The 72,089-nt window shown below is 41.0% G+C and overlaps 2 pseudogenes; one reads left to right on the forward strand and one right to left on the reverse strand.

The window, feature by feature from the left end:
* Positions 1-25,524: 25,524 nt before the first annotated feature.
* On the reverse strand, positions 25,525-28,814 carry LOC124962896 (40S ribosomal protein S2-like; annotated as a pseudogene).
* A 4,631-nt stretch (positions 28,815-33,445) lies between these two features.
* On the forward strand, positions 33,446-33,696 carry LOC124962897 (COMM domain-containing protein 6-like; annotated as a pseudogene).
* The last annotated feature ends 38,393 nt before the right edge of the window (positions 33,697-72,089 follow it).

Here is a 72,089-nt window from a genome sequence, read left to right on the forward strand (position 1 = left end):
GTCTTTCTGCTTTGTCAGGAACTTAAGTCTTGAGTCCTGTGAAGCTGTGGGTGAGCCCAGCTGGCTACCCTGAATTTACATCTTAAATCTGTCTTAGGATTCTATACTCATTAGTGTGCGTTCAGTAACTCTTTATGTAATAATGAGAACTATAATTTTTTGATCAAAAATGGTCTAGAAATGAAAACTGATTTCTAGAGTTGATGATGGAAATTAAACAAAGGAAAAAAGGTCTAAGAAAGTTGCTGTTCTTATCCAGATAATAGTTATTAAAATAAATTAAATATCTCATTTTGTTGTAATTCCAAACTAAGAGGTTGTCTACCTCACTTTCTATAGAGAAACAAGAAAGGCTGATTCACAAAACTATATCATAAAGTGCCTAAATAAGAATTGATTTTATAAAATAAAATATTGACAAATTTTAAAAATCAATTGAGTTGAATATGTAGACTATATATCAACCTTGACCACAACAATACTCCCAGGGATTCACTTTTTTCAAATGGTCTTTAGCAAGTCCATTTCCCTAAAGAGGTGAGTTTCTCCATAAAATGGATTCTTAAATGAGCAGATTAGTTTTCTGCACTTTGTCATTCTTGAATTCCCTATACCTGGTATATTGGTGAATGATTGTAGACCATCTAATGGAAAGGGAGAATCTGTAGTTTATTAGATGGTTTAGGTCAAAATTCATACTCTTGAGGTCAAAAGAGAGTGAGTTACTTTAAAAACCCTGGTTTATCTACCAGATCTGCTTTCTCTTGAATAATCTCTTAATTCATCTCTTTAATTTGACTTTATAGGCACAATGTAGGAAAAAAAAATCAAGAAAAAGTTTGATTTGATTGAGAATATCTATTTTTTCTCACAGATTTTATCATGGGAATACTTTTTTTCACTTGCAGACTTCTGGTTGACCAGACCAAAAATAGTATTTTTCATGTTTCTTAATTAGGTTGGTATACTTTCCATTTTTAAAAATTGTGTGTTAGCTAGCCTCCAAGATGGTTCACAAAGATTTTTGTCTCCTAATATACATGCCCCTCTCTGGTTCCTTCCACCTCAAATAGGGCTGATCTGTGTAACCATTAGAATATTATGCATATGGTGGTACATGACTCTGAGACTAGGTTGTAAAAGAAGTTGTGGTTTCTGTTTTTCCCTTGAATTACTGTTCTGGGGCAAGCTAGCTGCCATGTTGTGAGGATGCTCAAGCAGCTCTATGGACTGAGGCCCCTGATACAATTAGCACTAATTTTTCAGGCATGCGAGTGAGTTCCCTTGGAAGAAACCCTCTGCCTCAGACAAGACATTCCATGATATCACAGTTATGATTGATGTATTGAATATAAATTTGTGCAATTGCCACAGAAGCTATGTGCGATAATAAATGTTTATTGTTATTTAAGCTGCTATATTTTGTGATGATTTGTTTTAAAGCAATTGCTAACTAGTATACCTATTTAGAAAAACTTAGAAGGGTTTCCTAGGCCTCATTAAAAAACCCTTATGTATTCTTATTTTATGCAGTTGATGTCTCTAATTTTTGAGGTAATCCGTTTTTCAGCAATTATAACTAATTTAGCTAATTAGAAAGCCTAGAAAGTTCTCTGAAAATCTATAAAACCCCTTGTATAGTCTTGTTTGCCATAGTGATAGGCTCTTTACACTGGGAGATCTGACTATTTTTGCAAGACATGAGTGATCCTTGGAATTTTAAGTCAGGTGGCAAACGGGCAGGTGTTAACTTCTGATTTTGCTGGAGAAGGAATTAAGCAGAATGAGATGCTTTTCCACTCATCTTTACTATGAGTTACAGGCAGGTCGTCCAGAATGGTGATCTCTTTGCAGAGTCCCCGACACTGAATGAAGGTTAAGAGAACTTAACCTTCTTCTGTGAACATCTCTATCTCAGAGAACTTAGGAAATTTCTCCATTGTTTCATGGATGTATTCTGATGTGACAAAAATCCTTCCTTTGTGCCACATATGGGCACTGAATGACTGAGGTGTAGAGTCTTAGGAAACTTTCCTTTAATTACACACGAAGCTCTATAGAATTTCGCCCACAGAACAGTAGGGTTGTTTTGTCAAGTGTTCAAGACCTCAATTTGCCGTTGGCTCACCCCCAGCGCAGTCATGCGATTAGTCACGCAAGTACTCACAAACACCCTTTGCCATGGAGGGATCATAGCTGACGGGGCCCCCAGTGCTCTTGCCCCAAGACATGTGTCTGAAAACTGAATTCAAACCTATGTGTCGGTTTCGACTTACTTTTCACGTTTGTTTTGCCCAAAGCACGACCATGTCAGAGAAGATGGAGACACCTTCCCGGCCTGTCAGTCACATCTCACCAAAGCTTCTCAGTGGGCTGTCAGACAAGAAAGGAGCCTCATGTAGCCATCTTAATCAGCATCCCCCGTCTGTGAGGTCATCGGGATATTTCAAACAATTTCCAGCTCTCATTAGTTGAGCGCGTTCCGCGGGCCGGTCCTTATCTTTTGTAACTTTTGCTGCCACATCCTGAGAAAGCCTCTCTGCAGAATGACACTGTCCCCGTGGGTCAGCCCGCCGTAATGAGCCACCAGTTGATGTGCCCTTTGCACTCACTAGCAGTATATGTTGATATTAACCTTTCGTGTTGTGAGATGTCGCTTTTACCCTTGGCTTCTGCCATGTAAGTCTCATTATTTCTAATAGGCTGTGGCAATTAGAGTCTTGGGGCTGTTGATCACAGACATTGGGAGCGGGGAAGGGGCACTCAGGGAGAACAGTCGCTTTTTCTTTACATGAACAATGTGATGCATAGCTCAGCCCGAATCTGCAAACGGCGAGCAGTGGTGGACCTCCGGCGAGGATGGGAAACTCCACACCCAGCTCTCTCACGTGTCCTTTCCTCACACGAGCTACTGGCTATTTTCAAACCCCTTTGTGCAGAATGACATGCTTGGCAGATATTTTAGGGCATTGGGTTTGGCCTAATAAGGAATTCATTAAACAAAATTATTGGGGAAATAGAAGGGGACGTTCAGAGAGACCTCTTCTTTTTATTTCAAAGATAGTTGGCTGGAAAGGGAAAAGGATGATATTGACAGTCAGCTATCTGGGGGTCACTTATGGATTCCCTAAGGAGGCAGCAGTGAACCTGGAGGATCCACGAAGGCCCCTAGGACTTGTGGTGCAAAATCTTGGCTGCTGATGGAAATCTACAGTTGTTGAAACCTGGTGGACCACCTGCAGCTGTGGATGAGTTAGGCAGTTGATCCTCTGAGGTTACAGCAGAGAGTTGGTAGAATCCTAATAGCCTGGAGATACAGGAATAAAAGGAGAAAGTGCATACTGGGGTAAAAGCTTAAGGAAGACACAAGTCCCTGAAAGTATAATACAGAGTCAACTCTCACATCCTCTCCAGGTCTTTTTGTGAAGTGCTTCCTATAGAAGGAAAGAAAAACAAACTTTAGTGTGCTTTTTGCTCCAGGTGGAACTGAAGGCTAAGGATCAACAGCTTGGAGGAAGAGCTTCGGCTTACTTGTAGGTATCAGAGATCGGATGTTCTACGCTGGGACAAGATTTTTCCAAGAAAATGCAAGAAAAAGTCCCTATATTAATCTGACCATTTGTGAAAATAACACTTGGGAAAGTCCCTCCAGTGACTGTCTTGTAAATGAAGGACTTGCAGTGTCAGAGACCCTAGTATGCTGCTGAGAAATAACCCCTCCTGCTGATGTAACAGTATGGCCATTTCTAAAGGCCCTTTATTTCTGAGAATTGATTTATTCTTTGCTTTGCAAAATGACTGGTTGAAATGTAAGCTCATTTCTGTTGGGTGGGTCACAGTATAAATAGTTGTATGATGGAGAGTTCAAAATATACAGCTAATAAATATCCAAACTTAAGTTTTACTTGAATGGGGAAGAAATCTCCAGAAGAACTTCATAAAGAAACCCCCTTCCTCCTCCTTCTCTTTCCTTCTCCTTCTATTTCTTCCTTCCCCTTCCCTCCCTCCCTCATTTACTCAACTCCTACTCTGAATAGCACTGGGCTGGGAGTTGTTGACACTATACACTTGATAGTGGAATTGATGACCTCTTATTTATGTTCATAAATAAGTACCTTTTCTAGGTGACTCCCCCTACCCCACTGCACGCCTCTCCCCCATTAAGTGACTAGGGTAATCAACTATTTCCCACACCCAGAGAACAGGAACCACTGAGGCCCAGGGGAGAGTCTGGCATAGTTTGCATAGCTGTGGAATTGACTCTTTGGTTTTTCCTTCTTAGATCCTTTTCTTTCCATTTGAAATTTCCCAGGCCTCCGGAGCAGTACAGAAGAGCAAGTCTGCCTCACCCATGGGAGGGTCCTGTCTGGCAAGGGGTGTGATTCTGGGGTTCATCTTTTGTTCCTGGCAAGAGGAGCTCTTTCTCGACTCCCTGGCTGTCATGAACTGAGGGGCTCTCTGCCACGCCCTTACACTGTGACGTTCTGCCTCGCCTCTGGCCCAGAGCTATGGAGTCGGCTAACCATGGACGGAACCTCTGAAACTATGAGCCGAAATATACTTTTCCTCCTCTAAGTGGTTGTAGTCAGGATTTTTGGTCACAGTGATGAAAAGCTGACTGAAACAGATGGATGTCCCAGACCTACGAGAAAGAGTATAGGACTCGGGAAAGAGTGGCTCATGCCAGCAGTCCCCAGCCCCAGGGAGAAAATCTCTGATTCTTTTTGCTCATTGGGATCTTATTCTCTTACTTTTTTGACTTCTTTAGGTCCCTAGATGAGAGTGTGGGCCTTAGGAAAAGGAGTCAATTTGGCTACTCTGCTAATTTTGGCTCAGGTCTTTTGTGAAATAGAAGTCCTTCCTATTCATGTGTACAGCCCAGATCAGCAGGGCCAGGGCTGAGAGCCAAGGCTGAGAGCAGTTGGCCATGAGGAGTTTACATCACTCTGGACGCCTCTCTTCTCATAATTTCCTTGTAAGCCTGTGAAATAATACATGGCACGAGAAAGTGGGGACTTAGGATTCTCAGCCAACTTGTCACATTTTAAGATATAACTGAAATCTTTATAATGTACACAGTGCTCATATATAGGAACTACAGGAAATATGAACTGCCAGGACAGCATTACTAAAAGGGGGACACTTACTGGTTTGCCCCACTTTCAGGACCAAAATAATTTTCTTTTTTTCCCTTCCTTTTTCCTGTGCTGAGCATCAAACCCAGGGCCTCCTCACATATTCTAGGCAAGTTACACTCCAGGCCCTATGAGCATGAGAATCTTGATACAACCAATCAATTAGTCCAGATTATCTATCTATCATCTATCTATCTATCTATCTATCTATCTATCTATCTATCTATTTATCTATCTATATTCATTTGACTTTGCTAAGACTGCCATAACAAAGTATCACAAACTAGGTGGTTTAAACATAGAAATTTATTTTCTCACAGTTCTGGAGCTGAGAAGTCCAAGATTAAGGTGTTGGTGGGGTTGGTTTCTTTTAAGGACTCTCTCTCTGATTTGTTAATGGCTCTCTCATCTCTCATCTGTGTCCTAATTTCCTCTTATAGGAACACTAGCCATATTGGATTAGGTTCCACCCATTTGACCTCATTTTACTTAATTACCTCTTTGAAGATCTTATTTCTAAACAGAGTTACATTTTGAGATATTGGGGTTAAGACTTTACTATATGAATCTTGGGGGAACACAATTCAATCTATATCACTATCTATCCATCCATTCACTCATCTACCCTTCCTTTTATCTATCTATCATCTATCATCACAAGACCTAAAGAGGGCTTTAGAAGATAGTAAAAATGATGACACATGACTGAACCCATTCCACAATTGACAGATGAGAAAACTGAAGCTAAAATAAATCAGGTGACTCTACCAGGGTGACAGTATCTGGTGGAAGTTATCTATACTCAATTTCCAATCTGTAGTCTTTAAATCCAACATTTGTTTCCTACAATTATGTGAGTCTTGGAGTAGTTATTAAACTTGCTTCTTCTGACATTCCCAAGTTATTATTATTAAGAAAATTTGTCTAAGCTCAAGCATAGAGGACATGTGGGAAGGGATGTGTTATGGAGCTGGAGCTGGAAAGAATTCAGTGGTATGACTGTACTGTGCACGCTGGTGTCAGCTGTAATTCAGTGAGCACTGTTAGAGAATCCTCTTACTTTGTAAGACAGAACTTGAAATCTTCCCTATACCAAGTACCGTGTTCCTAAATGGCCAGATTGTATGGGACCTTTCTCTGTCATGTTGCACTCATGTACAAGGTCGAAGTATTTCCTTCAGAAAATAAAATTAGGTGTGTTATAGTAAACTACCATTTGGAAGTAAATTTAGTGGTAAAGGAACACATATTGGCTATGAGTTGACTCTGTGGGGCAAAGGTGAGGTGATTGGCCCTCTGCCCTCAGTGGGAAGGACTCCAAGGAAGAACCCACACACCTTCATGGAGGTTGTCGTTTGCCCTAAGCTGTCTCCACAGTTGATGTCTGTTCCAAAGAGACCATAAGACATATTGTGATTTAGTTAAAAAGGACTTCTGACAATTGAGAAGTCCTCATGGCTTTATAAGCTGATGGGGTTTGGGTTTACGAGTGGTTTGGGCTTTCAATTATTTGACGCAAGGAGAATTTCATGCAGGGGTGTTTTAGATATCAGTTTCACATTCATTTGTATTCCAGCTGGATGATTGTACAGCAAAATTCAGTGGTGCAGCATCTTATAAGGGACAGATTTGGTTTGACAGTGGGTGAAGTTTGTTCCCTGTGTTTCAAGTTTCACAGTGAAAAACAAACTTTGTATTGGCTGATTGTGGAATTCAAAGGACCTGTGTCCATGCTCAGGTGAGAGAGGAGGTTAGATGTATTGGGCAAGGAGGGAGAGTGTTTGGAGGTACGGAGATAACTTTGGAGTGGCAGAAAGGGGAATAGAGGGCACTCAAGGGCCTGGGTCACATTTTGTCCTGAAGGTAAACACTCCATGCCTGAGTCTGGGTCTTCAGGATCCTGGTGCTGCTCATAGAAGAAAATCATGTTTCTCCAATAAAATCTCACTTCAGAAGAGCAGTGTGGTTCTTTTGGAAGTATTGGTTTAGCTGTGACACAAGGATGAGTGTGTGTGTGTGTGTGTGTGTGTGTGTGCACACGTGTGTGTGCAAAAGATGAGAGCGTCCTGTTCCAGAATGATTTCAGTGCCACATGGTTTGGGCTCAGTGTGACTCTAGGCAACCAATGTTAGGAAGCAATTCCTGGGGTGAGCTTGGCAGCAAGGTGGTCAGTTTCTCTGACTAACCTCACCTGACTGTGCAGAATCTCCAAATGTTTCTACAGTCATTTCTGGAAATCTAGAAGAGGCAGCTCCTATATCCTCTCAAACATATGATCTCAACACCCCAAGAACACGGACCTGCCATTTCCTGCATTCTTCTGCCTCTGAATCCATTTGGTAGATGTTGACCCAGGGGTCACATGGAGACTGCACTGCACTGTGGTCACATGGAGACCACATTGTGGGCTGTGACTGAGAGGACTGGTGTTAGGATGGGAACCCAAAAGAGTAACATATCATTTCTCTCTTCATGTAACACAGGCAATCTTATTTCCTGTATCTTATGTTACTTATTTCACGTATTGTCACTTATTCCACATCTCATTCAAGGTTTTGGGAAGATAAATCAGAAAATAACACTAACATTAAAACCCAAACAAGCTGACAAACAGCAATGCCTTGGAAACCTGGCTCTGTGTTCCAGGGGCATACAGTCCAGCTGGAGATTCCTTTACACACATGCGCACACACTCTCACCCCAGGGCAACACAAGGGTACACGTGTACAGTGGGATTGGAGTCTTTCTGACATTACTCCCTGAAGGGCTGAATCAGGGCAGACTCCAAAGAAGAGGTAAACTTTTAAAATTTGAGCCTTACTTTAAAGAATGAGCAACATTTGGACAAGTTCAGTGGGGAGGAGGAGGAACTTCCCAGGGGAAGAAATAGCATGTGGCAGGCATGAGCAAAGTTGTGTTTGGATGGTAGGAAGATTAGTTTTCCAGGAGTGGATGGTCAGTGAGATTGGCAAGGGAGTGTGGAATCATATTATGGAGGGTGTTAAGGGCACTCATTAGATTTGTCATCTCTCTCATCTGGGATGATTTCATCCCAATTTTTACTTAATTACATCTGTAAAGATGCTATTGCCAAATAAGCTCACATTCAGAGGCTCTGGTGGACATGAATTTGGTGGGGGACCTTTTTCAACTTATTAATCATAAATTGAGACTGGACTGAGCCTGAGCAACTTTAATTGAGGCAACAAGAGGAGACATTTTGGAGGGAATAGTATTGGAGTGGAGACCCAACCAAGATCGAGGAAGAAGCCATGTGAGATTGTGAAGTAGGTGAGTAGGAGGAGCAGCAAGAGTCAAGACCTTCAGAGGAGAGAAAGTTCAGCGTTTAGAAAGAATGACACTCACTCATCTTCTGTAATGTGAATTTCCTCACTAGGAATGATGGCACACCTTTAAGCTTGAAGAGATAAAAAAGGAGACCACCGAGTATTGAATCCACTGAATTTGCCTGATCTTTTGCCTAAGTCAAGGCTGTGCCTTCCATGAGCAAGAATTCAGCTGAAACTGAGTATTGTTGGTGGTCCATGAAAGTGACCAAATTACCTCCCAATTCTCCTCTTCTGATAAAATTTGCTCAGAAACCCTAGAAGCCCAGGGTAATAAATCACCCTGGATCCTCAAATTGTCTTTGATCCTCAAATTTGATTTGCTTTGGAATTCTGTGAAAGATGAGACCTATATTTGGAGCAGCATCACATCAAAACTGAGGGATTTATTTAGTGGAAAGAGTCAGGAAATTTGGTTCTAATCCCCAACTATAACCGTGGTTAGCTATGTGTCTTGGATACCTCTAGCTCTCTGGGCCTTAACTCTAAGGGGATGTTGGACCAGATTATCTGGGGCGTGTGCATGTGGGTTGGACTTATCCAACTCCAACTTCACCCAACTCTATCATTTTGGCTTCCAGCAAGGCCTTGAGAGCTGTTCTCTGGCCCTCCTGGGACCTGTCCAGAGTTGATGGACAGAGTTCTTGGGTAGACAAAGGTCTGAGCATATGAGGGTTGTGAAACCAATATTTGTCAGGGTATTTGTGAACACACCTTCACTTAAACTGGTGACCACTGATGTGAAGCCCAGTTTCTGCACGTGGACTTGTGAACTTGCAAGTCCTTGCAAGGACTCTCTGCCTCTGCTTGTGCCTGCAGCATTGGCCAGTGGAATTGCCAATCTGCCATCTACCATCCATAGGGCTGTCTGAGATAAGGAAGAAACCCTGACTTTGCGGCCAGAAAACCAGGGTTTTTTTTTTTTTTAAGAACAAATAGTTCACTGCTGTCTGTTTCCTGAGTTAAACAGTTCAGCATGTAATTACCCTGGCTGTGTGTGTGCTGGAGAGTCTGTTTGTATTGCAATGTGACTCTTATATTCATGTTAATGGTGGCCTTATGTGTAAATCCCAAACACATTTTTCTTCTGTCCTCTGGTATTCTGTTGAGCAGATATTGGGCTCCTCTTTCCTGTTGGGGCAGAAGTGATGAGCTTCTCAAGCTGTTCTGCTATTTGCTTGTGGGTGATGGGGTGACTGTCACATCTCCTTCAGCCCAGATGGACTGTCTGAGTTTGACAACTGAAAAGCTTTCATCCTGGAAATCCCTCAGTCCCAAGCAAGCTGGGCAAGCTGGCATTCTATGGGGGTGTAGTGAGGCTACTCAGAGTCAGAGAATGAACTTGGAGAAGTGAAAAAGTAAATTGGAAACAAAGCATTCATCCTGAGAGAAGGGAATGCTGCCTTGCAGACTCTGAGCCTGCTGCTTGGCTCCCTCCCAGGCCCAGAGAAGGCTGTGCAACCCTGCACAGAGACGGGTCCTCCTCACTGTGCGGTTGGCATGCCACTGACATTCAGACTTTCCTTGGAGACCCAGGCTGGTTAAGACGAGCTGTAAGAGCATCAGAAAAACCACAGGAATTCCTACCCTAAAAACATCCTCCTTGGCTTCTCTTAGTATAGACCCCCAGCAGCAGCAGCCAAAGGACCAGCCTTCTCTTCCTGACTGGTGCCCAGGAGCAAAGCTGGGCCTGGAATTTCTGCTACAATTTCTTTCTCAAAGCAAGCAAAATTTGTTCAGAGGGCAGGAGCAAGGTCCGGAGGGCTTGAACATCTTGTTGCTGTGGCCTAAAAACAAGAAACCTTCGAGAATATCAGAGGTTAGCATTTGAAGGGGCTTTTCCCAGCTTTGCAGTGAAATGGTGAAATCAAATAAAAAAAAAAGACATGGCTCAGTAATATGTTCAAGTTGGATTTATGAAAGGCTACAAGTTCATGCTTACACTCTAAAGAGATGTGTATAAATGTGGTTATAATTAAAAAGAGAGGAGAACACCAAAGAAAAATATATTAAGGTATGCAGATATTCTTTTTTAAACAATGCTAATATGTTTGTTTTATAGTATTGATTTGTATTTATTTCTCTGTGCACAAGCCGGAGAGAATAAGAGATCTGTAAGTCAGCCAGGCTGTCCCTGTAAAAGCAGGGTCCGCTCTGAGAGCACAAGGATCCATCAGTATCTGGTCATGTTTAATAATCAGGTAGGAAGGGCTGGAGCAGTGGGGGAAGGAGGGCACAGTGTGTTCCAATCTGATGGATTGTCCCATATCCTGAGGAGGGGAGTTGCCTTTCAATTCCTAAGAGATGAAATCTCCCGGTGGTTCTACTCATGAGAATAAATAACTCCTGAAGAAGGCATTCCTGTTTTAACAGAGCTAACGACCAGGCTGATACATCAGAATGATAGTGCCATGCTCTCACACATTGGCACATGCAAATTTAGTGACCATCTTATTTCTGGGAAAGAAAAGTCATGCAAAAATAGAAATTTTTATGAAAATCAAAGACATAAAGGTAATGTCTGGTGTGGCAACAGGAAGACTAACCTCAGATCAAACAAGAAGTAAGGAGGTTGAATACTCAGGATATTTAAGGGGGAGAGAAGACAAGGCCACCAGGTACAAACACGTTGTAAAGCTCCTTAGGTGATGGTGTTGTGTACCAGGGTTGAGAAGCGTTGTTCCAGATGTGACCTGCCAATCAGAATGGACTCTAGGGCTGGAGATGTAGCTTAGTGGTAGAGTCCTTGCCTAGCATGGGAAAGGCCCTCCGTTCAGTCCCCAACGCCACAGAAAAATAAAAGATAAAACAAGATAATTAAAAAAGAATTAAAAAAAAAAAGTAGTTCCAGTAAACATGGGTGAAAGCACCCAGAGAACCACTCCTGAGGCAGGAACTCACACAAGAGATTTTATTAAGCAAGGGTGAGAGAGAGAGAGAGAGAGAATGGTGGGGGAGCTATTCTTAGGTAGTGGAACTTCGTGGGCTAATAACAGTCTGGCCAATGACTGAGGAGAAAGTTCGTGGGCTAACCATCTGGACCAATGACTGACTAGAAAATTTGCAGGCTAACAATCTAGGTTGTAAAATGGTGTGTGTGTGGGGGGGGGCAGAATAATGGTGGCAGCAAAATGGTAGATCTGATGCCAATAATGGGTAGTAGGGATGGGAGGGGTGTTATTAATACTAACTGAGCATCAGTTATGGAGCAGGTTCCGTGCTAGAGATTTCACGTGTATTTCTTCATCGGTTCCTCACGCCGACCTGGGGAAGGAGACCAGACAGCACTCTCACTGTTGTTGACAGTACTATCAAACCCAGGGCCTCCGCATGCTAGACAGCTGCTTCACCACTGAGCCACATCCCCTGGCACTACATTATGTCACACGGCTGCAAACAGAGGCTAGGTGGATTTAGTAAATTCAGTGTCTTAAATAAAATTTGTTTCTTCAAACATTATGAGCCGAGGTCTCAAAGGGAAAATAACAAGAAAGCAGAGAGAAGATGAAAGAGCTAGTCCGGTACGTTTCATTCATCCTGAGCTCTCCACACAGGGAAGATGAGACATCATGCTGATCCTCAACCGCAGGCTGTCTGTCATGGAATTCCCTCCACTTGCTCTTGAAAAATGGTCATGAAGAGGAATGGCACGTGGTGGGCACAGAGAATAGCGGGGGTGTTCATCCAGGGAGAGTAGCCATGGGTGTTCTGCGAGGGGCAGGTAGAAGGCACCCACGCCTGGGGACGTGGGCATGAAGCCCTTCTCCTTCTTCGCCTCTTGGTGGCAGTGCTGAGCCCTGGGGATCTGCTGCTGTGGCCCTGTGAGCTCCGCCCGAGTGTTGAGCAACTTTGCGTGACAAGAGCAGAGAGGCTGGGAAGATGAGGCCAGAGAGGGAGGGTCAGGAAATGCAGAGGCCAGGCCAATGAGGACAGAGATGACCCTAGGAAACACGTTGGCTGCTTCTCCAGGGAGCAGAAAGGTCATCCCCAGACGGGAGAAATTGGGTGTTCGGTGGCTCAGGGCTGCTCTTGTCAGCAGTTCTGGGAAAAGTTTTAAAGTGAATATGCACATGTCCACACAGCCATGCACACACATTCGCTCCCAAATACAAAGAAATGTTTTCCCTGCAGAGGTAAAATGCCTACAAACAAGTGTCAGAGCTTCATTTACTCGGGGAGCAGCGTAGTGGAATTCTCTTCCTTCGAGAGCCCTACGGTCACCTCGGGATGCGACGCTGCTGACCACACCAGCCCACTTAGCTTCCTTCGCTGAACCTTTGGCGCCATTCAAGCTTTGCCCTCAGGAAATTGTGTGGCTATGTCTCTCCTGTGACCTCCAAAGGAATCCCTGAGGGCCATTTCTTCTCTCTGAAAATTTAAGTCAGCTCATGCTTCCCTGGTTAATGACTTGAGAAAGACTCCCCAAACCACTGGTGCCCGAAGATGATTTAAAGTCAGGGGCCAACACAAACTTGGAAAGATAGCCATGGTGCCAGGTACCAGACAAAAATAAATGAAAGCAAATCAACCACAAAATCAACTCCACATGTCCTGCATTGTGCCTCAGAGGCCATGACTCTGTCTTCTCAAAACAGAAACCCTTCACCAAACCAAACCTGCCCATCTCAGAAGCTACAAAATGTTCTTCCCAACCACAAAAGAACACGGGGATGTGAGACCATGGTCAGAGGTCTGAGTCTAGGGCGAGAACAAGCCTGTATGTCTATGACACTGGGCTTGGAACCTAGGAATGCTCCAAGCCCTGGAGCACTCACAGCTTGACTAGTCCTCGTCACCACCTATCACTGAAGTTATTCCCCTGTCACCAGAGGTCTCTTTGGGAAACTGTTTCTCAGTTTCATGTTACTATAACAAAATACCTGAGATAGTCAACTTATCAAGAGAAAGATTTATTTTGGCTCATAGTTTTGGGTGTTCCAGTCCATGATCAATTGGCCCTGTTGCTTTGGGTCTGTGATGAGGCAGCACAACATGGGGTTTGTGCCAAAGCACGTGTAGGAGAACTTGTTTACATTATGAGCCAGGGAATGAACAAACAAACAAACAAAAAAGGGAGGGATCTGGGTCCCACAATCCCTGTCAAGGAACCCCACCCCACCCAGGGACCAAGCTTCTAACACACTGGGGGACATTAAACATTCAACAGTAACAGAAACTAATGATGGTTGGAGAGAAAGCCAGCTCTGCAGTCAACTCTGCGTGAGATATTCTAGGAGGCAAAGATGAGACAGTAGGGTGTGAATCATAGAGATAGAAGCTTAGTTTGAGTTCTGGCCTCTGGGTCAATATTCAGCCTCAGATCCAAACTCTGTGGAGTTATTGCCTGTATTGGTTAGAAAACTCACTCCCAATCTAAAAGTTTTAATAATCAGTACTGAGTGTAAAATTCGTCAGGCTCCGTGTACATTGCTATAGTATCTGGGAGAGGGAGCCTAGCTAGTCATACAGCCTGGTTCTTCTGTACAGAGAAAGGGTAACAATAAAGTGATTTAAGAGGAACATAAATGAAAGCCCTTCCTGAGTGTCAAGGACTGAATGTTTGTGTGTCTCCTCTTTCAAATTCATATGTTGAAGCCCTCACATGCAGTGCGACGGCATTTGGAGATGGAGCCTTTGGGATTAGATGAGGTCATGAAGTGGGACCCTTGGATTAGGACTAGTAACTGTATAAAAGAAGAGAGACAAAGAGGTCACGTGAAGACGTAGTGAGAAGGCAGAGGTTCCTAAGCCAGGAAGAGGGCTCTCACTGACTATGCTTCACCCTGTCCCTGGACGGCTGTCTGCAGAACAGCTGAGCTTTGAGGGCTTGTGTCCCCAACAGATTCGTATGTTGAAACCTAAACACCAAGTAATGGTGTTAGAAGGTAGGGCCTCCTGTGGTGATTAGGTCATGATGACCTCACCCTCATTAATGGGATTGCTGCCCTCGTAAAAGAGATTGAGGGAGACCACTTGCCCTTCACCGTGTAAGGACGTGTAGACATCTGTGAGGGATGGGTCCTCACCAGACACCAAATCTTCTATCCCCTTGATCTCGTATTTCTCCAGAACTCTGAGTAAAAGATTTCTGTTTTTATAAACTAACCAGTCTAAGGTATTTTGGTTTCGCTGCTTAATGGACCAAGACAGAAAATGTGAGAAAATAAATTTCTGTTGTTGAAACCATCCAGTCTGTGGTATTTTGTTGTGGCAGCCTAAGCCAAGACACTAGGTATCCATGTTTGCCCATGCTGGCCAAGCTATACTGATGATGTCCACCTCTTTGTTGACCGTATTTATTCCAGGATTGAATATTCTCTCCTTCCCTCTGTCTATAGCGTCTACATTAGGGATCAAATGGTCAGTCTTGCTTCAAGGAAGTTAAATCATAGGAAACTGCCATTTTGTAGGTCAAAAGCTATGAAAACCATTGAAAATTATTGCCATCTAACCACTTTTTTGGCCTGTAAAATGATTCTTCCACACAGTTCTAACTTTTGCTGGCATCATAGGCCCAGGTCTATGGTAGATGCTTTGGGAATGACAGAAATGTAAGAAACACCCTTGTCTGCCTGGGTTTGCTATGACAGGGATCAGCCACTGTGACCCATGGGCCACATCTGGTCCACCATCTGTTTTTGTAGCTTTATTGAAGCACAGTCACACTCATTTGTTTACTCATAGTCTATGTCTTTTTTCATATTACAACACAGAGCTGAGCAGTGAACAAAGACAGCACCACCCACAAAGCTCAAAATGCTTATTATCTGGCACTTTATAGAAAATTTTTGCTGCCCCCTGCTTTGCATTGTGGTAGGAGATGAGGATCATTCGTGAACATTACACATTTTTTCTTACTGCTTTATTTATCACCTCTCATACCTTTTTCTGCCTTACCTTTCTTAATTTTCATTACTATTCTTTTTCCTCTTCTGCTTGTCTGAATTTGCAAAGTCCCTTCTCTCCTTGATCTCCTTTGCTCCTCTTGCTTATGCCTCGTCTGTTATTCTACGTCACCATCCTTTCTCTTTCCCTCTGTCTTCCCTTTCTTTTCCTGCTTCTCGTCTATGATACTTGACCGTCTCCTCCACTTCCTGCCACATATCTTCTTACATTTCTTTTCTCTTTCCATCTTTTCACCTGTGATTCCTCCATAGAACTGATTGGCTCCTTTGAAGGGGAGTGGGCGGGCTGACTCCCAGGAGCTTGTCACTTGTTTCCCTCCTCCCCAGTCCTAGTCTTTTATAGATCTCCCTCCTTAGATCTCCTTGGCCAAGGACTGGTAGTTAACTGGAAAGATGAACTTTGCGAATCAGGGTTCACTCTGATTCTGGTTGACGGTGTACTCTGATTGGTCAGGGTTGAGCGCTTTGCAAGTCATTCTGTCCATAAAATCATCTGCCTCAAAGTAGCTTTAGTGCTCAAAAATTTCGAAATTTTTGCCCAGATAGCTTTGTCATGGAGACTCCAAGAGTCACTCCTTGAGGCCTCAGTCTTTGGGTTTTAACAAGACTACTAACGTTTTTGTAGCATTGTGAGGTAGTGTCTAGAATTCAGAAATGAAGTCCATTCAACATTAGGATGGGTGTGGGTTGCTGGGTGGTGCCTTTCTTCCCACAAAGTAATGTGTTTTGAGTCTAAGACATTCTGTGGTCAATTATTTCTCAGAAGCCTATACCAAAGGTTGTTAAAAATTTATTCATGTAATGATATTAAAAAACATCAAAACTGGGTAGTTCGGAGTAATTTTAATTATTGAAGATCTTTCAAACCTTGTCACTGCCCTCATTGTTGATGCCAGAGCAGTAAGAGGCCTCATCTTGCAGGACCTTTAACTGCCAAGCCAGCCCACAATTGAGGTGAGAAGGAAGCAGCCTTAGATGTCACCTGGCTTTAAAGAATGTAGCTTAGAGTACATTCCAGGGGCAAAGACTTGACTGTATTTGCCTAGAATTTGAACATATTCAATTTTTCTTTCCTTTTCAACTGTTTCTTTCCCCTTTAAATGAATATTGCTCCCTTTTCTCAACACTATGGAGTGTGTCACAATTCTGATTTGTTTGCTGTGTTTTTAAAACTTTTGGACAAACTATTTAATCATTGCATCTAACATAAAAGTCATAAACTTGGTATGGGAAGGAGGAAGGGATTTAGCTCAACAATGTGTAATAGACATTTGTTGGTTGACTCTCTAGCTTCTATTATTTTCTTCCTGTAGCCCATATTTCAGTTTAGGGATCCATAGCTGTATGGAATCTGATTCCTCCTGGGGTTACAGGGTGGAATATGTATGTTCCAGGTCAGCATGTTTGTCTCCAAAGTCATTGTGATTGGCTCTGTGTAGATATGTGACTAAACAAACCCAATTAGAGTGGATCTCAGGGCTGTTGCTTGGAATTGTAAAACAACAATTTCTCTCTCCTGCTGGAATAAGTGAGAAAGCACACAACCTCAGGTATTTTGTTATAGGAACAAAAAACTGACTAATATTTAAGGCTTGTCAGTTCTTCTTTCTAAATGTTCCTTTTTATCTTTCCTTCTTTCCCATTCTTACTAATATTATCCATGTCTTTATATGCTTCCTACATCTCTGTACATCGTCTTTCCAACTCCAGCTAGATTAATGTCCTCAGATAGACTTTTAAAATTGCTGAATTCCCTCTAATAGCAAAATAAAGACTACGTTGCTCAACAAGGCAGTCTGTACTCCATTCGTTGCAGCCATTCTAGCCCTTTAACTTGAATTAGCCTCAGGTTCAACTGAAAGACAGCAATAGAATGGCTGTGTTTTTGCAGGTGGAACTTCATGCATAAGCTATGTTGCTAGTCCTTTCCAAAGACTTTTTCAGGAATTGTTGAAGGCTGAGGGAAAGTCTGCTGCTGGACCCAAGCTGCAGGAGAACACATGCTGGTGAATATCAGGAATCCACCAGGACCATGTCCTAGGAAAATGCATGACTTAAAGGTGTTAAATACACTTACTAACATACAGTTCTATCTTACATGGGGTCAACTCTAAAACAGTGGGCATTTTAAACATTTGTGACTTTAACATAACCAAAACAGATATTGATTAATGTCTAACTACTCTACTCTTTATATATTAATGTATTAATCATATATTAATACTCTTTAATATATTTTAATTATATATTACTATTCTTTATATATTAATGCATTTTTATGTATCTTGTAGGGGCACTTAGTAGTAGGAAGCCATAGAAAAAGTGACTATTAACTTATGTAAACTTGGATTTCTTTCTGGATTGAGGGAAGACATTCTCTATTTGCTTTCTTACTCACAGAAACCCTGTCCCATGAAGGTCTGTGTGCTCTGAGTGCTAGCCAGTCTTGTTTTTCTCCCATTTCCCATGACAGGCACTCCTCCCCGCAGGCTCCTGCCAAATCCTCATGCATGTTGAGTCAAAACATTTGGAATATGAGCTCATCACATGTGAAAAGGTTTCTAAACAAGAGCTCCACATGCAAGTGTACTATAGGCTCTTTCCAGTCAATGTTTCAGTTTAAATTTCCTGAAGTTTGGAAAATTGCATGTATTTTTACAATATCTCAGCATTACCCTTCTGAACTGAAGTGAGACAGTGGCTTCCTGATGTAGACTAAACAAATGAACAAAGATGCATGCCTTGTAGATAGTGGATCGACTGCTTCAGACATTGTCTGTTTAACTGATAGACTTGTGCATGTACTTACATATACAATGGCCCAATGTACCCAGTCAGTGGTCTAAATAAGAATTAATGTTCATTAAAATGATCTTAGCAGGTCAATCTTGATTTCAGCTAGAAATTAAGTCAATTTGAGTATCTGTGGCATTCACTTATTCTCTCTGGGGAATGTCTAACCTAGAACCTGGTGAGTACTCTGGTCAGAAGGTCATGATGTGTTTAGTGCTTGAATAATCAAATTTTATTTTTTGTTCTACTCTAACCTGAACCCCTCAGATATTGATCATAGGATTGTGGATAAATGTCTCTGGAGGTGACCCATAATTCCAAGAAGATTAAAGAAGTGAGGAAGAGAAAGGATAAAGATCAGAGAAGAGGATTCAATGACCAAGGATTTGTAAACTGTATTGTTTAATTGTAGATAGTACATAGAGGAAATTTTCTTCCTCTTGAGTCAGACATGTTTATTGGTTTTGTATAGGTATTGATTACTTTTGCCACACCTAAAATTTTATGTTTTTATGACTTTTTTCTTTTTTTTCTTTTTTGGGTGCTGGGAATCAAACCCAGGGCCTTGTGCTTACAAGGCAAGCACTCTACCGACTGAGCTATCTCCCCAGCCCCTTATGACACTTTTCTTAAAAAATGTCTTTCAGTCAAAGTTGAACAGCTTCTTGAGTTTAATTTGGGATAGGGTGATTTGCCCTTCAGAAGACATGAGCTCAGGAGAAGGTAGTCTTTGAAAATATGGGACCCTGTAAGTCTTTCTTTTCCCCATTCAGTTTTCTAGTCTTCAAAGGGGAAGAAGAAAGTTTTTCTTCTTTTAATAACTCTTAGCCATGCTTACCACCACAGTCAGACACAAGGTAGACTCTCTCCTAGATAACTTGGAGATGTCCCAACAAAGTCTTTGGAGCCCTCTTCATCTAGGGCTATCCAGATGTATGCTGATAAGTTGAGTCTTTCCCAGGTTGCAGGGCATGGTGGCATGGAAGGGACTTTAGACTCTCTGATGGCCATGCCCAGCTTAGTTGGATGGCATTAGAACTCATATCCTAAGGAAGACTTTCCTCACTGAGCTGAACTTTTCAACTTCTTAGATCTGTTCTTCTTTCAAATCACTTTTGTAATTCTCACTGACCTCAGACACTCGTCTTTTTTTTTTGTTGTTTTTTTCTCTCTCTTTTCCAGTTCTAACAGAGAGAATATTAGATGAGTGTACTTTTTTCTGTATTGTTATATAGCTTTGTCAATCATTGTAAAACCTCACTTATTCAGACTTAAATCATTGAAAGGCAGACCCAGTTAGGAATAATCTGAAATATTGAAAATTATAAAAAGGAATTGTCATTGGAACTAATGTACTGTAATGTTATGAACTAGTAGTTAAGAAAGAGCCCTCTGGGATCTCAGCTCTTTCCTGGTGCTTTAATGAATTGAGAAACACCATCTGTATTCAGTGTGCTTCTTGTCAGCATGTAAATATTTACTGTTAAATCTTTGAAAAGAGCTTATCCTCTTGAGTAGGTTAGAATTCCTCTTATTTATGTTATTATTGACATTGTACAAGCACATTATAAAACTTTTTGCTGGCATAAACTTTAGATCAGTGTGTATACAGTTCATGATTAACACATTACTGAGGACTGGACTAGTCAGATTTCAGCATGGATTTTGTATTGGAAAGCTGCTAAGATTCCATGGAGGCATATTTAGAAGGAGCAAAGCAGAGTCAATCCATTCAGCAAATGTTTGTTGATTCTTTCTCTTTTGTGTCCAAACAAAACTTGATCTGGTAAATGGGGGTAACATGAGTGCAGTGGCTGAAAAGAAAACCCACCGAACAAAAAACACCCACACATTCTACAAAGTGCATTTTACCAAAAAGCGCATCCTCACCCCTCATGTCTCTTAGCCAACAGGCCCCCCCTCCAGGGTCGAATAAAGAGATTTGAATTTCACTTCCTCTCTTAGTCTTCCCAAACACTGGAATGGGAACTGGACAGCAGGAGGTAGTAAGAAGAGAAACAAAATCTAAAGAACCACAAAAACAGTTGGCTTTGGGGTGAATTCTAAAGCAGACCACAGGAAAAGGAAACTATGAAAATATTTTTATTTCTGGGTGTGTTACTCTTTATTTGAATCCCACTTCTTCCTCTGATACCATCTGGCCTCTCTTTGAGGGTATTCCCTGTTCATAATTACTTCCACACCTTGAGTGGACTCCATGTCCATCTCCATGAATGTTATTTTCATTTGAAGTTCAATCCTTTTCTCTCGACTTAGCTAAAATGGCTACCACTAATGGAAGTCTTTATATTCTCTCTCCCATCTTCAATTTTTTTGTGAGCTTGAGAAGGCAGTCATAACTTATAAATTCTGAATTCTGTTTTTCCCTATCTCCTCAACTTCTCTGTCTCATAGCTCAAACTTTGGTCTATCTCTGTTATCTACTCTCTCGTTATGTACTCAGAGGCATTATTTTTTATTTTATTTATTTTTGTTTGACCAACTCCCTCTGCCCAACTTTACTGGTTAAAATTATATGTGTATATATTGAAATAGGTACCACAATCAAGCTAATTAACATTTTCATCACCTTGAATAGTTACCATTGTTTGAGGATGTTGAGAACACTTAAAAATCTCTCTTCTTAGCAAGTTTCAGGTATGCAATATTGTTGACTATAGTTATATTGTTGAACATTAATTCTCCAGAAATTACTGATCTTGTAAAACTTGAACTTTATACTCCATGACCAATTTCTTTCCATATTGTCCTTTACCTAACCCATGGTTCCACCATTTTGCTCTCAGTTTCCCTTTTGGATTCCATGTATAAGTGAGATCATGAAGTATTTCTCTTTCTGTACCTGGTTTATTTCATTCAGCCTAATGTCCATCAGGTTTATCCATGTTGTTGCAAATGGCAGGATTTTCTTCTTTTATTAAGGCTGAAAAATATTTCATTAAATGTTTTTGTATGTAAGTGTGTGCGTGTGTAATTTCTTTATCCATTCATCCATCAATGTACATGAACGTAATGTAGGTTGATTCCATATCTTTTAACAAACAATGCTGAAATGAATGTGTAATACAGATATCCCTTTAGATTCTGACTTCAGTTTCCTTGGAAATATACCTAGAAGTGAGACTGCTGGATTATAAGGTTATTTTAAAAAAATTTTGAGGAAACTTAATACAGTTTTGCAAGAATACACAATAGGGAAAGAATAATCTTTTCAACAAATGATGTTGAGAAAATTAGACATCCATATGCAGAACAAAACCAAGCCCTTAACTCATACCATATACAAAAACCAACCCAAGTTGAACTAAAGACTTAGATGCAAGACCTGAAGCTACAAAAACATTAGAAGAAAACAGGGAAGTCTTCCTAATATTAATCAAGGAAATGATTGACTATGACCTCAAAATCATGGGCAACAGAGGCAAAGCAGACAAATGGGATTGCAGAGGTTTATTTTTGATTTTCAGTCTCTGAAAAGTATTCTGACCCAGAGATAGCACTATGTTCATCCAAAACCAATGATGTGAGAGGGAGGGAGGAAGACAAAAATACCATTCAACATGGTGGCACTTTTGAGTGAGGACCAGAGATTCTGACTCACCCATAGAAAGTTAACCCGAATTCAGAGGCTCTGGCTGGCAAAAGCAGCTTTAGGCATAAAGGCTCCTGGGTAGGGAAAGTCAAGTAGGTAAAATCTTCCCCTTCCCACTTTTCATTGCTACCCTTACCTACTAGTTAGGGTCTCTGAAGGTCCTGATGGGCATATGGACACATTTGTGTTGTTAAGAATGCAAGTGAGGCAGCAGCTTCCTTATTAATTTTGGTATGAAAATCAAGTCTATTTCCCCAATGGTTTCTTGATTTCCTAGGATGCACCTGCTCCTGAGTTGGGGGGCTCTGGTGGTGGCAGTGGGCAAGCAAATGTGGTGCCAGGACCCCAATCTCTAATAGTTCCTCTTAATGCCACTTGCAGCTAGCACATAAGAAAGCATGTGATTAATAAACACATCCACAAAGTAATTGGCAAAGTATGTGATTAAAATTATCATACAAAACTATATTTAATAAGGAACTGGCAAGGCATGTGTTTAGAACACATCACACCATAACTTGTAGAAGGAAGATTCCAGAACAGTGCTCCACTTTGACATTGAACCAATGGATTGTTTAAAAGGAAAAATATTCTAGGTTGATTCTACCCAGTAGGTTGATTCTACCTAGTCCATTTAAGTAGTTGGTGGCATGGGCTAGGCGAGCCAGCAAGCATGTCATATCCACTATAGAAACAGCTTCAACAGAACAAACACATCCTGCCTCACTGCCTCCTCAAACCCTTCTTATTAAACAATTTTGGAGCTTGCACTGGATGTGGGTAAGGAACTCAGGTGCGTGGTTCAGGGTGGTAGGACTGGAACTCAGAGGAGCAAAAGACTCTGTAATGGATGGAGTTTTAACTTTCCTTTCTACTCCTTCTGCTGCTACCAGCTGACATTTATTTGATATTTACCGTATGCTAGGAACTTTACATTATGTGTAGTTCGCTCAACAACCTTGAAAGAGAGATTCTCCTCTCTTTTGTGCAACTAAACCCAGAGGTCAGACAGGTTAAAGCATAAGTCATGTCCCATGGCAAAGATGTCTGATCATACCCCAGATCCCTTTTGTCTGCACTGCAAGGTTGGTGGACTGACCTGGAGAACATAAAAAACCTTACGATTGTGAGATGACTTACAACAAAATTTAGACTGACTTTATGTACAATATCATTCGGTTATTCAGAGATAAACTCTCTTTTCCCTTTCCAGGCACAAAAGGCCATTCCTGTAGCTCAAACCAGCACAGCAAGCTCCTATCCAATTTCCTGTCTCTGTATCTTTTAGAGTAATTATGGCTCGTCTCTCTAGGTTTTCCCATTGATATTTATTCTTTGTTGATTTTTCTCCAGATGCATTGGGGGCACATGTCCAAATTAAATATCATTTTTTTCATTTCCTGTCTCTCATTTGAAAGTTTGCTTTGTCTTTTACTCTCCATGGGGTTTGCATTACATTCCAATTAATATCTTACAAATCTTGACTGCAGGCTGTGTGTTACACATCCACATCACTAGACAACAAGATCAGGACACTCATTTCTACCTATTGTCTAATATTGGATTCATGGAGATTAGACCTTGGTCATAGGTGATGCTTGGAATTGACCACTGGAGACCACATTTGACCTTCAACTTAAACACCCAATTCACCAACTACACCAGTTCCCTCAGGCCAATAGGCAGGGCCTAATTGTCTATAGCTCATAAATAAGAAATTGAAGGCCAGTGAGGTTGTGGAACTTGCCCAGGCTCATGCAATGATATAACCATGTACAGGACTAAAAGCTTTTGTGTCATGACTGTAAAAGATCAAAACCATTCATGCTTCAAATGCATTTTATATAAAAAATGATTGACTCTTTTTTTGTTAAACTGCAATTTATTTGTTGGCATAAACACAGCTTTCAGGTTTTTATTTTGAGTCACGTTCACTTTGGAGTGGGTAACGTGCTGACGTGGGTGAAGCATGTCACCAGGGTTTGGGGCTTCCACTTCATTTCTTCCAGCTGCCAGCACTGCATTCCTCTGGAAGGGGTAGAGTCTCTGCTGCTCTTAGGCTCCCCTGTCAATCTTACCTTCTAGGTTCTGATTCTGAAGTGCTGGCCTCTTGATGCTCCGCACATCACAGCCTATGAGCGCCCTTGGCCCCGCAAGTCAAAGGTTCAGCTTGTGGTGGATTTCTCAGTGTGGGGCATCTAAGCGTAAAGTTCTTTTAATGGAGAACAAAGCTTTTATTCCTCAATCAGAACTGCGATGCAAGCATGTGCCTGGGAGAGGTGACACTTTGATTTAGAGCCACATGAAGAGGGAAGTGACTGCTGCCATAGCTGCTCCTAAGCCGGTTTTAATGAGTGTGAGGAAGGGAGGGTGAGGGCAGGAGTATCTGAGAGGTTGGTACAGAAGCAACGCCCCTGAGAGAGTGAGGGGGATCTTGGGAAGGAGGAGCCTGGAAACGCTCCTCTCAGATCCATTGGCCTTGAGTGTGTTTAAAACTGTGTTGACCTTATAATTGCCCTAAGGGTAGCTCCCACCATGGGCTGCCACTTCTCACACTGATCATTCTTCCCAAGAATTCATGGTTTGGGTTTAAAAAAAAAAAAAGAACAAAAATAAACATGTCCATTATTCATCACTGAGAGGGTGTGGAAAAAATCATGAAAATTAATGCATGCCTTTGAAAAAAGGCCAAGAATCATAAAAACGTTTATGCCTTTGAATCATGATTGCACCTTCTGGGAATCTAGCCTAAGGAAAGGATCCTGTGTGGGGCACATGATGTATAACCTGTGTGTCTGCTCCAAGGTGTAGGAGTACAAATACACATTTCCTTCTTAGTTACTCGAACGTCCTGTGCCCTACTAGGAAGTCTAGTGATGATGTTTGAGGCTCCTCCCCAACCCCACCTCTATTGGTCAAGAGGACTCAAAGCTTATCCAATCCAGAGTCAGAGAGAGAAGAGAAACAGGTCAGCCCACAGCAGATCCTCCAGATTCTGTTATTGTTTTTTATTTTGATTTTTCTGCTATCATTACCAGCTTCACTATTGAAAATGGCCCGGGGCATCTGTGTCCGCTCTCATGCTGAAGTCACTGTGGACCCAGCAAAGACCACAGGAGTACTTGGAAGCCTCAGGGCTGAGTTTGTTAAGGGTCTCCACAGTTTGGCTCCCACATGTCCCAGGACAAGAACACTGTGCAGGGTGACTAGATCCAGAGAGGTTTCCAGTCTGATTCATGCAGTGGGTTTCCCTGTGTGACATCAGGACCATAGCTTGATTCTCCCTGTCCTCCTTAGCCTTTGTCTTTAGTTCATTACCTTTCCTGGCTATAGGACCTTGGGAGGTCACATCAGTTTACCCCCTTGATTTCTCTTTGAACTGTAGGGAGTAGGTTTTGAATGTGGGTTTCTTCTCTGCTATGGGCCCTGCTCCTTAGACTAACTAACCACTTCCTCTTCAGTGATCAGCTTTATACTCTTATGACTCTCAGAGAACAACAGTTTTGATAGAATCCTGTTGTACCTGAATACCAGAATGGCGGGTACCTGTTCCCTGCTTGTTGTGTAACTGAAGCAGCTACTCAATGATCTTTTATACAGCAACGTAAAAAATAAGCTTTTTGACTTTAAAAACAAAAATAAAGTATCTATGTGTACATGTAAATGCCATTGCAAATTATTTATAAAATTCTTTGTATTTCAGGTTTCATTCACTTTATTTATTTATTTATTTATGTATAAAAATCCCATGTTGTAGCCATAGCTGGAGCCTGGGTCTGGAGTGTGTACAGAGACTCTGGTGTGGGTTTTCACAAGATGGTTGGTAAATTCCTGATAGGGAGACTTGGTGAACACAGTCTCTTCCCAGAGTTCAGGAGTCAAATAGCTCTATGTCTTGGAGATGGCATCAAAGGTGGCCTTAGTGAAATTGTCCAAAGTGGCAGTGCAGCCCCTGGCAGGAGTGTGGCAGTCATCAATACCAGTCCTCTGGGCACAGGGGCTGAGACAATGCCAGGACCTCTGGGGGCAGGGATGAGCCGCACCAGCACAGAACCACAACGTCCAGTCACCTTGCAAGGGACAGTGTGGGGCTTGCCAATCTTGTTCCTCCAGTAGCCTCTCTGCACAGGAACAATGGAGAGCTTGGCCAGGATGATGGCCCCTTTGATAGCAGTGGCTACTGCTTTGGAGCACTTTACTCCCAGTCCAACATGACCACTGTAGTCCCCGATAGCTATAAATGCCCTGAACCTGGTCTGCTGGCCAGCACAAGTCTGCTTCTGTACCGGCATGATCTTTAAAACCTCATCCTTGAGTGACACCCCAGGAAAAAGTCAATGATCTCAGATTCCTTGATAGGCAAATAGAAGAGATAGATCTCCTCCAAGGACTTGATCTTCATGTCCTTGACCAGGCGGCCCAGCTTGGTGACCAGGATCCACTGGTCTTCAGCCTTGCCTTCATGAACCCCGTGGCCATGGCAAATATGAGAAGAATTCAAAGTTCAGGAGAATGGGGTTGTAAATTAGGATGTGTCTACTCAATGAGACAATGTGCAGCTCTAAAAAAGACAATCGTGAAGAGTATGAGAAAGATGGATATTATTTTCCAAAGTTTCTTTTAATGGATTAAGTAAATGTAGATAAAAGATTCTTAATATTAACTGCTGACATATAGCTATTGCCAACAGGACTTGCTGATGATTCATTTGGGAAAATAAGGAAGAGAAGACTTAAGATGATTAGACTTGAGCTATGAGATGAGTATCGATGCTGTTTCTTGAGATAAGGAAGGATTGGAAGAGGCAAAGATAGATGTTGGGAAACTAAGACCTTTGCTAGACTACTTTTGAGAAACTTCTTAGCCATGCATGTAGTGATATCGAGGAGGCAGTGGGATGTAGGAACTTGAATGCAAGAAGAAGCTTAATGAGGTCAAGAGTAGAAAATTTAAATTTGACAGTCATCCGTGTGGAGAGGTGAGGCTGGGTGAGTTCATTTAGGAAGAGAATATAGATAGTCAAAAAGATCTGGGAGAGATCCTGGAGTTACTCCAACACTTAGAGACCCAAGAGGGAAAAGGAATAAAGTTCAAGACAATGCAGCCAGTTAGGAGGAGAAGAGGGGAAAGTGGTATCTTGGAAACAAGGAGAGGAGAGGGTTTAAGAAGGAAGGAGTGGTCAAAGATGGCAAATGATTTTGAAAAGCTGAGTGAGACAAGACATGGATGCAACCATGGGATTGGGCAAAGGAGGTTGTTCATAAGGTTGAAATGAGAAGACTCAGTGGTGTGGAGAGAAGGAAGGCCTGTCAGAGTTGGCTGGGCAAAGAGTTGGTGGTGAGGAGGTTAGCAGTGACTGCAGACAGCCTTTTCAGGAAGTGGTGCTGTGAAAGACTTGAGAAATGGGATTGTATCTGGAGGGGATATGACGTCAAAGGACTTTCCTTTATCTGAAAGGAGGTGGTAGAACATGTCTGACTGCTCATGGAAATGACCCATGAGGGAGGGAGAAATTGATTATGCTGGGGAGGGAAGGGTTAATTACAGGAAGAAAGTTCTTGGGAAGGACAAGGGGACGGTATCCAGAGCACTGGTGGGGAGATTGGCCTTCAAGGAAGTGGACACACTTTGCACTGCATATCCTTGGTGCACATGCTAAGACTCCTGCACATGTATTAAGGGCTCATATGCACTTGCAGTTATCAGTGCAGGTGTCAATCTCCTTGAATACCCAACAAGAAAAACTGTCAGTTGGCCTACCTCATTGCTCAAGTCAGGTCTGAAATGATTGCATTGGTAATTCACATGGCCTGGTTAAAGAGGAAAAGGAAGAAATGACTCAGACGGGTAAGATCCCGACACAAAGGGCATCAATTTGATACACTGGAAAATGGAAGGACTCTAGTAATGGATGAAAGGTGGATATGACTGTCTCTTTTTTACTTGATTGTGTTTAGCCATTAGGGATATTCTTCAGAGTTCCTGAGAGTGGCATCCTGGGGAATGGGGAATGTGGAGAAAGCCCCAACCCCAAACTTCTGTTGTTGAATAATCAAGATGAAACCCACTTTCACTGCAGAGGGGTACACCCAGAAGCCTCATTTCAGACCCCTGTGGAGAAGCCTCCTGATCAACCCGAGGAGCAACTCAAGAGAACCCAGTTTGGAGATCTTGTTCCAGAAAGTACTGCATTTAGGCTGGAATCTCAGAGTTTCATCTCCATAGAATAAAGCTTTTGATCATTGGAACTTGTTGGAAGAGCAAGTTGCCAGATAGCTGGTGAAGAAAATGTCTATGTCCTCAAAAGCATCACTAAAAAGGAAGTTTCTATAGAGAAACACAAGTTTTCCATCACTGTTTCAATCAACCTTAATAGCCCAGTAAGAATTTAGAATTCAACAAAGGTATAGCAGGCAAGATTCTTGGTTGCAAACACCAGAAACCAGCCCCAACCAATTTATGTAGAAAAATAATTTCTTAAAATAATAGTGGAAATGGTCCTGATGTTTGTTTAAACAGAATGTGTCCATAAATTGTGATATGATCATTCAATAAAATACATGATCATGAAAAAGGAATGAATCAAATTCACCAACAATGTGAATGTATCTCACAGGCATAAACGAAGCCAGAAATTATGAACTGGGGTTGTATATTTCCATTTATATAAAGTTCAGAAACAGGCAAAAGAAATCTATGGTGCAACTTCAGGATAGTGGTTACTTTTTGGTGACAGAGGGACTAAAATGGCACACAGGAGGGATTCAGAGCTCCGGCTGCACAGGTGCGCTCACTTTGGAAAATCCCTTGAACTGCACTCTGAATACATGCTCTTTTCTCTCTGAATGTCCTCATGAGAGTCACACAGGAAAGATCAACATGGCGCTGTTAGGTAGGTGCTGGAGATGTAAGCTTGGGGCTCTAGGTCCAAGCACCCTTCCTAAATCTGACCAAGAAGGAGCACATCTCTGCTGCAGAACAGGATGCTGTCATTTGCTCTGGGGTCCCTTTCCCGGGACATGCACATATCACAACCCACAAACCAGTCGTGTATGCATGTTCGTTTCCTATTTCCCCCACCTGGAATCTGAGCTGATGGCAGGTACACAGTAAGTACTCACAAATATTTACTGAATGCAGCTTCTTGTTGATAGCTGGGCAGGGCTCCCCTCCTCAGGGATGCACTCTTTCTTTAGATGTGTTAGTCTCCTCTGTCAGGGTCCTGGCAAGGAACATTTGATCTTAAAAGTGATTTCCTGTATTTATTCTCTGATTCATCAGCATTGAGTTTGAAGTTTGATTCTCATAAGGCAATCTCATTTCCTGTAATTCCGTATTTGTAGCAGGGGAGTCTTCTTACTGTAACTCCTGCATACACTCACAATAAGAGCATCGAATAGGTTCATGAACATGCAACTTGACACAAATGCACATCAAGTGCAGCTAAGCAAGTTGTGAGGAAGATGGTGAATGAATGGAGAGATGGAACTCTGCCCCTTGGAGAAGAGGGAGAAGGTGATTTCCTTGACCTAGAAGAGATTCGATTTTATTTCATTTTCACCCCACTGACAGTAAATCCTCTGTGGGACCTGACACAGAATTCTGCAGTGGAATTTTACCCTCTACTGTATTTTCTATTGTTTAGGATGTTTTAGGAAAGAAAGAACTAACTGACTCCTCAAATGGAGAATCCCAGAGGTGCAGATCCTGCCAGCTTTGAGCCTCTCATCTTTAACCCAGAACAAGGTACATGTACTTCCGGGTCCATGTTAGCCTCTTAAAATCTTCCCTGACTGGCAATGGTGGCCGTGGTCTGGGAGACCAACCAGGCCTCTATGCTCCTATCTCATATGGGGGGAAGACAAACTGAGAGAGTGTGGATTGCCCCTCAGAAGTTTCTTTAGAACCCTCATGCCAAAGCTGCCTTTCTTCTTCAGACATGGGAAGTCAAAGAATTATTTCATAGGACCATTTTGTAAAATTTTGTTACATTTCTCCATTTCATTCTTGAACAGAGTGGATGATTTTGGAGGGCATGACTGACAAAACTCAAAAAGCATCTTGATTATGACTTGAGAGAAGGAAAGAAAATGGTGGGATGATTTTGTTCCACCATCCTCCTTCGTCTATGTACCTCTCCAGTGCTTGTGCATGACATCTCAATTTCTCTTTTTGGCTCCTTCTTCACCTTTAGCAACCAAACTACATTTCCAGCTGCTGGAGAGACATTTTCACTGAAATTTACCAATGCCATCTCAAGGTCCACAGAACTGAGAATGAATTAGTTATCTTTTATCACACACCAGGTCTTTCTTCTGGCTCCCTTATTTAGATGAGTGACAGCAGCCTTCTTCCATTCACTCTGGCTTCCATTGCCAAAGACGTCCTTAAGCAACTGTTTATTAAGTCTTGCCAATTCTACTTCTGAAGAGTTTATTCCTCTTTTCTTTACTATCACCATCTTCCTAATTCAGACCGGCACCTCCAAGCATTCCAACTTCCTTAAGAAGCCGAGTCTATTGATTAAGAGCAAGGATGCTTGTCTAGATGGGAATACTGCTTTAGCTGTATGAAATTGGGCATGTGGTTTAATCACCCTAAGCCTCAATTTCCTCATCTAGAGAGCAGGATAGTAATACCTCCTGCCATGAAATGCAGTCAGATTATGTATATAGAGCAGCACCTGCAAAGTACTCAGTGATATTCCCATCTATCTTCTCAGTAGTCCACTTCTCTTTTGTATATTGGTCTCATCTCATGCAGGAGAGGGTGGTCAATCCAGTTTCCTGAATATTTTTCAAATGAAATTTGTGCTCTTAGCAGAAATTGGATAAATTATGAGTTCTCATTATTTTCATTTCTTCTGCTCTATTTGGGGATACTTGAAAAATAGAAATTGAATCTAAGGTATACAACTTAATGTTTTGATATAGGTATATATACGCTATGAAGTGATTGCCACTATCAAGATAGTTAACTTACCACCTCACATAGTTGCTGTGCGAGTGTGTGTGCAAGTGCTAAGGATAAAGATCTAAAGATCTACTGTCTCAGCAAATTTCAAATATATAATAAAATATTGCCATGCTATATATTAAATCCCTAGAACTTATTCATCTTACATAACTGAAATTTTGTACCCTTTGGCCAACATTTCATTTGCTCCACATCCCAGGCCCTGGCCACCAACATTGTACTCTCTCTGAGTCTTACTATTATGTAAGTGAGGTTGCATGCATTTGTTTTCTGCCTAGCTTCTTTCACTTAGCTTGATGTTCTCCAGATGCATTCATATTGTCACAAATGGAAGAATTTTCTTCTTCCAGGATCAGTTCTTTTAACACTCTTTGAGGACACTGAGAAAGTTTTGTTTTCTAAAGGCTACTTCTTTTGGAATCCACACTAGTTAGTTTCTTAAAATCCCACTTAGGACTAGCAATATTTTCCTCCAGACACTGGATACAGACCAGAGGGTGTGGAAGAGAGCCAAGTCCTGCCAGAAAGCAGTGCTTTCAAAATGTGAAGTTAAATTCCATTTTCAAAAGTTTTCACACAATTTTCCTTCTCCGTAGGCCCTACCTCTCACCTCATACTATTTTTACTCAATTCAAGTTTTTTTTAATTGTCTCATTAAAATTTTTAAATAGATAAATAAGGATGTTGCTAATTTCACAAGTGACATAAATTCAGGATATATTTTATGACTGGAGCTAGGCTATTCAGGTATAAAAGAATGAGAACAGTTTGAAATATTTCTGTGTATGATCTACTTTTATCATTTAAGTATTTTGTACTGAAATCTGCCTCACACTGCTGATCTGTTGTTCCATGTGTGATATTCAAATACATCAGTCGTGTTTGATGGACTTATCTGTCAACAATATACCTCTTTTATTATTGTTTCAAAATGTATTTCTTTAAAAAATCAAAGAATTTACTTTTACCTTTTCTTATGATGTCTTAAGTATATTTATATTTGTTTTTCTCTTTTTAAAAGCATTTTCTAGGAAAAATTTCAAGAACACATAAAAACAGGGTGAATAGTATAATGAATCTCAAATATCAACCTGTTAAATTCTAGAATTATCAATATTTTCCCACTTTTGCTTCATCTATACTTTTCCCCCTTATTTCTTACTTTTGTTTGGCTGAAGCATATTAAAGTAAATACCAGATCATGATCTTTTCACCCCTCTGCATCTAAGCGTGTATTGTCAAAACTACAGATGTTTCTAACAGAACCACAATATCATGATCAGGTTTACTGAAACTATGCTATTGGTATTATCTAATACACAGTTCACATTCAAATTGCTCTCATTGTCTTCAGAATGTTGCAATATAGTTTGTTTGTTCAAATAAAAATGCAAGCAAGATCTGAGCATTTTATTGAATGGTTCTGGGCTGGAGAAGAGTCTTAGGGTTTGATAAGTCAGACCCTCTGAATCAGGTGAAGGGTAGGAGAACAGTGTGAGCTGCAGGGAAAGCTTTTGAGAAGTGTTACCTGATAAATGATCTTCCAGAAGCACCTGTCTGGATTAGCACGATTTTAGTTACTGTTTGGTTGTGAGGTAGGGTTTCTTTAAATACAATTCCGTGTATAGACCGAAATCTTGGGGATCCTAGGCTTGTTCTATTTATGGTGTTACTTCCAGAACTATCCTGCCTCCTCCATTCCTTCTTGCTCTAGCAAATATCACAGAACCCCTCCCAAGCCAAAAAGAAAATTTAGATATGCCAAGAGTGGGCATTGTGAGTTTTGCTGGAAAAACCATTACAAAATTAGCCCTCTCTATTTTCGGAGACATGTTATATGCAATTGCTGTCCTCTATCTACTACTCTATTCTTGGCAAAGTAGATATTATGTTTGATAGTTCTGTGTTTATTCTGTGTTGATGGTAATGGCTTCTCGATTTACTAGCTGCACCAAAATGCGTGTAAGCACCTCTGATATTAATAATTGAGCCTATGAAAATCAATTCTAATGCAGTTTTGAAATATTGTGCAACCCACGTGATCATAATATTTCATCATCTGTGGATCCTGTTGAAAGATAGGCCTGATTCAGAAGGTTCACTTCAAATATATTGTTTTTGGCTTTGGAGACAAAAATAATTGGCAGTAAATGTGAAGGGGCAGCTTCTGTCAGTGCACATTGGGAATCATGGAAGAACCTTCAACTCCTTCCTACAACTCTTCCCAGCAGACTTCAAACACATTTTTCATCCAATGGTGAGCCCTCCAGGCTCCTAATCACCAACCCAATGGGATCCCCAGTTGCTGGGAATTTCATAAAGCAAAATTCCCCAGGGAGTTTCAACAGAGGTGCTCAGGAAGCCAAAACCCCGCTAGCTCTTTGGCCCAACTCAAAAGCCCAGCTGCAGAATAGCCTCCCACACTCTGCTCCTTACTGTTCAAGGTCTGGCAACTGCATTGTTCTCCTTGGTGTCAACTCTTGCCCATTGCAAGGAACTCTTGAAAGTGGGGGTGATCTGGATGTGAATGGGGTAGGGGAAAACACTATCATGCCTAAGTCCATGGCAGGAGCCCTGGGCCTTCACCATGGAGGGTCAAGGTCTCATGGGCTGATGCTGGATACTAAATCTGAGGTCTAATCTAACCAGCTTCTAGATTTTCAGTAGAAGCTGGGTATGGCTATGAACTTGGACAGTTGCAGATCTCTTAAGTATTCTTATGTTGCAGGATATCCAAAAGTAGCAGATCATTCTGACTAAAGAACAAGTCCTTTGAAAGGACAATTCCATGATTTCACAATTTCTGTAGACAGTTCAAGGAAACTGCTGACATTATTTAAACTGTGGGAAAACTGATTATTTGGTTGATAAATTACTATATTCGTTCTAAAATAATAGACTTCATCTTCTGCAAAAGAACTGCATAAGGATCAATTGCTATTTATTGATTGGAAATCGCACTTTCATTTTTCCATTTTTTTAATAATAAAAATTTAGATAGGAATTAGTGGTGATTGATGCACAACTTCATCAATGTACTAGAAGCGACAGAACTGAACATGTTAAAGGGTGTGTTTTTCACTATGTGAATTATATCTTTTTTTTTTTTTTTTTTTTTTTTTCCAGTGCTGGGGATCGAACCCAGGGCCTGTGCTTGTAAGGCAAGCACTTTACCAACTGAGCTATCTCCCCAGCCCCTGAATTATATCTTAATATAAAGTCAAACAGGGACTGTGGCTCAGTGGTAGAGTGCTTGCCTAGCACATGTGAGGCACTGAGTTCAATCCTCAGTATCACATAAAATAAATAAAATAAAGGTTTATCCATCTACAACTAGAAATCTTTTTTAAAAAGTCAAATAATTGGAAAAATTTGAAAAAACAAAACAACAACAAAAAAACCCGTTATCATGCCCATTGTAATCATCAGGTCACAAATTTCTGTAGCACTCTATGGTTGCAAATGATGTCCATGAACATGATCCTCTTCTTCCTCGTAATGACCCTTTAAGCTAGAGAATGTAGGATGCCATTTCAGACATACGCAGATCGAGGTTCCTGGAGGTTAAGGGCCTTGTATAATGTCTTATACTTGGCAGAGGTAGAATCAAACATTGTTTTTTTCCCTCTGGTTCTGGGTTTTGTTTTCTTATCCTTGTAGCTTCAGTAGAGGCTTGATCTCCCGAAGTCTTTCTTAACTGGTAGACCCGGCTTTCTTATAGGCAAAAGAGGTATTCTTCATTGTTTGGGGCACCTATGTGGACCTGGGATAGCCCAAACCTGCAAACTCAGCCTCAACTGATCTAATTCTTTTACCTCAGTCCTATAAAATTGTCATTTTGTGTGTGCATAATGACATGCAAGTTGATGTAAACTGCTGTTTTAAAGAGAAGTTTAAAGGGTTCTTTCTGCTAAACTTAATACCTAAAAACCAATTAATATGCCTGACTCTATGAATATCATTGATGTCAGGTTTGTCAATCACAAGTAGAAAATAGAACTTAATTTGCCATTATTCAGTGACTTTCCCCCAAGAGCCTCTTGTCACATGTTTGTGGGTCAAAGTATTATTTGAATACCTCTTGTTAAAAACTTTAAGGCCAGTAGCTGTGGAGGAGCTTCTTGTTCCTTTTACCTCTGTCCTCTGATGGAGAAATTAATCTCCCTCTCCCTCAGTCCTTGGTATACTTAGGCCAGATTCCTGGACCTACCCTCTACTTCATGGTGTCTAATTCTGAAATAATATGAGTCAGTTCCATTGTGTGGAGTAATTTCTTTGTTTATACTTCAAATTGGATTAGCTCACATCATGATTCTCATTTGTGCTATGATAAAAAATTTTTCTTCTCTCTGTGGGTTTTATTTGTATTAGGATTTCAATTCTGCTATTCTTGATTCAGGTCCAAAAGCCAATTAATGGAAATATGACCTCACACAAAATTAAGATGCTCATCTTTAATACTGATTGATTCCTCTTATCTTCCTCTTGTCTACTCTCTTCTCTTAACACCCCATTCTAACACACCTCAGGAATCTGTACCCAGACCTCATCCATTCTCTATCTTCACTCATTAGTGCTCATATGAAAAGGTCAGCTCACACTAAGGTGTCTTAGTGAATACCACTCAACACTGGCACTCAGTTTACTAGTTACAAAGACATTTCTCATGTACAGACAAGACATTCTGGGTATAGGGTATATATTAGCAGAGAACAGTTTTCGTTACTCTGTACCACAACACCACCTGAACGATCCTTTTGCATGAAGAATTGTCCGATGATCATGGAAAGAATGTTGTATTAGTTAGGAAATTTTCCCATCATGTAATAGAAAATTAACCCAACTGACTGAAACAAAAAAGATAATGTCTTTTCTCATGTAAATGAAAAATCCAGTGGTATACTTGAGTCATAGCTGGATCTAAAGTCTCAAATGATGTCTGAAGCACCCAGTGTCTGTCAACTCTTGGCTCTGCTTTCTTTCTAGTGGGCTCTCTTTTCACATAGACTCTTCTTTCCTTGGGGCCAGGTGGCTGCCAGCAACTTGAGATTCATATCCTCATGGCTGTAAGTTCTGAAATAGACAGTCTGAGTCTTATCCATTTGCTCAAAGAAGAATTAATTCTAATGTGGTTTTATTTTGCTACCATCCACATCTTTGAGTCAATTCTTTGACCAAGAAAAGATAATATCCCATGTGCCAGGTCTAGGTCACAAATTATGAGTAACAGATTTATTGCAGGTGAATGAAGATTAGGGTAAGAACTATTTATTCCCAAAGCACAGTGAGGTTCTGGAATGGCACAAAACAATTGCTAATGAGAAATCAACAGTTTCCATTAGTAGTTTGGGTCTTAAATGTCTCTCAGAGGCCCATGTTTTGGAGGTCAGTTTCCCCACAGAGTTTCTATTGGAAGGTTATGGAAACTTCAAGAGGTCAGGTCTAGTGAGAGCTTTTTAGGTCACTGGGAGTATGCCCCTCTCGAGGATTGTGGAACCCTGTTACCTTCCTCTCTCTGTCTTATTTCTCAGCCATGAGGTGAGTGGCTTTGCTCTGCTACAGTCTCTTACCTTGATGTACAGCCTTACCACAGGCCCCAAAACAATAGGGTCAACCAATCATGGACTGGAACCTCCAAAGATGTGAGCCAAAATAAACCTTTTTTCTTTATAAGTTGATTAACTCTGGAATTTTGTATACTAATGGCAAGCTGATTAACAGATGGTCAATCTATGAAGAATATGTTCAGTCAAATAATTCAACTTAAGGTGGACAAGAACAAAGGTATGAGATGGTCAATTCTGTGTGTCAATTTGACTAGGCTAAAGGATGCTCAGATAGCTAGTAAAATGTTATTTCTGAGTATGTCTATGAAGGGTTTCTAGAAGAGATTAACATTTGATTGATAGTAGACTGAATAAGGAAGATTGGGTGGGGTCAATCCAATCCTTTGAGAACCCAAATAGAGCAAAAAGGTAGAGGAAATGTGCATTTATGAACTTGTTTTCTGCTTTTGAGTTGGAACATTCATCTTCCACCCTCAGACATCCAACTTTCTAGTTCTCAGGCCATCAGACTCAGACTGAATTACATCTTCCTTGGGTCTTCAGCTTGTATATGGCATGCTGTGGAACTTCTTGGCATGCATAGTCATGTGAGCCAATCCCCATAATTAATCTTCACTTGCATAAACCTCTGTATATCCTATTGGTTCTGTTTCTCTGGAGGAATCTAATAGAAGGTATTTAACAGACCTATGTTCATTGTCCTTGATACCACAAAAATTCTTCTGACCCAACCTCTGACAACTTGTTCTAAGTGTTTGGTTAGGAATACAAGTTCAGAAGAGGAGGGGGAAGAAAAAGGAGGTACCAGTAAGGGATCTGGCAGCTTAACTTTAAAATGTTTATAATACCAGAGCATTGTAAAAAGACTGGAGCCCAAAGATACTGTGTTTGGGAGTTTATTAAAGAACCAGGAGGCTGGTTGGCAAAGGCCTCTCCTATCTCAGAGAAAATAGTCAAGGCTAGAGGAATGATCAGGTCAACAGAGTGCTGATGGAAAATGTGGTGAAACACAGGAACCTAACAGAGTCTTCTCCAGACTTGAGGCAATGTCAGTCCTTGTCAGAGCAGCAACTGCTGCCCATATGCATGGAGATAGCAGTTCTGTGTGCTCCGACCCCAGACACATGACTCTTATCTTCACACTAGCTGTACCAATTTGAGCACATTTCATCCTCTGTTAAGTGAAATAATGCCTGGGTTGTGTGAGGACCAAATAGGATCTCACATGTAAAGGGCTTAGCACCACAGTCAACAAGTGGTAGCTAATATTATTGTTTCAAAACTGCCATTTGAAATTCTAGGAGGGTGTTTCAGGTGGAAAATATCTGGCAGTCTGAGAAGAACTGCTTAAGTGGTCCTTTTGGAGTTTCTATTTTTAAGGCAAGGAGATACCCAGTAAAGTGCATTTTAAATTTTGGTTATAGACACTGCTGTTGGATGTTGAGCAGGTTGACTTTTCACCACTGTGATCAAAATACCCAACAAAAACAATTTAGAGGTGCAAAAGTTTATTTTGGGCTCATGATTTCAGAGGTCTCAGTCCATGGTAGGCCAACTCCATTGCTCTGGGCCTGAGATAAAGTGGAATATCATGCTGGAGGAAAGCTGGTCAGCTCATGAGAGCCAGGAAACACACACACACACACACACACACACACACACACACACACAGAGAGAGAGAGAGAGAGAGAGAAAGAGAGAAGTTTGAGATGCCAGAGACAAAAGATAAACCCCAAAAGTATACTCCCTGGTGACCTACTTCCTCTAACCTGCCTACAGCAGCCACCTAATTAGTCCATTCAAATTATTAACCCTTCAGGTGGATTAATCCATTGATTAGGTTACAACTCTCATAATCTAATCAATTCATCTTTGACCATTTCTGCATCCACACAGGAGCTTTTCTATATGTCATATAGACATTGTAACATTGATGTCATCAGGATGTGTTCTTCCCCTGACACCCATCCCCATGTCTATCTGCTGACATAAGATTAGGTAACAAGAAGGGATCATCCTGGAGGGAAATACATTTTCAGTTCAGATTTATTAAACAATCTGATATTCAGAGCTAGCCCTAACTGAAGCCTTGGGGCATGGAAGGACCACTGATCAACAGGGAGGGGAATATGGACCCATGACTTCAAGCTCCACATCAGGGTCCATCAGCTAAATACAAATTGTGCATCTTAAAGAAAGTGTGTGTGTGTGTGTGTGTGTGTGTGTGTGTGTGTGTTAAAAGAACCTATAACTAGGATTCATATGCTCCAGATTCAGACAGTTTTCTCTGAGCACCTGGGACCTCACTCAGCATAGAAGGAGAATGATCTTAATCTTAAGGCAGCAGCACAAGATGGGGCTGGAGCAGGCAGGGATGGGGACATAGGCACTCCCTGCTTTGACCAGACTATAAACGGTGTCAGAACAATTGAAGAGGAACCAGCTCTGTCTCATCTCATGTTACTCTTCTCTTTAGCAACTGAGACAAGGTTTAGTATTTCTTTAAAATTGCATAAGTAATTTATTTCTTACAGTACTGGAGACTGGGAAGTCCAAGATTAAGGGATCTGCATCTGACAAAGGCCTTCATGCTGTGCCATCTAATGATGGAAGGTGAACAGAGATTGAACTTGACTTTTTATAATGCACCTATTTCTGAGATAATGGCCTTAAACCATTCATGAAGGCAGACCCCTCATAGGCTAATCATTACCTCTTGAAGGTTGAAAGGTGGCACATTTGGGAGTCATTACCAAATTACATTTAATAGACAGGGGATAAAGTTTTTTATGGATCTTTAGCTGTGGTGGTGACATATTAACAATTATTATTAGTTATGAAAACAGGCTTGAGCACTGTTGACAGTAATTAACATTCCCAATTCTACTGGCACTGTCACTAACAAATAATTTCAGCCACTGAGATGTCTGTTAATTAGAGGGGAATGATTTCCAACTTTCCTTTGCTTCTTTGACCCATGCATGCCACATAAATGAAAAAATTGGAAAATAAAAGTTGAAGTTCCTGTGCTTGAACAACATTTACATACCCCAGGGAAGAATCAAGATAAAAACAAATGATGCTCATTCAGAATCTTCCTCCTAGAGATATTTTACAATAGATCTAGGGTTTTCTTCATTGCTCCTTACTTCCACTGTGCTGAATAAGCAGAGGAATTAAGTGGCAAAGAGAACCATGTTGAATCTTGCCTTTTTCCCTTCGCCAGTCTCACCCCAACACTCACCCTGCAAGCTCAACTCTTTAGAAAGGGGTGGTTGGAAGAAAGATAGAAACCAAAGGTTCAGGATTATGGGAGAAGTCAGGAAAACATTCTGAAATCATAGTTCTTAAACATGACTGCACCTTGGAATATTCTGGGAGCCTTAAAAATTAAGGATACCTGGGTTCTACTTCCAAAGATTCTGATTTCAAAGACATCGGGTGTGGCTTGGGCATCAGGGTTTTATCAAACTCACTGGGAGATGCAGTCAAGGTTAAGAACCCTTGTTTTAAGTTGTTTGCTCCTAATCGAGATGAAGAAGAGGGTAATTAATTTGGTCATCCCTTATTTGGCAAAATTCCTTGATGGCAGTGTTTCTTCACTTTAAATCAATATTAAAATCACCTCAGTAATTTTAAAAACATGATTGCCATAACCCCCACTGAAGTCCAATTAACTCAGGACCTCTGAAAGTGGAGTGTGAGCAGAAAGGTGTTTTTTTTTTTTTTTTTAATTTATCAGAGAGGTGTTTGTAAACATTGATTTTTCCATGAGCCAATGGGAAAATTAAGCAATGGGTCTCAAACTCTCTGTGTGCACAGGAATTACCTGGTAAAATCATCAAAACCATATATTCTTGCATCCTATCCCTGAAGATGGGTTCTGAGAAATTTTTTATTTATTTTATTTTTATTTATTTATTTGTTTTTGGTACTGGGGATTGAACTCAGGGGCACTCGACCACTGAGTCACATCCCCAGCCCTATTTTGTGTTTTTATTTAGAGACAGGGTCTCACTGAGTTGCTTAGGGCCTCACTGTTACTGAGGCTGGCTTTGAACTTGTAATCCTCCTGCCTCAACCTCCCAAGCCCCTGGGATTACAGACATGTGCCACCACACCCAACTGAGACAGGTCATTTTAGTGAAGGTGTTCATTAAGACCACCCTCATCCATTGTTCTGATTGTTTTCTTCTCCTGACCAAGATGCACTTTGTGCAACACAAATGCAACCCTGCCATCTGATCTTTGGTGAGTGTTGATTGAAGGGGCAGTGAAGGGAAGCAGTACCACTCTCTTGGGGTAAGTTTAGAAATTTCTAGGTTTGTCTCCTAATATTCATGACTGGAGTTGCAATAGATAATTGGTGAGCAAAGTCCAAATATTCCAAATACTCCTGAAACAAAGAATTGTCCTGTATCAAAAATCAATTGTGTTTCCAGTGAGAAATATTGGAAGTTAGAAAGATTTGGATTGGACATGATCTGAAGTAACAAGGTATAGACTTGAGCACATAGTCATCAAATGCAGTAGCCATGAGATGTGAGAAAAGGTCTGGAAGTTCAGGAAACCAAGACCTCATCAATAAACCTCATCTCCCAGTTACCTCTCCTCTTCTTGTCTCCCAAAGAGGGCAATTCTAACTAAGTCACCCATCCCCCAGGCATGGTCCAATTTCTGCAATTTCTGTTGGTGTCCCAGTGATGAACCCAATAGTCCTACATTCTTTTTTGTTTGTTTTTGGTGCCAGGGATTGAACCTAGGGTCACTTAGCCACTAAGCCACAGTTCCAGTCCTTTTAAATATTTTATTTAGAGACAGGATCTCGCTAAGTTGCTTAGGGTCTCACTAAGTTGCTGAGGCTGACTTTGAACTCATGATCATTCTGCCTTAGTCTCCTGAGCCTCTGGGATTACAGGCATGTGCCACTGTGCCCAGCCCTACATTCATTTTTGGTGAGGTCAAAACAATAGTCTTCTAGTCAGTTGTTCTTGGGCAAATCGCTTTATCAAGCAGGACTTAGAGACTTCATTTTTAAAATCAGTAGGTTGAACCAGTGATTTATATAGTCCCATTTATTTCTGGCATTCTGATTTGATTCTAGTCTGGGAATTTTTAGTCTTTGTAGAGAACTGCCCGCAAATACTATTATATTTGTTCAGGTGAATCCTGAAATACCTTCTTATTTGGAGGCAAAACTTCAGTTCACAAAGAGATCAGGCTTAAACTTTTATTGTCCTAAAGACAGTACATTTACATGAATTCCTTCTCAGAACATAATGACTGTCACATGGACCTTACTCAAAGCAGAGTCCAATTCAGTGAAATATATTCATTACTTTTCCACTCATTATTCAGCATAAGAACACACCCTTTCTCTTAGATAAAAGCCTTTTAACACAGGCCAGATAACTTTTTATTGTGGGGGGCTAACCTGCACATTGGGGGATGTGTAGTGGCATCCCTGACTTTACATGAGTTATGGTCTTGATATGAGGTGTTTCCCAAAAGCTCATGTGTAAGACAATGCAAAAAGTTTCAGAGGTGAAATGATTAGACTGAGGCATAACATAATCAGTGGATTAACCTACTGGTATAGATTAGCTGGGTGATAACTATAGGGAGGTAGGGTGTGGTTGGAGGAGATAGGTCACTGGGGGCATGCCTTTGGGGTTTATATTTTGTTCCTGGCAAGATCTCTCTCTAAGCCTAACCCTAACCCTAACCCTAACCCTAACCCTAACCCTAACCCTAACCCATTCATGGTTAAAACACTAGAGAAACTGGGGATAGAAGAAACTTACCTCAACATTGTAAAGACTATACATGACAAATATCACACTGAATGGAGAAAAACTGAAAGGATTTCCTCTAAAAACAGGAACTAGACAAGGATGTCTGCCCTCACCACTCCTATTTCATATAATCCTTGAAACTGAGAGCAAGAGAAGGAAATTAAAGGGATACAAATAGGAAAAGAAGAGCTCAAGTTATCTCTATTTGCTGATGACATGATCCTATATTTAGAAGACCCAAAAAACTCTACCAGAAGACTTCTAGAGCTGATTAACAAATTTAGTAAAGTAGCAGGATACGAGATCAACATACATAAATCTATTGCTTTCCTATACTTCAAAAATGAACATACTGAAAAATAAATTAGGAAAACTATTCTGCTCACAATAACCTAAAACAAACAAACAAAAACCTTGGGAATGAATCTAATGAAGGTTGCCAAAGACTTCTACAATGACTACTATAGAATACTGAAGAAAGAAATTGAAAAATAACTTAAAAATGGAAAGACCTCCCATGTTCTTGGGTAGGTAGAATCAGTATTATTAAAATGTACATACTACCAAAAATGTTACACAGATTCAATTAAATTCCCTCAAAATGCCAATGACATTCTTCACAGAACTAGAAAAAGAAATTATAAAATTCATTTGGAAAAATAAGAGACCCAGAAGAGCCAAAGTAATCCTGAGTATAAGGAGTGATGCTGGAAGCATTTTGAGGTCAAATATACTAACTCAAAATATACTACAGAGTTACAGTAACAAGTACTGGCACCAAAACAGGCATGAAGACCAAATGGAATAGAATAGAAGACACAGAGATAAGCCCATATAAACACAATATACTAGATACTAGATAAATTATTATTTATTATTATGATACTAGACAAAGATGCCAAAAACATTTATTGGAGAAAAGAGCCTCTTCAACAAATGGTGTTGGGAAAACTGAAACTCTAAATGTAGAATGAAATTTGACCTCCATCTCTCACCCTGCACAAAAGTCAACTGAAAGTGAATCAAAGACATAGACCAGAAAATGTGCAACCCCTTGAAGAAAATATAGGCTCAGAACTCCAGTATGTTGGCCCAAGAACCAACATCTTTAACAAGACTACAACAGCCCAAGAAAAAATAATTTAAAAATCAGTAAGTGGGATGGTATCAAATTAAAATCTTCTGCACAGCAAAGGAAATAATTAAGAGCATGAAGAGAGAGAGTCTACAGAATGGGAAAAGATCTTTGCCACCTGCTCCTCAAATTGGGCATTAATATTCAGAATATATAAAAAACTCAAAAAACTTGACAACCCCCAAGTAACCCAATTAATAAATGGGCAAAAGAACTAAACAGACACTTCTCAAAAGAAGAAATACAATTATATGAAATACAAATATATGAAAAAATGTTCAACATCTTTAGCAATCAGAGAAATGCAGATCAAAACAACATTGAGATTTCATCTTACGTCAGTCAGAATGACAATGATTAAGAATACAAATAATAATATATGCTGGCGAGGATGTGAGGAAAGAGGTACATTTGTACATTGTTGGTGGGACTGCAAATTAGTTCAACCACTCTGGAAAGCAGTATGGAGATTTCTCTAAAAACTAGAAATGGAACCACCCTACAACCCAGCTATCCCACTCCTCAGTATATATCCAAAAGATCTAAAATCAGCATATTATACTGATACAACTACATCAATGTTTACGGCAGCACAATTTACAATAGCCAAGCTATGGAACCAACCAAGGTGCCTTTCAACAGAAGAATGGATAAAGAAAATGTGGTTTATATACACAATGGAGTATTGCTCAGCTATAAAGAAGAATGAAATTATGACATTTGCTGGTAAATGGATGGAAATGGATACTATCATGCTAAGTGAAATAAGCCAGACTGAGTAAGTCAAAGGTTGAATGTTCTCTCTGACATGTGGAAACTAGTCTGAAATAAGGGAGGGAAATGAGTGAGAAAGAGAAAGGGAAAAGGGGGACTTTCATCAAAATAGAAGAAAGAATGGTGAACTCGATAAAGAAGATTGAAGGGGAGGGAAAAGGGGCGGGATAAGGGAAGAACAGAAGAATGAACCTGACCTAATTTCCCTATGTACGAATATGAGTAGATCTCAGGGTCTCTCACCATTATGTCTATCCACAATATGACAACTAACAAAAAGAAAAAAACTAAAAAGTAAATAGTAGAAAGATCAGTATAGTAGAAGGGAACAGGGAGAGGGAGGAGAGGAAGGAAAGGAGAAATATTTGGAACTGAATTACAGAAAATTATATTCCATGCTTTTTAAATTATGTCAAGATGAATTCTAATTTTATGTATAACTAAAAATTAATCATAAAAAGTTGTACTAAAAAATAGTAAAATGAAGAAACTTCCAATGGCAGGTCTCTAGAAATCTTCTCCCCAAACAGGAACCTTTGCTAAGGTTACAGCTGCTGCTGCTGCAGTGGCCAAAATCCCACAAAAAGATGACCACTGTGGACAAGAAGGCTCCATCCCAGAACGTTACTACTCAGAGAGCCACAGGCCAGAAGGCAGTGCCTCCACCTAAGCTCAGAAACTGTAGCACATGAAGCACCTGCTGCAAAAGCTCTTGGGAAGAAAGCGCACAGGGCTATTCTAGAAAGAATCAAGATTCTTTTTGACAGGTTGGCAAATATAAAAATCTTCAAAAAGAGTCCCTTCTAAGAAAGGCCCAGCCTTCATAGTAAGTATTGGACTTGCTTCAATGCCAATAAAATGGGGTTGCAGTGAGCAGAAGTTGGCAGGCTCTTGGTCCTGTTAACTTTCTTAGAAGAGGCCTTCATTTTCTGCCTCGCTGAAATCTTATTTTCTTGGCTTCCCTTCCAGAATGATTTTTTTCGGCTCTGCTTCCCATCCTCTGAGAAGGGTGGCCAACAACAAAGTTGGGGTCACTCCCAGCCCCCGTTCCCTCTCTCAGCTTCTGCTGCATCTACTTTGGCCCCTTCAGGGGTTGGTCTGTCCTCCGATATCAGGACGGGCATGTTTGTTTTATATCCTTCTAACTCCTCGCTAGAGTTAACAGTAGAAAGCACTGCTGGATTTATTGCCTGCATTTGGCTTTTTTCAGAGCAATCATTCTCTGCCAAGGGAAATATCAGCAGGGAATAGAGACCAGCAGGAGTAGTCAAACCCGGGTTTACTCCGTACTAAACCCGAGAGCAAACCCATCATCTGTGTCCACAAATCCATCTCAAGGAGGCTCAGACGTAAGCTCTCTTGACTTCACGTTGGCAATTCCATTTGCTTGGCAGAGGTTTCCATGGCTTCCCTTGTGGGTAAGAAGCGCCTGGAGACCTTACAGAATTAGATGCTGTCCTCCGAGTAACCTAGGCATTGCTTCCAACCATCATCGCTAATTCCCCATTCCTTCCTTTTGCCTCCTGCTACATGGCTCTGCTCTGCTCCCTAAAATCCCACTCATCTCAGGCTCCTCTGTCTTCAGTCGCTGAGGCTTTTATGTCTACCCCTGGCTCCCACTACTTCTGAACTTTGCTTCACTTGGCTTCATTTTCTTAATACATTTTTATGTGAGATAAAATGAGACAGCTGAGAGGGTAAAAACCGCTCTCCCAAAGTTATGCCCACGTCCAAAAACACGAACTTGAAAGTTTACCAATTAACTGTGTTCCTCCAGCCTAAAAGCAATTTTATACTCAATTAATGAAAACAGGGCAAAACACACAGTTCTAGGGGGACCGAATTAAGCAAGTAATTGTCTCCATTTGCCATATTCTTCTTGCCTGTAATGACAGAAAAACTAGTCTAATCATTTCTGCAGCTGGACTTCCTCAAGTTGACCCTCTGTCCAGCATGTGGGGAGGTTGAGAAGCTGGGGTGGGAGAGGACAGAAGGTCTCCCATGGAAATGTTTAGTTGGTTAAATGCACAAATAACAAGGAAGTTAAGACTCCTCTTAAATCCCTGGCATCCTGCCTTGACTCCAGATTTTATAATGGATCCACTGTCTGTGGTGTTCTGTGCTCCCCAAACCCCAAAGGTTCCATGAAGAAGACGCCATGTGCTTTTCTTCCTGGTAAGGACACTGTAACATCTTGCCACATGAACCAAAACCTTCCACCAACCTCTGCCCATCGAACTTCTGCCAAAAGCAGGTGTTTCCTTCCCCAGGAAAGGCAGAAGCTGATGCAGGTGGGCCCTGGTTTGCATCTAGGTGCCACACTTTTCCTCTTTTGGCAAATACCTGACTACGTGTGGCTCTAGGAGTAACTGTGTTTCCTGGCAAGTCTTCAGTCTGTGGTTGGCGTCCGTGGCTTCCTCTCAGCAGGCTCCAGGGAGCTCTCTACACTAAAATTCCTGCAGTACTTTTGGTGGCCTCACCAGCAGCTGAGAGATACGATGTCATTTTTCTTCCCTTTACTCTCACTTAAAACTACATATGTAGCCCCACTCCCTGAGTCTGCCTTCTTCTGTTCTGAGCAGATGGATTTATTCATCCTGGTAGCTCTGATACCAACCTAGTAGGGTACATGGTCTGTAGTAGGTCCTTTGTAAACTCTAAATGGAATCAGTAAATGGCCAATTTTGCTTCTTGAAAGCCAACACAGAAAGAAATAGACATATGCAAAATTTCCACTATGTTTTAGTCCGTTTCTTAAGTCTTTTCTAACACTTCTGAATGCCTGGGACTCAAATAGTTCCCTATCGCATTTACCTAGGCTATAAAGTTCTCTCTCTTCTCTCTTTTCACAATAAATCACCAGAGAACTGCTTCCCACAGAGCTGATGTGTTAATGCCTGATGGTAGCCGAATTCTATGGGAGCAGTGCATTTCACCTGATGCCCGTATGTGAGAACAGAACTGACAGGGAGAGTGAAGGCACCACAAAGAGCCGCTGAGGAAGTGACTTTTGACCAATGTTCGCCATCACCAGTGATTCCAGTTTTATTTGTTGGAGGCTTCTCTTTTCAACCTGCTTACAAAGGTACAGCTGAATGATTCCACATTCTCTGATGTTGGAGAACAAGCTTTCCAGGAGCTGTGACTATAGCCATCCAGCTTGCTCAGTCAGTTGCTCCCGTCTGTGAAAACCGCCACATCAGTCAGTTGAGGAAATGGACCTAACGTCAGCAGTTCTGAGGCAAACTGCAGTGTTGATGACAGTCGGTCAGGACCAAACCAAGACATAGGAGTCCAGAATTTGTCACAGGTAGCAGAAAGGGGATCACTCCCTCTTCTGGGGAATACTGTTTTTACTCAGCTTTAGAGATCATACTCCGTCATCTTCTCTTTATCTCTCTCTCTCTCTCTTCCCCACGTCTCTGTGAAGCATGCTCTCACCCCGACAGTCTGCGTTGGTTCCCTGGAGCAGCTGGAGTCCATCAGCACAACACGATGACTTCACAGAATTTTATTCTCTCGTAGCTGTGAAGGACAGAAGTCTAAAATCAAGGTGTTGACAGGGTTGGTTCATTCTGCAGGCCTTGAGGGAGAATTCATTCCATCTCTATCTCCTAGTTTCTGATGGGTGTTGGCAATCCTCCATGTTTTTGGCATGGGACTAACTCCAGTCCCTGCCTTCATCTTCTTGTGGCCTTTCCTGGGTCTCTGGGTATATTTTCCCCTCTCTTCTCTTAGAAGGACACTCTTCAGTGGATATAGCTCCCCACTCCCCCATACCTCCTGACTCTAGGATGATCTCCTCTCGAGATTTTTATATTTATTACTTCTGCAAAGACTCTATTGCCAAATAAGACCACATTAGCAGCACAGTAAAAGGACTGAGGACATGGGCATATCACTTTGGGAGGGGGATACTATTCAAACTGCTTCAGCCTCAGGGAGGCAGTGTGAGGTGGGCGAGAGAGCCAGGCATATAACTCTGGAGGCGTCTATCTGGTTTCACTTCTGCTACTGATGGATTCTATGGATTTTGGATAAATGCTTTCCCACTCTGTACCTCGTTTTAAAAGAGCAATGAAAACCCATTTCCATAGAAGTATAAAACTCCTTTCCACAGTAATAGGAAGTATTGAAGTAGAATTAAACAGTTGTAGTGTCCAGACAGTTCTAGCAAAGAGAAGTGACAAGCAAATAAAAGATTCCTTTTCTTTTCCTTTGATCTTCTCCATCCAGTGGCGTGAAGCTTCGTGGACCTCCTGTGTCTCGTTCTCCTCTGGGACCTGATGTCCGAGACAATCGCTGGACACACATGCCTATTGTAATGTTTTTTTATTCCCCTTGAAGAATATGACAATTTTCCCAACCTTATTATATAAGCACATATGTCACGTTTCTTTGCATGTTTTATAGAAGCTCTTATGATGCTTTACAATCAGCAGGTAATTGATGTATATTTGTTTAAGTGTTTTATGGAAGTGAACTCTCACATTTAAAGAATTCTAGAGAAGGAGAAAATAAGACCTTCTTGAAAATTGGTTCCTGTGTGTAAATGTGAAGACAGGGTTTTAATTTAAGGGTATCAACAGTCAGGCCTGTCAAGAGGAGGTCTAAGCAGCAGGGAAAGCATGAAGTGAGTTCTGGAGTCTGAGGGAACATCAGAGTTCTTAGGATGTGTGCAGGAATGGGAGCAGAAAGATTTGGAAATGAGGGCTATCTGAAGCCTGGAGAGTTTTCTATCATATTTTGCTTTACTAATTCTTTGGGGGAGAGTCTATGCCTTTTCTTGTTAAGATGATCAGATTCCTTAGGTGTGCTGATCTGATCAATCTGAGGCTTAACTCTCTGCCAGGCCCTCTCCTCCTTGAATCGTCCACAGAAGCCATGTGCTCAGGCTGATGCTGGAAACCTGCAGCGGGCTCTGCACTCCTTGCTGGTTGAGGGACATATCTTGGGCTTTTCATTGTTGAGACTCCATCTAAAGATTAGCATGAATCTGGGCTTCAGGGACCATGACGTCCTTCTCCTGGTCCCCTTGACCCATCCCACCAAGCCACTTAAGCTGTCCTCTGAGAAAGTCCCAGACCTGTCATATTACAGATGAATGTTAGTTGGCCCTGTCTGAATGACAGGCTCAGCCACACTAGGTTCACCTGTGCTCAGGCAGCCTTGTGAGGCAACACATCATGGTAACATGTGGGGATGTGCTGAGGCCACCCTGCACTGTCTCTTGATAGCCAACTGTGCACATCTCTTCTAAACTGTATTTAGTGACATCACATTAATAGCTTGTCATCGACGTGATGGGAGTATTTTAATCATGAAAATTGGCAAACTGTACAACTCAGAGGTTTTTTTTCCCCTCTCTCCTCTCCCATCCTTCCCAGTTTCCGGGCATGCTGACCCAGTTAATCAGTCCCTCTTTCTGGGAATGCTTCATTTGGCTTCCAGAAGTCCACACTTCTTCATCTGCTCTGCCATTTCTTCCCTCTTCTCGGATCTCCAACACTGCAGTGCCCCAGGATCTCATCCTTGGTCCTCTTCTCTACCTATGCTTATTGTATTATAATACAGCTCCATATTCCATCTCAATGCTGAAGACTTCAACAAGTCTATTACTATTTGAACTTCTGTGAGTTCTAGTCTTGCACGTCCTGTTGACTACCTTACATGTCCCCATGGGTTTCCAATAGACATCTCAACCTAAAGCAGGTGGAATTGAATCCCTGATAGTCCCTCCAAAGCCTGCCCCATCTTTAAGGTTTTCCTTCTTAAATAACGGCAACTTCATACTAATAGTAGCTCAGGAACCAGACATATGAGGTAGAGGGAGGGAGGAATCCTCCAGATGATTTTTAATTCCCTACTCTTTGTTTTCTGAATTTTTTTGTTGGTGCTTATTAATTATTTAGAATAGTGGGTTTCATTATGGAATATTTGCATATGAATATAGCATAGCCCCCAGTCTCTGAATCTTTTCAGCTGAAATTCTAGACGTTGTAGAACAAAGATGAGCCACCTCTATTATGTTCTCATTAAATATCTGACTCACAGAATCTCTTATAATACAATGGTGAGTTTTTAAGGGGGTGTGTATATGTGTGTGTGTTGCCAACGATTGAACCCAGGACCTCATGCATGCTGGGCAAATGCCGTGCCACTGAGCTACATCCTTGGCCTAAATGGATTTTTTAAAGTCACTCTATGTTTTGGGGGTAGTTTGTTCCACAGTAAGTGACCACAACAAAAGGTTATAAAATTCTCTAGTATTTACAGGCTGGACGTTGAGAGAAAGGAACCCAGAATGTATATATTTTGATTAGGGAGATATTTTGGCATACTTCCTTCTTCCAAAGTCAACCAAATAAATAAAAAATAAAAACAAACAAACAATAACAACCACAAAAGTCAACCAAATACTACAATCATTCACATTTCTATATTTGGTTTAAATTGATTCTTGGGAACCCAACTTTTAAGAAGGCACTCTTCCTCCACACACATCTACCTCCAGAACAATTGTTTTTTAACCATGTCTTCTTCTCCCTGACAGACAGCATTCATCAACATTATTTTTTATTGAATACTTACAGTAGGATGATTCAAAGAACAGACCTTAGAAGTAGTGACCAAGAAAGTCCAGTGAGGGAGAGAGATGATAAACAAGCAAAGATCCCAAAGCTAAAAACACACAAACCTTGTGCTATGGTTTGGATATGGTTTGAGTGTGTCCTCCAAAGTTTCATGTGTTGGAGGTTTGGTCCTCAGTTTGGTGTAGAGGCAGTGGGATATTTAAGAGTTGGAGCATAGTGGGAAGTCACTGGGGGCTTTGACCATGGAAGGGACTGAGGTAGTTTTCATGGGACCCTAAGCTAATTCTTGGGAGAGGCTTGTTACAAAGAGAGCAAACCTGGTTCTTCCCTTTGATTTGGTTTCCTGTAGTGCCATGTGATTTCTTCCTCCGGCACAAGCTCCTGTTATCATGGTACCATTTGCCATGAAGTGATACAGCCAAGGGGGTCCTCACCAGAATCAGTGCCATGCTTTTTGGATTTGCAGCCTTCAAAACTGTAAGGTAAATAAGCCTCTTTCCTTTATAGATACTTTGTCTTAGGTATTTTATTATAGTAATGAAAAATGGGCTAATACACATTGGCATGTTAAAGCCATAGAATATGGGCATAAGGTGAGGCTGAAAAGATGGACAGAAGTAAGCTTTAGGTCATAGAAAGAAGAGTGAACTCTTCTAAATTCAGGGAAATCCATTGAAAGAGAATGTCACAATCATTCACCTTTTGATGAAGTAACTCTGAATGAATTGTATGGAGCAACAGTGAATATAAGACTACTGTTTATTAGTCCAGGGGAAAATGATGGTCACTTGGCCTAGGAATCTGGCTGAGAGGATGGAAAGAAATGGGTAGTTTTGAGACCTGCTTTGGAAGTAGAACTAACAGAACTTATGTTGAACGTGAGCTCATTTCTGGCTTGAGAAATGGGTGAATAGTCATGCCATTTATTGACAGGGAGGTAACAAGGTATTTTAGGGGGAAGCAGGAGACAGAATGAAATAGTTTATAGTTACAATGTCCATGAGATGTTCAAGTGGGATGAACAGTGGGCGGTGGGACAAATGGTTTGAAATTTGAGATACTATTTAAATCCATAGAAATAACTGAGTAAGAAGGAATATAAAGACAGGAGATGAGAAATGAAGCCAAATCCAAAATCTCCAACATTTACGAGGAGGAGTCTGCCAAGGGCACTTCAAAAGAGAACCCTGTCAAAACTTGCTTCCCCAGCAGAGCAGACAAAGGCAGCGCAGAGGAAGCCATGCTCTGTCCTTTGGACTACAATTCTGCTGTATCACTAGATCATGAATGACATCTGTGCTAGGATATTGCTCATGTCCCTGTTCTGAAAGTCACTACCAACATGTTCTCACCTGGTTTGTCTTGCTCTTCTGACATTGACTTGAGACTATGTGTTTAGAATTTCCTGCTTGTGCATTACTTCCAGTATTGTTTAATTCTTTAGAACTTCACTGTTAAGAAGCCACCTTTCCTACCAGGTCACACATTTGTCCTCAGAGTATTTTTTGAACCACAGTTATTTTGTGCACTACCTCTTGAGAGTTGCTGTAACTACTGACAAGTTCTTCAACTCCTGGGCTTCTCTAGCTGGACTGTCAAAAAGGAGGGTGATAAACCAAAGGCAACCCATTTTTTCGCTTTAAGGCTTTCTTGGAAGTGGTACCAGTTGTCTGGTCTATAACACAGTAGACAATGTTTTATAATAATTAATACTGATCTAGGAATCTATTGAAATAGGGTCACTTCTTAGTTATTCACACTGCTTTGAAGCTGGTTTTTAGTTATTTGGGTAGTTTGTTTCCACTTGTTTTTTTCCACACTGCATGTCAGAAAATCCACGAATCAGGAGCAAGAATGGGAGAGGAAACCAAATCACTCAACAACTACTTCTTGTTCAGTTTGTCCACTCTGTGCCTTGAAAGGTTACTCTTTAGCTGCAATTTTTCAACAAGAAAACCCGGTTCAGGGACTTTTGCATGACTGAACATTCCATTTCTCTTCTCCGTTACCAATAAGGATGACAAGCTATCTGCTTTGTTTTCTTTCCCTGAATTTCAGTCTGGATGATTATAGCACTGTGTGATTAGCCTTCAAGAAAAACAGCCTGACTGAAGCACTGTGACATCATCCTTCATCGATCAACTTTTTTCATAAACAGTCTCACTGTGCTGGGGGAAGGCTGTGGAAGGACAAAGAGTTTCTCAGGCAAACACTTTCTGGGAAATTCCCAGAGCAGTGAGTCTAGCTGAGAAAAACTCCAGGCCAAAGCCACCCAGCATTGGCTCTAGGTCAGCATAGGGACCAAACTCAGGGACCCCCAGGAGGCCAGGATATATCATGGTTTAATCAGAGACATAAGCCCAGAGAGCCCAAGCTCCTTTCTTGGCCTCTCAAAGGGAACTCTTCCTGCTGGCTCAGCTCAGGTCTGCCTACCAGTAAAATCCGGGTTTGATACAGGTTCACAGAGTGGTCACTGGGAGCAGGAATTGATCAGGCTCCTGGTCAGGCCCATATCTCAATGACTGAGCTTATTTCCTGGAGGTAAATAAGGAAATTTTTTAATTTTTTGGTTATTTGCCTCAATGTGGTGCAATATTATTAGGCCAAAGGCTTTCTGGGGTCTTTAATTGTCAGTTTTTTCTTTCTTTCTTTTTAGTTTAAAAAAAAATTCTCTCTCTATACATTTAAATTATGACATAGGTACAATGCAAGATGGTTCACTCTGCATTTGGTCCACTCCGGCACCAAAGGTAGCAAAAGAAGAGGTCAGGATCTGGCATATGACTGAGAATCACTGTGGTAACCAACTTCAGGGCTTGGTTAGGATTGGCTTTGAAGCAAATGCATTCTGTTTGTACATCAGACAAGAGTCATGGGTGTTAGCACAAAAAGACTGGGCAGGACACAAACCTCACGAGTCATCTCAGCTGTTTATTCTGGGGGGTGCAGGGATGAAATGGTGCCCGTGGACCTACTTTCCTGGTGGAAAATGAGCCACTGAACAAAGAAAGGGACTGGGTTCATAAAGGTTATTTTGAGGGGTGGTCTAGTGTGCATACCAGTTTTCTTGGGCACCCAGGAATTTAAATTTTTTGGAGTCGGGTCCATGGGCAGTGTCTGGAGAAGATTTACTTTGAAGGAGATTAATGCCTCCTAGAGATGGTTGCTTTAGGGGTGATAAAACACCTCCTCCCTGTCTGCATTTGGCACTTGGAAAACATTTGTGTTGGGAGATGAAGGCTGTGGGTGCCTGGCCTTCTTTTTCACTCTTTTCCTCAAGCCTCATTATCTTGGGATTTCTCATTCTCTATACCTAACAATGGGGGTCCCATCAGCTCACACTGGGAAAGGGTTTTAGAGGTAGCACGGGCTGCTGCTGGCCTGGGCTAGGGGACAAGGAAGGAAAGCAGATGCCTGTAAGGCAAAGCAGAAGGGTCTCGAGCAAACCTGCTGAGGCTCAGACAGTCTACCTTCTTCAAGGAGCTGGGAAATAAGTAGGGTTAACAGGTCAGAGCAAGTCCGAAGAATAGGCACTAAGACAGAGGTTGACATGCGTTTTGGGGAAGTTGCAAAAGAATAAGAGCAAGAGGCATCTGCAACTTGTGTACTTAGACTCTTTCTTAGGAGCCCAGGTTGGGAGCTGTTTGGCATTAAGAACACATAGTAGGAAAACCTCATAATTGTCTTCGCTTCTGGGACTTGGGGAAGAACTTAGTCCTCAAGGCAAAGAGGTGTCTGAGAGCATCTCTAGACAAAAATGCAATGGGCACATCTGATTTGAGTGAGTTTATGCCACGTCAATAACTTTTTCTTCTTACTGGCTGTGGACCAATATCTTTATGTATCTTTGTGACTTGGTCATGGAGAAATAAACATGTTTATATTTGAAAATATCAGCCAAGATCATACTTATGAAGCAGTGCTGGCTTGTAAGATCACTAAGGTTAATTTAATTATCCAGGAATAAATCATCTCAGGCACAGGGAGCAGATGTAGTGGGACTGTTTCTTTTGGTGTCTACTTCCAGAGACCCCATACAGCTCCTGATCTCACCCATCCAGCCTGTGCCATATTCTCTGGGAGACTTGATCCTTTCTTTAGTCTTTTTTCCTCCCTCTCTTTCTGTCTCCCTCCTCCCTCTTTTCCTCTTCCATTTGTTGAACATGCACTAAATGCTGAGAGTGTAGCAGAAAGCCTCTCTTCTCACAGATCTTGTGTTCCAGCCACAAGAGCCACACTGCAAACACAATCACAATCGTAAAATGTGCTACATAGAAAAAAGTAGGGTGAGGGGAAAAGTGGAATGAAGAGATGAGGCAGCAAACCTTATAGCTAGGTGGGGGCAAGAGCAGGATGGGTCAAGGCCCGAGGTGGGAGCTGTTTGAGAATCAGCAGGAAAGCCAGCGTGGCTGTGGCAAAGTCAGACAGAAAGGACACGGGCAGAGATGAAGTCAGAGGCCATGGGACCAGGTCTCCTGGTAATTGCTGGTGATATCAGATTCAGCTTAGGAATTTGTCTTCCCAGAGTAATTTTCCTTGTAGCTTCTTCAGCACTGAAGAAGCATTAAAACTACAATGAATGTGTATGAAGTATCCTCTCCAGTCTGAGGGAAAATTGCTTGAACAAGAGGCCCTTCTCTTCAAATCCCACCATGGAGACCTGCTGTTCACAGCTTGGCTTCCCTTCTCCTCTCTAAACGTTTCCAGGCTGAGGATGTGGGGGTGGCAGGGGACAGGGGACTTCCTGCAACAGGAACAGAAAATACCAGACTGTTCTCTGCTAATGGGCTTCCTCCCACCCAGCAGACGTCTCCAGGGAGGGCGGGAGGTGGGTGCCATGCCAAATGTGGCCTTGTGCAGCTGCCCCTCCCTCCCTGTGCTGGCTCCAAATTCCTCAGGGGTTGGAGGGTTACTTTTCCAGAAGCAAGGGTAAGCCGCGGGATTCTGTGAACTGTGAAAAGAATGTGCTCACAGTCGTGTGGTAAACTCGGGGCTCTTGCTTGCTCTCTGGAACTCTTTCACCTTACATCTGTGGGGCTGAATCACCAAAAAACTTTTCAATTAAGTTTGGATGTCGAAATGAATTATTGACCACTTTATTTATTTTTACTGAGAACTGGGGAGGCCCAGGGCTAAGGGGAATTTTTTTGAAATATGAATTTAAAATGCAGAATAAGAGAAAGCCTCTGGTTTCAGACAAAAATGTCAGTTGGCAGTATTTAGTCAAAAGAGATAAAGTTCATGCTTTTTCTTTTCTTTTCTTTTCTTTTTTTCAGTTCTGGGAATTGAACCCAGGTCCTCACCCATACTAGGTAAGCATTTTACCACCAAGTTACATCCCCAACCCATTTTTTAAAATCTTTTCTGAAAGCTATAACTACTATTGTTTCTACTTAAATATGTGTAGGATGCCAAAACTCAACCAAGAGCAGAGAAAGAAAATATGACATGAGGAGAAGGCATAGATAAAAATGCTTTAAATCCATCTGATTTCATAATCAGCAGAGCCAACTCACTTAAGAATATTCTGTCTTTTGTTCCAGACTGGTACATCATTGTCCCATATCTTTCTTGTCCCTAATACCCATGTACTCTGTCTAATTTATGGATCGTCCTTGTGTCTTCCCTCACATTCAGTTTCTTAACCTTAGACTATTTATTGGATTTCCACCCTCATAAGATACCACCGTCTCTGCAGTAACTGTGGATATCAACTCTTTTTAGATTTGACCTTAATGAGCACCTTTACTTCCTCAGTCTTACTATCTTCAAATGCTGACCCTATTCCACCAAGACTACTGTATCTTAGCCCCATCATAGAATGACCAAAATGGTATGGAATCCCTTGAAGATGAAACCTCACATGTATGAGGAAAGCATTGAAAAACAGGTAAAGTTTGTGATATACTGGCGAGGTGGTAGGTTGCTACTTAACTTGATTTAATCATTCCATAATGTAAACATCCGAACATCCCATCATGCCCATAAGTATACACAATCATTAATTTTCAATTATAAGTAAAAATTTAAAAATCAGGTAAAGACCAAGGGTTTATGATCCCCTTGAGGGCAGAAGCATTTTGATATCTCTTCAGTTTATAGGTAGGAAGGGCAAAACAAGTTATCTGTCCCAACGGTAGGTATTTTTTGACAATGGTTTGTAATTTTTCTTCTTAGAGACCCAAATATCAATATTAACATTCCAGTTGCATTTTGAAGGCAGAAACAAGAGGCCTAATTGCAAGGTAACAACTTACTTTGTTTCTGTGTTACATGATTTTCTTGCTGTCTTAGCAGTCCCTCAGCATCTTTCTCTGGTTAGGGCATTTGTTGAAAAGGTAAAGCCAGAGCTAAACATGATTGTAAAAGAGAGCTACGGAAGAGCAGTGTTTTAGTTCATTAGTTCTGTGGTTCAATAACTATTTATTGAACATATGTACTATAATGCTATAAATACAAGAGTGAGAATAAACATGAATTCTAGATTTCATGATGTTTAGAATTCAGTAGAGAGAAACAACCGAGGTATTGGATGAATAGATAAAGAAAATGTGGTGTATATACACAATGGAATATTACTCAGCCATAAAGAAGAATGAAATTGTGGCACTTGCCTGGTAAATAGATGGAACTGGAAAATATCATTCTAACTGAAATAAGCCAATCCCAAAAAACCAAAGAATGTCATCTCTGATTTGTGGAGATCAGAGATCTAAAACAAGGGAGCTCAGGGAGGGAAATAATTGAAATCCATTGGACTAGACAAAAGGACATAAAGGAAAAGGAGGGGGAGGGGAATAGGAAAGACAGTAGAATTAATTGGACACAACTTTTCTAACTTTGTAATTGTATACACAACCAGGATAACTCCACATCATATATGACTACAAGAGTGGGAACCTAAATAAAATAAGTTATACTTTATGTATGTATATTCTGGCAAAATACACTTTACTGTCATGTGTAAATAAAAATAAAAATATTTTTAAAAGAATATTGCTTAGCCACATAATACTAGAGCAATAGAAGTAAACAGTTCATAAGACTGTATAGCACTGCCCTGTTTAATATTAATTCTTATAAGTACCATGTGCTAACCAATTGCACAACTGGAGCTCCAATATTAATTTTTTTTTCAATATTAATTCTTTTTTGTTCTTTTTGAATACATTTGACAGTAGAGTATATTTTGACATATTTATACAAACATGGAGTATAATTTACTCCCAAATTTATAACTTGTTATAAAATGGAACTATAGTCAGTGCTTTGGTGGCCATGAAAGGAAATGCTTAGAACATACAGAAGACTCACAATTCTTCAAACTGTGTTATATGAAAAAATCATGGAAAAACATTTATTAATAAAAATTAATTTAACATAAAAATAATTCTGTAGAGGGATTAAATATGAGTGAAGTAGTTATAGAAACTTATGTAAAATTAGAAACATTAAGCTGGGCACTGTGGCACATGCCTGTAATCCCAGTGGCTGGAGAAGCTGAGGTAGGAGGATCACGAGTTCAAAGGCAACCTCAGCAAAAGTGAGGTGCTAAGGAACTCAGTGAGACCTTGTCTCTAAGTAAAATACAAAAATAGGACTGGGGATGTGGCTCAGTGGTTGAGTGCTTCTGAATTCAATCCCCAGTACTCACCCCCAAAATTAGGAACATTATAAGCACTACAAATGAGAGGCATATTGTGCCAAAATGAGTCTAAAAAGTAAGATTTGACTTAATAAAATGTTTAGAAAATGCCTTGCCCAGAAAAGTACAATTGGTTTCAGATATGGAGGATAAAAAAGAGTTAACCATGTGATGAGAATATGAAAGGGCATTTCATACAGGTGGAACAATACAGGTGAAGACCAGAGGCAGATATGCTTCATGAAATCAAGAATGGAAGGTGAAGGGCTGAGACAGGACCAGGACAACAGAGAGGCACAAAGAAAGGAAAACATTGGAAGATGAGTTGGGTATGGGCCCATTCATAGAAACACTCTTTTTTTTCACTCTAAAAGCAATGGAAACAATCGAAGCCCTCTTTTAAACCATCTGTGTGTGCGTGTGTGTGTGTGTGTGTGTGTGTGTACACGTGTGCATGTGGAAGGAGAGAGCATGAGTGGATTGACTTACATTATTAGATCTTTAGATCTGCATTTCAAAAATATCCTGGCTATGATGTGGAAAATGGATTCTAACAGGGCACAAATAGATGTACTCAATGAATATGGATCTGTGCAGTAATGCAGGTGAGAGGTAGTGAGAGCAAAAAACTGCCCAGTGGCAGAGATGACAATGGAAAGAAGGGAAATCATAAACACTGACAGAATTTCAAGATAGAATGTATTTGGAGGATTAGAAGAGACGTAGTAAGGTGCTTATATTCCAAACATGCATAATTGAAGTAATGGCTGTATTGTTCACTGAGAATTATTATCACAGGAAGAAGCTCCCTATCTCAGATTGTGTGTGTGCGTGTGTGTGTGTGTGTGTGTGTGTGTAGGCAGACCAGAGAGAGTACAATGGTTATGGATACAGTGGATTTGAAACAAGCAGAAATTAGACTGGAGTCAGTCAATGAGAGGTCTCACCTAAATTTATATGGTTTTGAATCATCGGTACATAGGCAGTAACTGAAGCAGAGGTGTAGATGAGATTGCATAGAGAGAAAATACAGCATGAGAAAAGACAAGGCACTGGCTGGCACCATGAAGATCTCTAACGTTTAAGGATCAGGTAGATGATAATGAGTGTTAAAGACAATGGACAGGGCACCAGCAAATTAGCAGAAAAATCCAGAGACCTAGAGAATGAAAGTTTCAAGTACCCACAATAACAAGCATACAATAAGAAATTACTAGACATATGAATGAGTAGCAAAATGTGACTTAGGGAAAGAAAACCAGGAAATAGAAATAGACCCAGGGATGTTGGGATTAATAGACTTAAGATTTTAACACAGCCTTTATGCATATAAATTTAAAGGGAAAGAGATAATAATGAGGAGACAGATGAATAATCTTAGTAGAGAAAGAAAAAATGATTTTAAAAAGAGCTAAATGGAAATTCTAGAACTGAAAAAAATTATCTAAAATGAAAAGCTCACTAGATAAACTTAACAACAAAGTGGATGCTAGGAGTGGGGAAGCAAGATCAGTGAACCTGAGGACAGAGCATAGAAAGTACCCAAACTAAAGCCTGGGGGGAGAAGTCTTTGTCATCCGTGAGCTAGTATTAAGTGCTCAAACGTAAAAGTAATTGGAGTTGCCCAAAAATGAGGACAGAGAGATTCAGATAAAAAACAAACAAACAAAAAACCTTAAAGAAATGAAAGTCATATTTTTCCATATTTTATGAAAAATTTCAACAAAGATCCAAGAAGTTCAATGAACATCAAACAGGAATGGAAAATAACAGTGGCTGCCTGGCTTGAAATCTCTTCACATAACTTTTTAGAAATCCTTAAAATAAATAGAATAATGATGGAAAATAGCACCATGCCTTCAGCATTACTAAGAATCAGAGAATACTACAAGCTTCAAATTATCAATAAGTAGAACAGTGAACCCAGTTCCAACAGCACTCCCTTTAGCCTACTGCTTCCAGCCTAGGGATGTGGAAAGGGGAGAGGGAACACTCAAGGACTGTATGGAAAATAGCACGGGACCTTAAGGACTTATGTGAAGCATGGATAGCTTCAAGAGAAAGTCCAACTTCGTAGAAATAGGAAACATGATCTGGAGCATGGTAGTTCACAGTACCAGCTACAGGGAAAGGAACTGGAAATGAGTGAGACCAGATGCAGTTGCAGCGGAGAATAAGAAACAGGAAGTGCTGTTATTCCTTGGAGACATAGCAGTGGAAAGGAAAGAAGAGGACAAAAGACACTAGTCCCTTTCCTTCTTCCCACCTCTGCCATCAGTGTTTTCCATAAGAGAAGATGCACAGAAAAGGACAGAACTGATAGAAATAAGGTACCCTTATATGAGGAATCCTCTGTACAAAATGAATAGAAAACTGTTTTCATATCCAAACAAAATTATTGTTTAAAAAATGTGAATCAAGCTAGGTGCAGTGATGCACACCTGTAATTCCAGCGGCTTGGGAGCCTGAGGCAGGAGAATCCTGAGTTCGAACCCAGCCTTAGCAACCATGAGCTAAGCAACTCAGTGAGACTGTCTCTAAATAAAATACAAAATCGGGCTGGGGATGGGACTCAGTGGTTGAGTGCCCCTGAGTACAATCCCCGGTACCCCCCTGAAAAAAGTGTGAATCAAGCTAATTCAGTCAAAGAAAGCATTCCTCCTGCCCCACAAAATATAAAATCAAAAAGCAAACATGGAATTGAAGAAAACTGTGATATAATATTCCAACAAGAATTAATTTGACTCAAAGAAGAGTTTGGAGATATATAAAAGAAAACATTGAATAGGAAATACAAAGCCCCAATACAAATGAACCATAAGCGAAGGAAGAAATAAAATGATAGTTGTTGAACTTAGGATGTAAAATAAAAAGACAAAATCCTACCAAAAATGTAAATTAAGTTGCAAGACCTAAGGAAAAATAAATTTAATAAATGACACTGATGAAAAGCAGGAAGATAATCCAACAGAGCAAAAATGAGATAACGAAGTTAAAAGCGTTAGAGGAAAGTGATTGAAACGAAAGACAGGCAAAGGCTGTCCAACTGCAGTCCTTGAGTGAGGATTTCAGGGAATCAATCAAGAATTGACTCTACAAATGGAAGGTCCACCTGGAAAACTGACCCAGAGCGATAATCTCAGAGATATCCTAGCAAAACCACCAGACTTGGAAAGAAAAAGAAAAAAAAAACAACAACAACAACAAAAAAAAAACAACCCATGAAACCTCCTGGAAGAAAGAGAGAAAAGCTTAAAAGATGAGGATTAGCTGGCATCAGATTTCTCACAAACAGCTGTAATCCACTATGAGAGTGGAGCAGCAGCTGGGCACAGAGGGGTACATCTGTGATCCCAGCAACTTGGGAGGCCCGAGGTAGGAAGAGCGCAAGTTCCGGGCCAGCCTCAGCACCAGCCTCAGCAATTTAGCAAGACCCTGTCTCAAAATAAAAAACAAAATGGGATGTAGTTCAGTGGTAAAGGGTCATCCCCAGGATGGAAAAAAAAAAAGAAAAGAAAGAAAGAAAGTGGAGCAGCATTTTCAAGGAGCTTAGAAGAGACAATGCAAACCCAGAACTTTATATCCAGTCAAGCTGTTTCTTAATGGTTACTACAAAGGTAACCATTAGGACAATATTAAAATATTTAAAAGCAGTTTTAAATATACAAGAACTCAGGAGCACTGTGCACTTGTGCCCTTCCTGAAGAATCCACTAGAGAATGAGCTTCATTCAACTAAGAGGAGTCTGAGGAGACAGCAGCCGAAGCCCTGAGGGTGAGTGTTTCATATATTTAACTGTAGACTTCCAGCTCATACAAAGCTGAAAACACGGCTAGAAGGAGGAACGTAACCTGTGTTCTAACAGAATAGAAATAATGCAATTGTTAAAATGGAAGAAAGGGGTTAGAAAGGAAAACATAGAATGATGTCATTGCGTTTATGTCTGTACTTGGTAGTCAACGGTACCATTTGATGTGGACAGAACAGAGAGTAAAGTTTAATTTTTTTAAAAAGCAATTAGGAACACTACAAAGGTAACATTAGGTCAACATTAAAAATTTTCCTAAATGCCAAAAGAAATTTTCTAAAAGGGAAAGAAGATACGGTTAGAAAAATGAGCTCAGGAAGTATTACACAATACATGCAGCAAAGACACCGTAAGATAATACGGCAAAATCGGGTACCCAAAGAGCAGTCACATCAGTAAATATGGAAAAGCTTAATTAATAGAAAATAACTTTCACTTCCAGCCACAATGGAGTAACAGGGGCCGATTGACTCTCCTGCTTTTAGTTATCAGAATACTGGCTGAAATATACAAAATCCAGGGTTTAACCTTGGACCACAGGTAACATGGGACCGTGGTCATTAAGGGGACACGAGTAAACCTGGGGAGCCCTGTGATTGCCCCCTTCACTCCCTGGAGGCAGTTGACAGTTCCAATCATGGGAGGAAGAGGCCCAAAGGAGCTCTGCCATCTTGCTAAGGAGAGTGGACAGAGAGTGAAATTTGGTCAAGTCAAGGAGTATTACCAGAGATTAAAAGAGCAACAAAATGATGTTTTGAAATAATGAGTTAATCAAGACAATGTAACAACTAGAGAGATGTGTCCTACCAATAACAGAGCTTCAAAATACATGAAATGAACCTGACAGAACTTTAAGGAGGGATGAACACCAGGTCAGATCCGCAGGCCGTGACAGAGCTGCCAGAAGGAGGCAGACCCAGGTGTGGGAGAGAACCCTGGGGTGTGGGCTGCAGGCCCCGCAGTGATCTGCCTTGGGTGGCAGAAGTGCTAGTCTTTTGTCCTTGATTCTCCTGAGTGTGGCCAAGTCAAGTGACAGGGAATCCAAGGCCTTATAATGCACTTCATCTGCCTTCTATCATAGTGAACAGAGGGCATCTGAGGGCAAGTCACCCAGAGGAGCATGCGCTATGACATATGGGTTCTCATGTCCAGGGACTCCATCCTCCTTTTGCTAAAGGTACCACTGAGAGTCCTCCTGGGAAGGACCAAGATTTCCCAACCACCTTCAAAGCACCACAAAGAAGAGGAGAATTAATGTGGGTGATTATAGACAACAAGAGATTTGCTGGAAAGAAGGGCAGATAAATAGGGCAGAACCTGAACCCATGCTCTCCCCCAACACATTTTTTAATTGGTGCATTATAGTTACACATGCTGATGGGATTTGTTGTCACATATTCGTACATGCCCACAATACACAGTGTAACAATACAATTTTGGCTAATGTCACTCCCTAGCACTTGCCCCCACCCTTCCCACTTCCTAACCCTTGGTCCCTTTCCTCTTCTGATCTCCTTTTGATTTTTGTGAGATCCACTCCACCTTTTTCCTCTTTGCCTCTCTACTTTCTACATATGAGAGAAAACAGACAATTCTTAAACCTTCTGAGTTTGATTGATTTCATTTAAATGTTCCTAGTTCCATCCATTTTCCTGCAAATGACATAATTTCATTTTTCTTTGTGGTTGAATAAAACTCCATTGGGTATATATATATATATGTATATATATATATATATATATATATATACATATATATATATATACCACATTTTCTTTATTCATCCATTGGTGGACACCTGGGTTGGTTCCATGATTTGGCTATTGTGAATTGTGTTGCTATAAACATGGGCATGCTGTGTAAGTCTGGTATAATGATTTTAATTCTTCATGATAAATACCAAAGAATGGTAGAGCTGGGTTGTATGTTGGTTCCATGCCTAGTCTTTTGAGGGACCTCCATACTGATTTCCATAATGGTTGTACTAATTTACAGTCTCACCAACGGTATAAAATTTTTCCTTTTTTCTTCATCATTTCCCACATTTATTATTTTTATTCTTGATGATTGCCATTCTGACTGGTATGAGATGAAACCTCAGTGTAGTTTTGACCTGCATTTCCCTAATTGCTAATGGTGTTGAACATTTTTAATATATTGGTTGGCCATTTGTATTTCTTCTCCTGAGAAGTGTTCTGTTTAATTTGTTGACCTATTTATTAATTGGGTTATTTGATTTTTTTGGTATAAAGTTTTTTGAGTATTTTATGTATTCTAGATGTTAATCCTCTGTTAGAAGAATAGCTAGAAAAAATTTTCTCCCATTCGGAGGTTCTCTCTTCACATTCCTCATTGTTTCCTTTGCTGCACAGAAGGCTTTTAATTTGATGCCATCTCAGTTATTAACTTCTGGCATTATTTCCTGAGCTTTAGCAGTCCTCTTAGCAATGCTGTTGCTTGTGCCTAAAAGTTGGGAGTGTTGACCCTATGTTTTCTTGTAGGAATTGCATAGTTTCTAAGTCTAATTCCAAGGTGTCTGATCCATTTTGAGTTGATTTTTGTGTGGGGTGAGAGATAAAGGTCAAATTTCATTCTTCTACATATGAATGACCGATTTTCCTAGCATCATTTGTTTAAAAGACTGTCTTTCTCCCATTGCATGTTTTTGGCACCTTTGTCAAGGATCAGATGACTATAGATGTGTGGATTTGTCTATGTCTTCTAATCTGTACCATTGGTCTTTATGTCTGGTTTTATGCCCAGGCCATGAAGTTTTTGTTACTGTAACTCTGTAGTATAATTTGAAATCAGGTATTATGATGCTTCCAGCATTGCTTCTTTTGGATTAGAATTGTTTTGGCAATTCTGGGCCTTTTATTCTTCCAAATGAAGTTTAGGACTGTTTTTCTGGTTCTGTGAAGAACGAGGGTGGCCCTGAATCTGTATAGTGCTTTTGGTAATATGGCCATTTTAGCAGTATTCATTCTGCCTCTCCATGAAGATGGAGGTCTTTCCATTTTCTGAGGTCTTCTTCAATTTCTTTCTCCAATATTCTGTAGCTTTCATTACAGAGGACTTTCACCTCCTTTGAACCCATTGTCTTATAATGTGTGTTTGTGTTCCCATAATGTGTGCCAAAAGAAAGTGGCATCATGGCCAGGTATTTTTTTTTTTTTAAAGTCCAGAGACCTCCTGAAGAATAATTTAGGGTAACCATACATAACTGTGAATCATAAGACCTAAGGAAAGAAAGAAGTTAGAGTGCCACCAAAAGCATGCTGGGGCTCATCCCCAGGGAACCTCAATGGGACAGGAGGATTTTCACCTGTGCCTCTCTGTTTTAGTCAGTTGTTTCTCAGCTGTGACTAAAGGATCTGACCAGAACAGTTTTAAAGGAAGTAAAGCTTATTTGAGGCCTTATGGTTTCAAAGGTCTTAGTCCATAGAAGGCTGGCTCCATTTTTTGGTACTTGAGGTGAGGCTGAACATCATGACGGAAGAGTGTAGCAGAGGGAAAGCAGCTCACATAATTTCAAGAAGCAGAGAGAGACTCCACTCGCCAAATACAAATAAATATACCCCAAAGCCATGCCCCAATTCCCACCTCCCCCAGCCACACCCTACCACTTCAATTAATCCCATCAGAGATTAATCCACTGATTAGGTTAAGACTCTCAAAACCCAATAATTTCTCCTCTGAACCTTCTTACATTGTCTCACACATGAGTTTTGGGGGAACACCTCACATCCAAACCATAACACTCTCCTTCGCCTTCCTTCAGTCTACTCCAAATCCAGATTTCTGAAAAAATAGCTACAAGCCCCCAAATCTTCTATGTAATTGGTCTTAAACCAAAGTGGTTGATTTTTTTTTTTTTTTTTAAGAAAGGAAAACTTATTTGGCCATGAGATTCTAAAAAGCATTTTAAAAAGAGGTTTGAATATGAAATTCTGCCCCAAACACAAGAGCTGATTTTTCAGTTGGTTTTATACAAAACAGGAAAATTACATGTGAATGGTAGATTCCCACACAGCAAGAGTTTAACTTAGAAAGTTAAAAACTTCCTGGGAAACAATTTGTTTTTTGCTTGCATGACAGTTGAATAGATTGAATAACATATGGGTTCTAGGTGAGGGCTTATGTGAAATGAAACCTAGGAATACTGATAGCAGCTATTTTATACTGACCATCTACTATGTCCAGTCACCTGTTAGTCACTTTATAGCAAGCCTGCACAACAACTGTGAGAAGCAGGCATTATTTTTATAGATGAGCAAATTCAGACTCATTGATGCTAACAACTAGCAGTAGGTCACTTTATTACAAGTGGCAGAACAAGATTTATGTTTGATCCCAAGACAATGCATCATTGCAAAGCACCTTGTTTCCTTCTTCATCTTGTTGCTTCATAGCCCAGGAGAGCTCTTCCTCTTAAATATGGAATTCATAAGCAGTGAGTGAATTGTGAATTTGCCTGTAGTTAAGTCCATGGAAGAAATTGGTTGATCTACTTTGAAAAATAAAATTTCCAGAAGAGCTAAAGTCCTTTTCTCCTCTTTCCCAACTATCTGTCAAATGAGACCCCAAATGGAGAGTCGGAAAGGACAGCAGCTGAGCTGTCTGAAGTCCCCATCAGTAACTGCAGGTTTCCACAGCTGCAGTACAATGAGAAATGGTGCAGATCATCATTGGCTTTGACAGTCCCCTGCCACCTTGACACACTGGGGTGAATCAGATCTGGGGCAATTTGGAAGGGGCTCTTCTCCACGACTTGGATAGTGGAGATTGAAAAGGCTGTAGGATCCCAGCAGGAAGACCATCCAGCCCAAGTTACAGAACACAGATCCATTCTGCCATCCAAATGTTTTGAGGGTGTCACATCTAGGGAAGCCATGAGGGTGTATTCTGAAACATTTCCCTTCTACAAATCTCTGATTTCCTGATGTTATTATACAAAGAGAATTTAGACATCTCTTAGAGTAAATGCCATACTTAAAACTTTTTTTTCACCTAAAATCCCAGGTTGCCTTGAAAATCAAAAGAGAATGGAACAGAAGATATGAGAAGGAAGATCTTCAAAAGAGGCTTGACAGTTGTATCATTGAAAGGACCTGGGGGAAATCTAAATGCTATGTTGGTCCTGAACAGCCAACTGAACTCTATGCTATGGCGAACTACCTTTCTTTGAGCCCATCTGCCTGAAACCTTGAGATGCTCAGTCCATGAGAACCTGCTGGATCCTGAAGGCAGATTACCGTTTCTGTCTCTTGCATGCTGACATCACCCTGAGTAAACCCCAGATCCTCAGCTAGCGAGGCCACAGAACTGACTCACATCGCTTCAACATACAGTGTGCGCATGCTGAACTCTGAGAACTCTGTGGCGTGCTGTGTTTTTCCCCGCCATTCCAGGCCACTGCACCTTCTCTGGCCTCCACTCAACCCCAACAGAGGCCCCAATATGTGTGCCACAAGCCAGACAGGCCCCAAGAGTTTGGCAAAGTGTCCCCCACATGCTAACTTTTGCATCAGCGGAGCCTGCCCACGCCCCCCACACCCAGCATCTGCAATGTCTTGGAGCAGATGAACTACTGTTCCTTACATATTCATAGTCATGCTGAATTCGTAGACTGAGAAAACATATTTTATGTATTTTCCAATACGTCCACTGAATGGTTTACCAGTATTCTGCTGCAGCCGTTTACACTTTTCTGTCACCAGGAGGGCAGGCAGCCAGTGGAAGGATGGGTCAGTACATTGTTGTCCTTGAGTTCAGCACAAACAGTACTTTAAAAATAAATGATGAGCTTTAAAAGTGAACTTAGAGGGTAATTTCCAACCTCTTTCATCTCTCCTCTAACACTGCTAAGATTCATTGTATTTATTGCATCTCTTGGCATCGTTCACATAGTGATAGCTCACTGTGTCTTTGGGAACACAGGACTACTTGCCTGGATTCTATTTCTTCAACCTGTTTGGAAATGGAAACATATTGGGGGAGCACTCTCAGTTCTTTATAACCTCAACCTTAGTTTCAGGATCTTCTCTGTAATATAGCTATCCCTCAGCATTCATAGAGGATTGGTTCCAGGACCTCTGTGGGTACCAACATCTATAGATGCTCAAGTTCCTCATGTAAAATGGTGTAATATTTGTATATAGCCCATGCACATCCTCTCATATTAAATTGCCTCTAGATTGCTTATAATTCCTAATACAATGTAAGTGCTGGGGAGTTGACATACTCTATTGTTTAGAGAGTATTAACAAGATATAAATGTCTGTGCATGTTTAGTACAGGTGCAATTTTTTTTCAAATATATTTGATCCATGACTGTTTGAATCTCTGAATGTGGAACTTGTGGATACAGAGGGCCTACTGGGATAATAAAAAGACTAAGCAGAAAATTGCTAAAGTATTTTAGAACATGATAGCTTCAAGGGTATCCTTAAAAGGATAATCTGACTTGCATGTTGTTACTCTTCTGAACTTGTGTGAGCCCCTGGAAAAGAGGTCCTAACCAGAGGATGTGCCATGAGCCCCAGGTAGGAAAAAGGTTGGCAGCTGGGCACAGGTCCTGGTGGAGCAAGGTGAACAAATCATGGGTCTCCTGGAGACAGGGCCAGGCCGATTGAAGGAGAGGCACAGGGAAAGGAAGTTCTCTATCTGCCATGATGCCAAGATCATGCTTCTCCTTCTGAAACCTTCTGTCTTGTGGGAGAAGCTGATATGTTTTTTTCTTTTAGAGAACAATAGTGTACATCTGATGACAGTTAAGAATCATATTTGAAAGTAATTGACCAGGACCATCTCAGACTCTTTCCCTTGTACTAGCTTATGCTAACCATTCCACAGGTCCCATCCCAGAGGTAGAGGCCCCAGCCCGGAAGGGTAACTGTGGCTGCCATGCTTCAAGCCAGAGATCTATGGATACTATGTTCTGTTTCTGTGCCAATCTGAGGTTGAGGACTATGGACAACATTTGGTATCCACTTTCTGACACTTCAATAGTCCTTATCTCCCCAGAGCCCACATGTAGCTTGTGCCCAAGATCTGCCTTGGAACAGGGAACCAACACTGATACAAGACATTTAAGGGGCATACGAGAGCAGATATGTGAGGCTTTTCATTCCTTATTTTCTGAACATAAATTCAACCATGGAACTCTAGTTTATAAAGGGCTTTATTCTCATAGGAGTCAGCAAACAGGCCTGTGGGTCAAGGCCAGGAGGGGCATACCCATACAATCACATTTTGTCTAATGGCTGCTCCCAAGTAGCACAGTTGAGGAGCTGGCTACAGAAAACAGATTTCTTTTCTCAGAAGTCAACTTTTTTAGACTACATTCTCTTTATTGACCCCATAAAGAGAATTTAGGAAGCAACTCTTAGATCCAACTTTTCCTGCTTATTGCCATCCCTGCACGCCGCTAGCCATGTGATAAGAATAATTTGCAGCAGGAAAGAAAAATAGAAATGGATCAGAACAGTCTTTCTACATCTTTCCTATCCTCACCTCCAGTGGTGGCCTGCTTGGTGATGAGTGGGCCAGACTAAACACCATGTCTCCAAGGGTCCCCTTGGCCACAGTCTTTGGAATATTACTCATTTTTCTCCATCTGTAGCTCAGCCTTTTCTTCACTCCCTGGCTCCCAGAAGAATGTACTTTTAGATCAGAGTGTTGTCTGTGGGTGCTGGACCTATGAGAGCCTGTGAGCTCAAGATCTGAAGCAGGCAACCAGCTGAAGTCACGTGCAGAAGAGCTGAACGAAGGAAGGATACAGAGCAGATGCTCGGAGGTAAAGATAGCTGAGAAATAGGGAGAAGGGAAAGCTGCTTCTGTGAACTCTAGCTCTCCAGTGTCTCTAGTCTCCAAGTGTGGTTCCCCAAGCTGGGTTTCACAGCATTCCTTTATACATGTGCAAGTAATCCTCACTTAAGTTAGTCTGAGTGGGTTTCTGGTCTTAGAACTAACTGCACCCCCACTCCAGGATAAAATGGCTGGGGTGGAGATGCGAAGGGGAGGACATAGGGGAGTCAGGAGGACTTTTCTGGAGCAAGTATCTTAGAGTCCAAGTACATGCACGATATGCACACATTCCAAATTTTGTGAGATGGCCATCCTGGCTTCAAGTATGTCGGCTTGCTCAAATTTCTGTTTAGACAAGCATGTTTTTTAAATGTCTAATCTTAGCATTGGGAAAGGCCTTCCTTAGTAAGACATGAGTCTGGAAACCATAAGGAAAATATTAGATGGACAGATGAGACTAACCACTACTCAATTTTAAACTGCCTTTAGCAAAAGACACTGTGAACAAAAGTAAAAGTGAAGGGACCTTCTGGATATAAGCAGCAGCTGGGGATCCCTTGCATACTATAAATTCCCTCCTGCTGCAGATCAGGGATTCCTTCAAGGCCATTAAACAGGCCCAGCTCTGGCTTCCTGGCTGCCATGTCTACTGAGAGTGTCACAACTGTTGGCAACAAGACCATGACCTCTTTCTGTCCCCAAATGAGGAAATGAAAGGGAAGAAAGAGGAAATAGGATGGAATGAAAAATGAATGAGAACAAAAGAGGGAACAAGAGACATTGAGAAAGACAAAATAAATGACCTGCATCTCTCAGTTTCTGAGCTCTCCTTTGTGCTACCCTAGGGGTGCACTAACTCAGTTATGCTGCTATTATCTTAGTCAGGGACTTGTTGTAAAAAAGGGTTGTGGGAACCAACATTAAGTGACTGGTCATAATGGTGATACAGAATTCCAACCCATTCCATCTGACCCCAAGCCATGTTAGGGCAAATTAAATCAATCCATGCATTAGGTTTCTGAATGGATTTTTGAAGTCTAACATTTCCTTCCCGTATTTAACATTTCCTTTTCCCCCAAACAAATTTCCCTTTATTTTTACCACCCACTTGAATGGAGAATTGAAATTAGTTTCTTTTACTTAATAGCTTGCCAAACAATAAACAGTTCTCTCAAACTAAGCCACATCTTATCTAGGGAGAGGGCAATAAAAATAGTGATTTATGTAGTCAAGAGTACAGTGAGACATTTTTATAGCATTGCAGATGGGATTCCAAATTGCAGAGAAGATTTATTTCTTTCTGTGTATCTCAATTTCTCAGTCCATAATTTGAAAATAATAATAGCTGCCTCTTTCCTACTTCTGAAGTGACTTGGCTAGATCATGAGGATCTATATACAAAAGCATTTTGAATCTTAGATAGAAGATTCAAATGATGAAATGATTCCATTTTTTTACCATATAGAAAACTAATATCATGAGTACAGCTAGGCATATAACAATGTTTATGGGGAAGTGATTTGGCCTGGTGAACACTGGACTCTATGCAGTATCAAGTTGCTTAAGAGGACACAAATGGAGTATCTCTATGTACACATCTTTGATTGCTCTGGGAAAACAGGTGGAATGGTAAGAGAAGTGAGATCTGCAACTATACATTACTCCTCCTGTAAGTTTTTTAAACAAAACTGCTTGACTTAAGAATCCCTTTCTGGCTTCAGCAGTAGCCCTGGTTCTGTACAGTCTCTGTTCCAACTTTAGCCCCAGGTTAACATTAGATCTGTTCCTAGCACACTTCTGAGCCCTTGATCTTCTACATAAGCCAGGGGCATCTGATCCTTGAGATCAGACAACCCAGATCAGAGACAGCAGTGTACAATGTTGAGAATGCTGGTTGTGGGTCTCAGTTCTGCTCTTCGATCTGAAATATCTCCACATCTGTAAAATGGGCATGATGATACACACCTACTCGTAGGGCCCTTAGTGCAATTAAATGAGGTGGGGTCCATAGAGCACTTAGCATCCTGCCTGGTAAAACAAATAGTGATTCTAATTTTTATAGACATACTAGAAAAAGCATGGTAGATGGGCAGGGTAGAATTATTGGATCAATGGTTCTTCCGGGAGTTCAATATTTTACTTTGCTTTTATTTATTTACTTTTCTTGAAGAAAATTCTTTTTAAAATTATGACC

The sequence above is a fragment of the Sciurus carolinensis genome, chromosome 13 (genome assembly GCF_902686445.1).
Source record: "Sciurus carolinensis chromosome 13, mSciCar1.2, whole genome shotgun sequence".
Taxonomy (NCBI): domain Eukaryota; kingdom Metazoa; phylum Chordata; class Mammalia; order Rodentia; family Sciuridae; genus Sciurus; species Sciurus carolinensis.